This window comes from Pungitius pungitius, chromosome 18, assembly GCF_949316345.1.
Source record: "Pungitius pungitius chromosome 18, fPunPun2.1, whole genome shotgun sequence".
NCBI lineage: Eukaryota > Metazoa > Chordata > Actinopteri > Perciformes > Gasterosteidae > Pungitius > Pungitius pungitius.
Genome location: NC_084917.1, coordinates 13,438,646 through 13,502,060, shown reverse-complemented (window position 1 = coordinate 13,502,060; position 63,415 = coordinate 13,438,646). Strand labels below are relative to the sequence as shown.

The 63,415-nt window shown below is 43.5% G+C and overlaps 4 protein-coding genes across 10 annotated transcripts; 3 read left to right on the top strand and 1 right to left on the bottom strand.

Annotated features, from left to right (window-relative positions):
* Positions 1-8,167: 8,167 nt before the first annotated feature.
* phf24 (PHD finger protein 24) lies at positions 8,168-28,525 on the top strand. Of its 3 annotated transcripts, none has more exons than XM_037485185.2 (9): positions 8,168-8,546; positions 16,271-16,683; positions 17,985-18,170; positions 22,534-22,612; positions 23,537-23,739; positions 24,060-24,226; positions 25,497-25,529; positions 26,838-26,915; positions 27,633-28,525. In XM_037485185.2, exons 2-9 carry the CDS (start codon positions 16,273-16,275, stop codon positions 27,727-27,729), a joined length of 1,254 nt encoding a protein of 417 aa, XP_037341082.2. In that variant the 5' UTR covers positions 8,168-8,546; positions 16,271-16,272; the 3' UTR covers positions 27,730-28,525. The 3 variants fall into 3 exon arrangements, with proteins under 3 accessions (XP_037341082.2, XP_037341083.2, XP_062414858.1); XM_037485186.2 differs by lacking the exon at positions 8,168-8,546 and adding an exon at positions 8,598-8,682; XM_062558874.1 differs by lacking the exons at positions 8,168-8,546; positions 25,497-25,529 and adding an exon at positions 8,599-8,682.
* Positions 28,526-35,381: 6,856 nt separating this feature from the next.
* Positions 35,382-41,325, top strand: prkab1a (protein kinase, AMP-activated, beta 1 non-catalytic subunit, a). 5 transcript variants are annotated; one of them, XM_037484941.2, is made up of 8 exons: positions 35,382-35,514; positions 36,778-36,963; positions 37,058-37,215; positions 37,657-37,750; positions 38,048-38,162; positions 38,375-38,508; positions 38,737-38,805; positions 39,710-41,325. In XM_037484941.2, exons 2-8 carry the CDS (start codon positions 36,814-36,816, stop codon positions 39,785-39,787), a joined length of 798 nt encoding a protein of 265 aa, XP_037340838.1. In that variant the 5' UTR covers positions 35,382-35,514; positions 36,778-36,813; the 3' UTR covers positions 39,788-41,325. The 5 variants fall into 5 exon arrangements, with proteins under 5 accessions (XP_037340838.1, XP_037340834.1, XP_037340836.1 ...); XM_037484937.2 differs by having other exon boundaries at positions 37,046-37,215; XM_037484939.2 differs by having other exon boundaries at positions 35,392-35,514; positions 36,737-36,963; positions 37,046-37,215.
* Positions 41,326-45,183: 3,858 nt separating this feature from the next.
* Positions 45,184-46,403, top strand: LOC119226692 (phospholipase A2-like). Its single transcript, XM_037484900.2, has 4 exons — positions 45,184-45,331; positions 45,427-45,574; positions 45,664-45,797; positions 45,941-46,403. The coding sequence occupies exons 1-4, from the start codon at positions 45,283-45,285 to the stop codon at positions 46,057-46,059; spliced, it is 450 nt and encodes a 149-aa protein (XP_037340797.2). The 5' UTR covers positions 45,184-45,282; the 3' UTR covers positions 46,060-46,403.
* A 5,339-nt stretch (positions 46,404-51,742) lies between these two features.
* On the bottom strand, positions 51,743-54,780 carry ppp1r3c2a (protein phosphatase 1 regulatory subunit 3C2, duplicate a). Its single transcript, XM_037483799.2, has 3 exons — positions 54,674-54,780; positions 54,495-54,566; positions 51,743-54,403 (listed from the first exon to the last, which is right to left on the bottom strand). Exons 2-3 carry the CDS (start codon positions 54,506-54,508, stop codon positions 53,449-53,451), a joined length of 969 nt encoding a protein of 322 aa, XP_037339696.2. The 5' UTR covers positions 54,509-54,566; positions 54,674-54,780; the 3' UTR covers positions 51,743-53,448.
* Between the last annotated feature and the right edge of the window lie 8,635 nt (positions 54,781-63,415).

Here is a 63,415-nt window from a genome sequence, read left to right as displayed (position 1 = left end):
TTAGCTGTTTAGATAACTTGTCTCAAGTCCATTTACAGCGCCGTGTAGAGAGGCTGGGCCCATAGTCTGACAGATTATAGGCAGTGGCAAGACAGCAGCTTCAATAAAGCATCAAAGGAAGCATAAGGATGAAGCAGAGGCAGATGAACGGCTCAGTGTTGCTGTACCAAGTCTTAAGTCCGATTAGCAAGGTACATATATATGAGTGCTATAGGAGGAAAGATGTCTGCCGGCAGTTGAACGCTGACATTTCAAGCAACCCAAGACACCCATTCATCTTCAAAAAGCTTAAAACACCGTTATGTAAGATAGTCCAAGTGTGAATTTATGGAGGTACGTGACAGGAAGATATAGAAAGAAAGCATCACTCTGTTAGCTTTTAGAGCTTGAATTTAGTGAAACTCTGTTGCTGCAAAGTCTGGCAGAAAATTGTTCTAAAAAGGAGGAGATAAACCTTTTGGCTCAGTGTTATACCTTTTTTCTAATAACAAATCATTAAGTAAAAAGAAGTCAGATTCTAATGATCTTCAATCATGTTCATAACATTAATGATGGTCCATCTGGAGTAAAATAGACCATAAAGCAGGAGTAAGGGGACTAGGATGTTTTAGGCCTGGGCTTCCATGTGATTGACTGGTTGTTCGAGCATTTCCCTGCGTCTCCACGGCGATGTCAGTCCTCTGTGGTCCAAATATGGTCATTTCCGTTCAATCGTTGCAAAAACAAGGTGGGGACAGACATAATCCAACATGGCAGCGGACAATTTGTCACACTCTAGGCTTTAAAAACACAGGATTGTCATGATGTCAAAACTACATACACTTAAAGTCTGTGGTGCAGTGTGTAAAAGAAGTAATAATTGTCTTCCTTGCCTCTCTTTTCCATTTTATAGTTCAGCGAACCATGTCAAACAGGGAACGAATGAGCCAAAGCCAGCAACAGGGGGTGAGCCCCATGCAGCGACTTAATCAAATAAGTGCTCAGATCATCTTCATATGACTTGATCCGCAGTCGTATGTATAAATGGCCCCTATTGACCTTTTGACCATGGCCTGTTCAGAGCGGCTTGCGACGAGAGAACAACACACCGACAGCAGCGCATCTGCACTAAGTGGCCGTCCATTTCCTCTCACATTAGAGTCCGGACAAAGGTAAAGGTTTTTTTTTTTTTTTCATCTCTCATTGTGCTCCACACCATCTCAGTCTTTCATCTAACCAGTGACTGGATCAATGATGCATGTGGGCTAAGCGTGCTTTTCTTGCTGCCGATACGAGGTGTTTGTGTGTAATGACTGTCATCACAGTCCTTCATTTCTCTCCAACGTTGTCAAGATGAAACTTGTGTTTTATTTTTTTAAATGTATTTAGTAAATGTATACCCGAGGTGTGGCTATACATCAACTTAGCAAACGTGTCTCTAGTTAAGAACACCTTTTAAAGCCTCATTCGTTGAAGTTGAGAGACCCTTGTGCCGCGCGCGGTACAACACGATGGCGATGATTAAACCTTCTTTCTCAACCAGGTCTTGACGAGGCAAAAATTTGTTATTAAGTGAACCTGACATGAAGATGCTTTGTTCTGAACTGGTGATGCATATTTAACATTATGGTGGGAGGGCCCTTATTTCTTATCTTTATCAAAAATAAAACCATTTGGTGGTGTTCTCTGCTCATGATTCATTATTTCCTCCATCTTTATAATTTGTTATCTTGCCATGTTTGTCATGGTCTCGTTGCATCACGGTACAGTGACATCTGATAACTGATAACAGTGAATATCTGATAACTAAATACCTGACAAACCCCCGGGGACACTTTGGGGGGAGCTCCAATTAGCCGGCCTGCTTCGCTGGGGACTCCTCTGTGTATTTCCCTGTTCTGCATTTGCAGTATGAGATATTTTACTTATTAACCTACCCGGTGATTTGGGGAGGCAGCTGTACTGTAACTGTGGAGGATGTGTGGAAGAAAGTAATTTGATTATTGCAGCACCGTGTTTTGCCTGCAGCTGTTTTGGATCAGTTCTTTTCCAAATGGGCTTGTCTTACCCTCCCCCTCTTGCATCCACACATAAGTCCCACCATGATTCAGGTAGAATGGAATAGAGGGCTGATTAATATGCATTGGATGTGGAAACGGTGTCTTTACGAGGCACGGGGGTGCTTTTGATGTATTTGATGAGCGTTTGCCTTTTGAGCTTTAAAACAACAAACCACACGGTGACTTTGACTGGTTTGATGTTTTCTTTGTATCTGTAGCTTACATTCGTACTGTTGACCCTATCCAGCGTATTGTGATTTACCCTCATCACCAGGTGCTGCTGAAACACTGCATTTCCATTAAAGGAATGGGTCTCATCAAATATTAAATTGTGCTAAGATGCTCTGTTGGGCTGCTGCCATGGAAATATGGGCCGTCATTTGTTCTCCAAACATTATCTGCTTCTAATTTCTGAATCATTATCTGCTCGCAACAGAGGCAGGGAAGGTGCTTCTCATATGCGTGGGCTAATGGCTTTTCCATTCATTGCTGCCTTCCTCAGAGTGCACAGACATGAACCGCCATACTTCAAAGAGAGCGAGACGTTATGGTTTCGGATGGTTTCTCTAAAAAAAAACGAAGAGAGAGAACTTCATGAGGCCGTGTTCGCGGGGGAAATTGGGAGGTGGAACCCGACTCGCCCCGCTGTCTGCGGTGGTCTCAGATGTTGTTTCCGTTTCTGTCACTTCATGTCTTATTAATTAACCCTGTCGGATCCTTTCAGGGCACTCAGCAGCAGAAGCACGTTACCTTGGGGGCCACAGATTGCACTTCCTCTCAGTGTGTGCAGGTGTGAGCGGAGAGTACTCGGACGGTGGGGTGACATCTCATATTTACAACTCAACATCAGGAAACTACAGGCAGAACATCTTCATGATCATCTTCAACTTCAAGGATATGTATGCAGTTTTCAGATTTAGGTTGTCGAAATAAATACAAGCAGAGTGGAAGATGAAGAAGCATAATGGGTTCCTCACTAAGCACTAAGGAGTAAAAACACAGGAAATTGAGCTCCTGCATTAAGTATACTTCTCTGCAGGGATTCATTTGAATTATTATCATTGCAAATGCTCCAGTAATATGATTCTGTAAAGTCTAAAGTCCTTATTTTCACAGTAAGCAGCTTTTATAGCACATTTTTAAAACATCACAAATGTGACGGTCTCTGTAGATTCTACTGTTTTTATTCAATATTGACTCCAGAGCTTTGGCCTTTGCGAAACCCTAAATTGCATTTTATAACACTTATTTGAAGCAGATGGGCAATTCTGGTTGGTGTGTTCTTATTTATTTATTTATATATATATCGTCTGTTCTCTCGAACCATTCGTTTGGAGCGCTCACACTTTGCAAAACATGTAGCTCCCCACTCACGGTGGGGGATACAGGAGGTACTTTTTCTTTCCTACTCGCAGGAGACACGAACTGTCCCCTAGGCAGTAAATAGGCAGAAAAAACCTTTGACATTTAATTAAATTCAAAAGCTCAAGCTGTCAGACATTGGGTACGGCCCTCCCCTCCTCTGGTCCTAATGGATGCTTGTGGTCCGTAATGCCTTGGTGCCAGATCCACTCTGTCAGCTCTGGGGAGTGATGCTGAAAAATGGGGCTTTGTCAGATGTGCAGATGAATCTGCATAGTCAGACAGAGACGTCAAATTGTCTGAGGAAAAGAGCGTGTCTGAGAATCATTAATCAACTCCGAGGGTTGAGGAAATGGTCATGAGGCCTCCGTGCACAGTTTGAATTCAATTTGGAAAAGCATCCATGTGACGGGCTAAACCAAGAGGTGTACCGAGTTCAGTCTGTCAGAGGGAATCCTTTGGACCAAGACGAGGTGGCCTGGTGAAGGCTTGAAGAGCACGAGTCTGCAGGCGGCACCTGGATAAAGTCACAGCGCCGGTGCCTTGTCACGTGGCGAGCCACGTGTCGCTCTAACGGCGTGATAAAGAGCAGCTGTGCTCCACGTGTAATGACCACCCCTTCTCCAGCCTCTTGATGGTCTGCGTTGTTTCGTCATACCGGTCCGCTGATGGACGTGTAGATAAGAGGCTCGCATTTAGCAGCGGTCTATCGGATTCCAGGGCGAGAATGGGAATCCAATTACCACTTCATTCTATCATCACAGGGGCGTGTGAGTGGGATAAGCGACTGCTGAGGAGAGACAGTCTTAAAAGGGTCAAGCAGTCAATGTTAAGCTACAACTGGCCATCATTTTTAAATAACAACAAAAGGATCCTAATGGTAAAACCACCGTGGACTGCATGACTTAGAAAATGTGGAATCTCCCACTACTCTCATCTCGTGTGAAGCAAAGTCAACATTGTTTTTTGCTTTACTTTTGCAACATAACTGCAGAACTTGCCTTGGGCCAATGTTCATCTATTCAACAGAACAAACTCATTTGAGACCAAAATCACGATATTTTCCTTGACCTAAAGGTCCACGACACGTCCAACCGTGGTTGTTGAGGGGTACCCACTACCAACTTCATGGTACTCTCTTACATTTACTTTCTTTTAGCTCTGTTTTGCTCTCCACCAACCACTGAGGGAAACACCCGGCTCTTTAGCAGCTAAATGGAACGCTGTGCTGTTTTTCAACACAATCAAGGGTGAAAAGTGGAAGCCCTTCAAAACATGTTGAAGAAATCATGATATTGAGAACTGCCTCTTGAAGGCTTTGGTGCATGAAGCTTTTGAATAGCAGGAAACTGCTGCAGAATAAATGAAGGTGTGGAAGGGATGTTTTCTCCTACATCTCGCTGCAGATAATAATAATATTCATCAATTTATTATGATGCTTCATACCTGAATAACAGTGTAGAAGTCATTCAAATTTCTTATTAACACTTCATCTTTGAATATAGTTGGACGTCTGTGTGGAATTCAAAGAACCCCCCCCCCCTTCCAGGCATTCCTGAAATATTGAGTTGAGAATATATTGGACGGACAAACAACCTGAAGAAATGATGCCTCTGGGCACATGTGCATCAAGACAAATAACAAGCAAGTCACCAAAAGCCTGCAATCTGTGAACAAGATGTATCTTGATAAGACCTATAAATGATGCACATTCATCACGTTGAAGTTGGACAACTCCATGGCGATCACAAAGGTAGTTGTCGGTGGTTTCGGACCCCTCCGACACAAAGCGGTTTGAAGATGAGTTGGGGTCTTTTAAACTGACTGTACACTTTTTAAAATCTCAAAACTCACACTTTCAAATTTGGAAACAAATAATTGGCTGAATCGAAGGACATCTATATCAGTTGTGAAACTGATCAGTTGCTTAGCAACAGTGTGGGTATTGGCACCAACAGGTCTTTTTCCAGCCAACAGTCTTTAAAGCTTTCCTATGGGAGGCTACACAACATACAGCAGAAATTTCTGAATGACAAATAGATATTGCTGAGTATGATGATTGAATTTGGAGTTATGTTTCCATTTGATAGACCACTTCTGAAACATCTGTCAGTTTGAGATAAAAGGCGCAGTCATCGTTCACTTAAGCTTGTCAGTGTTAAATCAACACTAAACGAAGTATTAACAATTTAACTCGGAATAAGTGTGAAATAAATCTGCTCAGTGTTACATTACACAACTTACATTGTATTTTCAACCCATAGTTTTTACATTTTAGCCCAGTGGGTAATCAGGGGTTATGTCATGCTGAGGGACACTAATATGGGATATGGAGCAACAACCTTGTGGTTAACGACACACCCTCTTCAATCCATGTGCCACAGTACGTAGAGTTAAACCCAACACCAAGAAGTGTGACACTGTACAGTTACATTTCAAACCTATCAAAGAGTTATTTTAACTCTACTAAGTGTTACAAATTTAACTGATCTTGACTGGATAATAACTCCAGCTCCTTTGTACAATTAAATCTGTAACAGTTGAATCAGCTTTTGGGGAAAATGAACTCTAAGAATTTTTCATTGTACAAACAAATTGCATAGTTTGGAGTTTCTTTTAGCTCTATTCTGTTTTCAGCGTCGATTGTTGCTGAAACAACAACATGATTCGGAGTAGAACAAGTTCTATAAAAAAATCTTTTGACATTTTTTGACAAACAGGTATATTCTTTCTTGCCTGTGATTTCTTGCAAATGGTTGGATGTATATTACTTAAACTTTAAACGTTTCATGTAAATTATCTGATAATCCATCTAGCTCTTTGCCCTCCATCACTGTCAAACGCCTTCCAGCATTTTGGGGAGATTAATTACGCGGCAGTCACTGAATAAGCGATCACTTGTCTGATTGATGCTCTCTCCATTTAACTCTGTAACAGCAGGAAGAAATAACAGAATAGAGGAAGATGAAGGTGCAATTACTGCACCCTCCAACGGACCCATCATCAGGTGCCTTCAGATCCATTATTCTCATTCTACAGGGAAAGTCATTCAGGGCTGAAGAGGCACTGATTGCATTGCTCCAAAATGCAACTCTGAATCTATGGGAATGCCATTATGGCAAGAAATAAGCCAGAGTGTGAATAGACTCTTTACAGTGACAGGATGTGGCCAATTAAACTATTCCAAAAGAGGAACCGAGGGTTATCGGTATCGCTATTTGCTTTTAATTGCATTTACCGCCTTCGTAAAAAAAGAAAAAACTTGTCCTGACTCTGCTCTGAACATTGACTAATTTTTGTTCAGAATATTTACTGAGAAAAAAAAGGGCCAAAAGGTTTGGTCCAAACCTCAAACTCCATCCCACAGTTTTGTTTGCAGGTCATAGGCAGGTACGTATATATATACATATATATTTCTGCCTCTTCCTTCAAGACCAATGGGTCAGCGTCCACTTACGTCTTCATCAATGATGCATGACCTTCCCTTTGAACCAGCAGGCTGTGGAAAAACACAGTGGGCGCACACACCACAGTCCATTCTGTACATCGACCTGAGAACCAGCTGCAAAAATACCGACACAGCAGTTTGTCTTCCCGAGCTGTCGCCCCACATACACACATAACATGTCACCATATTTATATTAGCTGTGGGACAGATGCTGGAAGGAGCCACATGTATTGCAACATTTACAGTTCTATGATTAGATTTAATGTTATTATTAAATATTTAAATATGAATATTCAGAAAATCTTAAATGCTGTTCTTTACGGTATTGGTCTGGTATTTGAGATATTCTCAAATTACTATAGATGACCTACACCTCTTCTGGGTGGCCTTTGCTGTCTTACCATCTCTTCATATAGATTCCACTCAAAGAGGCAAAAATATTTTTCGTCTTCTCTTCATTGATAGAAGGCCAATGGCTGTATAATTATCATTTAACACGCAAACACCGCTGTTCATTTTTTTTTTTAATAATCAATTATCAAATGGGTTACTACACCCAGTGTTGTGCCCCCAAAAAACCCCATAGGCGACAGCTGCGTGTAGCAAAGAGGCGGCGTATAATAATTTAAATGAGTTTTATGAAGTTACTGACAAGGTCGGTGAGGAGAGGAGGAATCTGACCTTTCTTTGCAAACATTTGCACCTTAATGATTACTGTCGTGTTTTTATCCCTTATTTAAAAAGGACCATTCAAGCAGCATGTGTTGAGAATGTACTGTAGGGGTGAACGCTGCTGCTAGTGTGGAGTGAATGGACCGCAACATTAAAGCAACAATGGGGAAATTCTGTCCCCTCAATGCTAATGTAAACCCTGGTTGGATAAGGATTCAAAATTAGATATGAAGATTAAATCTGATGCATAGCTTCAGTGTTAAAACTGATAAAATAATTGCTGTCTGTGGTTCTATATGGGCTGTGGCCATAATTTTGAAAAATAATTGCTCGCAGCAACATATGGAAAGAAAGAACTGAACTAGTTGGAACTGTGAACTTGAACTATGAACTGAACTAGTTCATTTTAAAATTTGTGAACTGAACTTTGAACTAGTTCATGTAGAAAGTGAACTTTCCCAACACTGACTACACCCCTCAAAAGGTCACGAGTGAACCAGCTAATTGCCCAAGGAAGGGAGGGATCAAGAAATATGTTGGTTATAAATCTTCGACCGAACTTGTGGTCTCCTCCCTCTGGACGAGAGAGCGAGAGAAAGAGAGAGGGAGAGAGACAGAGACAGAGAGAGAGAGAGAGAGGGCGCGAGAGAAAGAGAGAGCGAGAGAGACAGAGAGAGATAGAGAGAGAGAGAAGATTTCAGCACCGGAGCTGTCCGCGGGCTCTTGGAGAAGTCTCCTTTCCTGCCGAGGGGGCGAGAAGCTGCACCCCAACTGCGAGGAGGAAGGAGGGGTAACACGACACCGCCGTTCGCTGCCGTCCATCTCTTCTGCCCGGGGAGGGTGGTTTGGGCAGGGGGGGCATCCTTCTTCCGACGGGGCCAAATACGGCGGCGCGTGCTTCAATCCAGCGGAGTCTTGCCACGCTGGACGGCCGGACTTAAGACAGGAGAAGGTCAACAACAACAACAACAACAACCAAAAAGTCTCCACACAACTCGAGGTTATCAGCCGCCCTTTTTTTGACGGTGAGTACCACAATAAAAGACGCATGCCCCCCCCCCCACTCCCCGAAAGGTCAGATAACGAACTGCGAAGCGGGTGCGGGTCTCCATCACATGGATGTCTGCTGGCGATGGAGCGCGTGCACGGACTGGTGTGTAGGTGAGCCTCGTAAAGGACGCGTGCATGGGATGAATATTTAGGTCAGCTTTTCCCACACGGCTGTGGATGCGCGTCACGTAAATATGTGATCAAACTGCCGGAGCTCGAGCTGCTGTTCTTTTCTTTTTCGGTAAATATGTTATAAGAAAAATCCATGTATGCCTGTAGGCACTGGAGCGCAAATACAACGCTCGGGGAGTTATTGGGAGTGCGTGTGCATGTACGTCATCGGGAGAAAGGGTGTTCAAGCAACATTTTTTTTGGGGGGGGGGGGGGTCCTCAATAACCGAAGTTGCTATCAATGAGAGCAAGCAAAAGCAAGATGATTGTGAATCCTCTGCAGCAGGATGACTCTCTCTGTACACTTTTTCCAGCACGTCCCACAGGAGTGGAGGGGGGGCGGGGGTCCATTAAGCCCTCCCCCTGATCACTGCTTCTGTTGTCTCCCGAAACCCACAAGCAAGCCGGTCGGGGCGTTTGACCTCTGAGTGGGTCCTGTCCGCTCCTCGCGTCACTGAGGGTCTCCTCTCAGCGGCGCTGCAGGCTGGCACCGGCCCCTCTGCCCTGGCAGCGACTGAATGCCATCGTGACGCTTCCAGCCCAACGATGCATTGAGATTTAAATTCCTCCCCCTATTCAGGAGCATTGAACTCCAAACCCCCGTGTGAATGTGTTGTCATGCCTTCTTGAGTGTGTGTTGGGGGGGGCGTTGGTGGTTGTGCTCAGGTACGGGGATGGTAGAGGGGGCAACAGCATGGAGGAGCGGGCTCCCTGCACATAGCTGTGTTAATCCTCCCTGAGGAAATGGATGCAGCAGAAGGAAGGAGCTTAAGCTCTTCCATTCGCTTATGTTTGTTTCCAAGTGCATAGCGACAGTGAGGCCACTCGCTCGCCACGACAGGAAAAGGGGGTCACTCGTTAATGTAATTTGTTCCGGGTGTCTGCCTCTCTGGTCCATGGGTGAGCTCTCTCAGCTGTAGGAGGATTCGTTCCCATGAAAAGGCATTCTTTGTGGGAACCCACCTCACCCCCCAACCCCCAAACATGTCCTCTCTCTCTCCCTCAAAACAAGGACTGAAAAGAGGGGCTGGTTGGGATTCCAATCAGCACACAACGGTGACATCAGACAGCTTTGGGAAAGGGGCTTCTCACAATCAGAGGAACAGTAGCATGCGAGCAAAGCTTGCTTCCTGCTTTCATGATGACCCAGTATGTCGACTTAACACAAGGCCCTTTTTCAAATAATTGCTGTGTAATGGGAGGAAAATAATGCTTCTTTTCACTATGGCAGGATGATATTTAAAAAGTGAGTTAGTGGAACTAAATAGTTTGACTTAAATTTGCATTTGGCGTCATCACCATGACTGTGCAACATCAAGCCCATATCCTCTCAGGCATGTGGCCGACCAGGCGTGAACGACTCAGACAGAATCATCCATTTCAGAGAAGGAATTGACAGTGATGTTTGTTAGCAGTGGTGGGCCCGCAGATCTTAATTACATCCCCATGGTGACACTTGGACTGAATACTAATAAAGACATTAAAGTGTCCCCGTTGGCCTTTAATCCACTTCTGTTCACAGGGGGGGGGGAAGTGATTCCAATTCCAACTTAAGAGTCATTTCTTGTTTAGGCAGGACATTGAGCGCTTGTCACTGGTGACAAAAAGTAGATCCACTATCTGTCTAAGATGTGCCACATTCACACAGTGACTCCAGATTTGATGCTGTTGTTGTTGTTGGGAGCTGATACATTGTTGGGAGGGAGTAAGTCGTTCCCCTGACGTTATGTGGTAGTGTCAAATTAACGAGTGAAAACTGGATGGGGCTACAAAGGGATTTCTCAGTGGAGCAGGAAAAAAACATCGCGTGGATTTGAAGAGCACTTTGGTGCCACCTTCCTCTGAAATCATCAATATTGAATTAAAACACGATGCTCCTGAGCGCTCCATCATCCAGGAGCTCGTCCCACTTCATCGCTGAATCAGACGGGCTGTACAGTGAACCTGAGAAATGTCAGAAAGTCTCAAAATATCGTCGGGTTTGGATTATGGAACAATATTGGGGGAATTGCGTGTCACGTGACAGCAAAAACTGCGCGCCGCTATTACTTGCCGTCTTGACATCATTCTGACCGCCCCAGAATAACATTTGCCCGGCCATATGTGTCATGTTCTGCCCCGAGGAGTGGGCCTGCTTTCCTTCCCTCCGTGAAGATCTTTTTTTATCCGGGGGTGTTTAAATCATTCAGAGGGGTCCCGGATGGAGAACACAGCAGCAGAGGCAGCTGCTCGTGCAGGAGCCTACTGAGCGTCAAGCTCCAGGGAGTTTGTCCCCCTCGCTTCCTACTGCCCCACAAATCAAAATGACGGGTAGCACTGTTGGACTGCTTCATATAGTTGGCACTATCAGTAACATTTGCAGTCCTTCTGCAGTTTTGTGTCATTTAGTTTTTTTTGGGGTTTTGAGCCCTTATTTCTTTCCGATTTGCGGACATCGTTCTCACTAAGGTGCTAAGATCTAAGAATGTGGCAATATCACGTCAACGAGGAAGACTATTATATTCATTTAAAACTAATAAAACGTATATTTGGATCCATTATGGCCGGAAATGTGTGCGTAGGGGATTTTTGAAGTCGGGCTGAAATTGTTGCCCATTACTTTCTGAAAAAATGATCACATTAACTTGCTTTAAACAAAAAAACGTTTTACTTCAGCAGATACTTTTTTACATACATTTTTGAGGCCGTATTGGCGGGAAGGAAATGTATGAATTCAAAGTGTTTTCTGTGGTGTGTATAATCGCCTCAAAACAACATTGTTTTCATTCTGTGACCTTTGATTAAGACCCTTTGTCTAAATACTGAGCAGGTTGCCATGCTTCTTCAAAAGCCCAACAATGAACGGGCCAATCACAAAAGGAAGACTTTTCATTCAGGTTCAAACTGCAACCTCACAGCCAGATGCCGACAAATCCTTCACATTTCCCCTTTAAAGGTCTCATTATAGAGCGTTTGTAGTATATGGTCGCCCTATGTTCGCCCCCCGCTCCGAGCTTGTGTCGCTACTGAACCGGTTTATCAACTGACAACAACCAATAAACTATCTAGTGGAACTAGTGGAAAGCCGAGCCCCAAATTGTCAAACTAATAAAGCATTACTTGGATTTGTAAGTGTAATAGAATTACCTCATTTCAAATGCAACCGTTTGCAAGGTCATTTGAGTAAAATGATTTGATTACTGATGGGAAAATGGGTGCGAAAAAGAACTTTGATTGACCTGGATACTCACTAAAGTTGAGCCACGCATGAAAAAACAAATATATGGACCACCTCTCTTGCGAGTGTAAAGTGCACGTGGGCACTGAGCTGCACAAATGTTGCTGGCAGGCAGGAAAGCGTGTTGAGTCAAAGGCTTTAGGATCTCACACTTGGGATTCAACCGTGTGGCAGCAACTCTGCGTATCTAATAAACCCCGGGTATCAATGCCAGGCACAGACCCATTTGTGTCAGAATAGAGTCGTACAAGGAAAAAAAAAAAACCCACAAGGCACTTATTTAAAATTCATGAGTTCCCCTTAAAATGAGGAGGTCTTGTGTGTGCTCGCATATTCCCTCCTCAGCAGTGGCTCCACTTCCAGCTTTGTTTGAGATGAGCAAAGAGATACGTCATTTTCTAGCTTCCAGTCTTTGTCTTCCCTCTGGAGACACATATAGTCCCCATGTACACCCATGAGTGTACAATTTCATTAAAATATCTTATTAAATTGTTGTGTAAAACCAGTTTGGGGCATGGTATGTACTTATAATGCATAGAAATTCACTTTAAAAAAGATAATGATGAATTTACTTCCGGGATTGATATGGTAGAGTGTACAACGACCTTAGGGCTTGTAAGAGCACTTTGCTTATTGTTATTGCTTCCCATTCTCTTGCTCGTGTTTTATGAGGCCTTTTCACTCGGTCATTAAAGAACAATCTGGGTTTTATTGATTATGTCGTTTAAAATGGCACGTTCCATTATCTGCGCACTGCAGTAATTGAGGATCCAGCTGTGATGGCACCCTACCAACATTCCCAAAACCGAGGTTTCTGCTTGAACCTCTTATTCCCTGGAAAAGCAGCAGCATTCAGAAAAGTCTTTGCTCTTAATTTGGAGCAGCCTGGTCTCAGCTGAACTGCAGCTTTCTGGGAGTTTGTTCCAAGTATCTGGACCAGAAAAACTGAAAGCATCTCCACAACGTTTGGGCCGTTTTTGGGAAAAGAGAAGAGACGTGAATCATGTTCAAATCAATGCTTTGTTGGAGAGGAAGCCAGTGTAAAGACCTCAGAACTGGAGTGATGCAGCTTGTTCTGACCACACCAGAGGACCAGCTGGTCACCTTTCATCCTACGTAAAGCCCCATGGCTGATTGTCCTCCCTGCAGTCAGACAGCCTATCCGGTTTCCCACTGTCACGCATACAAAAATGATTGCATATTCTCGGCGCGTTGCTGTCATTTATCAAACGGCGGGAGATCTTTCTTACTAACGAGACTGACCTTTTAAATGAAGTGTTTTGTCATTTTAACAAGACCCAGATTTAGCTGTTAGTATTAATCTCCTGAAAACCTTTTTTTCTGTGTTTTCGGGGGCGACGTAGCCGAACGCTTTTCTCACCCCCTCGTCCATTTCTATCTGCACTTTGACAGCACACATCAACAACACACTGGAGTCATTTTAGTGGGCATGTTGGCATTTTGAAGTTTACTCTGTGAACCAACATGATTTGATGAAAACAGGGTGAAATGGGTCTGATGCAGGATTGCCGTGCTTCGGGTGACTCAACCTTTGACCTCTCTTTGGAGAGAAGCCAGCCTTGGTAACAGAGATCCAGAGAGCCGTAGTCATTAGTCTTTTCTCTGCGGGAAAACCAACCAAACAAGAACAAAGAAATCCAGAAGCCTTTGACTTGGTGTGTGATGTAACTTCACTATTTCCATCCCTAAATGTTTTCAATGCATGAAACCAGAGCCAGTGCAGTGCAGTTTAGATGTCTGTGCAGTACAAATTAGTGTCTGTATTCTTGACAGTTTATGAAGCACCTGGAGTCCACCAACAGCCTGAGAGCATAAGGCCTGGAGGAAGTGAGAGGGAACGACTTCCATTTCACTTCAGATAGATGGGATTGAATTTCACACTAGCACTTATGTGGAGCATGGAAGGGTAGGATTGCATTTGAGAGCAAAGACACGTGTACCATAAGTAGCATGTAATCAGCTAGACACAGGGATGAGTCTTACTTAAGCGTAAAAAATAACTAAATCCAGTTTTTAATTGGGTCTGTTATGTCTGCAGCTGGAGCCTTATCTTTTTTTGACTTTGCTGCACAGTGTGTTGCATCTTATAGTTTATAGTTTATAATATTTAGAAAGTTCCCTTCACTACAAATGCAGGCAATTTTTGCATGATTCCAGCAAACTGAGAAAAAGAAAACAGTCATTCAATGATATATAATAAAAATAACTTGCAAAAGATCTGCCTCTGTTATTGCCAAAATGAAATCGTAACAATATCATAGTCAAAATCGAATGGGTTTGAGACCAATGCTCAGCAGTCACGTTGAAAACCTGCAGAGAGAGTGAAGATAATTTCCTTCCCTGGGATCGATAAAAGTGAATCTCATCTTACTTTATCAGATCCCGACTCATTGCATTTCATGAAAACAGAAGTGTTACCAGACCTCGACGGCTGGCTCAATTAAGCAAGTTGTGGCTAATGATGCTGAAGGTTTAGGCGACAGAACCCAGAGCTAAATCTGCCCTCCTCAAATAATTAAGGAAGTTAATCAACCAATCATTTCCTCATGGCCCACAGATTGAAGTGCATGCTTTCGGTCTTGAGGTCACGCCAGCACCAATCCTTGTGCAATATAGGAAATATGGTAGAGGCCATTTTATGGGGAACAGCTAACTCAGCATAAACTAATTTTAAAACAGTAATGTTGGACATTTTCCATCTCCAGCTTTTGCTTAAAGATTCTGGTATTTGGCAGTCGTCAACAGTCTTCATACAAATTATTCATACTGGTACAATGTGTTCCAGTATAAAACTGGTATATGAATTAAAAAGTAGTGTGGATGTTGTTTCTAGAAAGAAGTCCCAGAAGAGACAGACAAGTCCATATCAAAAGTTTTCCCAAAAGCACGCTTCACCAAGAATAATCTTACACACAACAACATACAGCACGTGTACAGTCATGCTTGGACCTCATTTCTCCAGATGTAGCGCGCTGACGTAACAACATCTTTTGGATTGCCCCCTGCAGTTTGAGTGGTTAGAAATGTTCGGTTTTTATCTTTAGGGAAGGTATCAAGTTTTTTCAAAGGAGAGGTTTATTATTTGAACCGACTCTAAATTACTCCGATCTACTGTAAATAGTGAAACCCTTGATCCTTGAATCCTTCAAAACCCAAAAGGTGCATTATAGATCTCTGTATCAATATGTACAGGATACCTCACTCGTCCGTGTAAATTCCTTTCTGTTTAAAAAGCCTACTTGCTTACTGAAATCTCATACTGGGTCAATATCCAGATCTTCATGTGAATGGAACAGAGAGATACTGAAATGTGAGAGCGAGGACCTTGGGCCGGGTTTATTAGTAATAAGGAGAGGAGTGCAGGGACATTGTTTCTGATATAAAGAGAGATTCAGGAGATTTGAAAGGGGCCGAGCTGTTCAGTGGGTTCGGAGAGAGAAACTCACTGTGTGCAAAGGGAACAAATGTTTTCATGGGTTGATGATCTCATCTCTGCAGCAAGCTCTCTCACCATTTTTCTCATTGGATGCTCTTATATGAAACACATGTTTACAACATGGTTACGTATTCTTCTTCAATCACAATCTGACGACAGCTGCAGGGATGTTTGCATGTGTTGCTCCTAACAGCATGTTTGAACATGGGGAAGACTGCCATCGGAGCTTTGGGAGGCCGGCGGTCTTAGTTAAGTTGAGGAACGGATCACGTGATGGTTGCGGAGTGATGGAATAAACCCTTTCCGGCAGAAAACTTTTAAAGTCCACTTCTTCGGGGCCAGCTCCTATAAATGTTGTTCGCATACAACAAATCTGCCTTGACTCATTACTCATTACGGAGTGCCGTGAAATCTTTGTTTGGGAAATGACAATTACCTTTCTAATTGTAGTCTACTAAAATCCATGCCTGAAGGCGGTGAGGTTGGATAGGGGTGGATGGATCAAACAAATGTATGACCTTCACCCAGGAGACAGCAGTTTGTGTCTCATTTGGAAGTTTGTGTTGATTTATTTTAACTTATGTCAGAAACCTAAGTGACTAAACAAAAAAAGGTATTATAAGCCATGCTGTTTTTACGGAACCTGACCAAGTTAGTTGCATTTTTGTTTTGTCTCAATATAAAACCGTCAATATGCTTTGCTGGAACGTAATTTAGAATTCAATTTGGTTGCATGACACTTGGTTGTGGAGTAGACAAGGTTAATTGGCATCTGTTAATAAATGATACTGATTGTTAATGCCGTGCACTTGTGTAACTGTTCTCCATTTGCTTCTCTCTCCATTCTTCTGTAGACATGGGGGTGCTCATGTCAAAGAAGCAGCAGGTGGAGAAGGTGCAGAAATGCAACGCCGTCGTCTCTGCCTTCCAGGCGGGCGTCAAGGAACGCCCTGCTCCACCCAAAACAGCAGACGACGAGGTGGAGGCCGGCGACGGCCCTGCTGAATCCTCATCCACGCCTGTCCAGAAGAACGAGGAGGAAGTGGAGGAGGAGGCGGGAACGGACAATAACGCAGGCCCGTCGACCTCGGCGAGGGACGAGTGCAAGGTCAACCAGGAGAGTTGGTCGCGGTTACGTGACGGGAAAGGGGTGGAGCCTGAGGATCTCGAGAAGAGCCACCAGCTCACGCCGCCGGCTTTCGTGCGGCCCAAAAGGGAAGCCGACGATGACCAGCCTGTCGAGGTGGCGCTGCTGAAAAAAGAGCAGGTGTGAAATGAAGGCCAAAAGGGAGCGGTGCGATGCTCATTTAATGCAGAGATGTTATTTAAATCAGTAAAAGAAAAAATACCCCCTGCTTTGACAAACAGTATCCCCAACCCATGGGATTAAAGCGATGTCTGCAAGATGTCATGGGATCTCCATGGCAACAGCAGCACATTATGTCTTCTCCTCCCTCAAGTTAGACATAACGAGGAAGCAGTTCAGCCGGGCTGTAAAGCCACTCTGGACCTTGTCTAAACACCCCTTATTGAAGGTGATAACGCGTTGCTTGTTTCTGTGAGGTTTTTAATTTGCAGCCTATCGACGTGCTGTTGTTTTCGCGTGAGAGCTCTTCACACACCGGGCAACTGGTGGGCGGGCCGCTTCGGCTGTGGCTCCGAGAGGTGACCACGTCCAGGGTGACGCTGACTAACAGGGCGATGGAGTTTACCGGTTCACACCATCAGGTTTTTACTATTGTGCAACGAGTAAACATGGCCTGGCGGCTTGCTGGACTGAGAATGTAGCACTTTAACAAGAGGTGCGGAATTATAAGTGTGCACCTTCGGTAATAATAGATATGTACTTGGTGAGTTTGAAAACCTCATACCAGTGGTATCTAGACCACAACGAGTAAAGCAGTGTTATGTGATAATTTTTTTGCCAGGCGAATATGGCATCAAAGAGTCTCTCCTTTTTGATCCACCAAGTTCAAATACCTGCCCCATGCTATCAAGTTACATAGCCTCACTCAATTTTAGACACTGACGAATGACCTGCCTTCAGTTTTTCACCCAATAGCGGCATCTCAGAGCTCATTTTTTACACTGACTTAATTGCTGGGAGCTTGTTAATGCAATTGGAGTCATTGGGTCACAAGAGGTGGCTGTGAGCTGTGACAAGGGCTCATCTGTGACGTGTCTGCGGGCGTGAAGCTGCTGCAGAGGCTCCGAACCGGAGATGAAAAAGAAGCAGCGTTGGAAGCTGCCTGACAATGTCTCAGCGTGGAGAACCAGTCAGGCTCTGTGCCTTGACAGCTGATCATACCCTGGCAGTAAACGCAGCCCACATATAGGTTGGAGAATCCATGTCAAAGGCACTACGGGCTAAATCATCCACTCAAGATGGTAAACGCAGACTGCTGCACTTTCATTTTACAATAGCTGACGGGCCGATGCCTGATCCTCCAAACCAGCCTTCTCATTCAGAGCTTTGATGCAGGGCCTGTGTGTTTACGTCTGCCGAATCGAGTTTGCATGAAAAATGTTCAGGTAACCCACGCCACCTGTCTTCATTTTCTACCTCAGTCGCCGAACGATGAGATATGCGACGTGTGTGAGGTGTGGACGGCCGACGACCTCTATCCCTGCAGGATCTGCACTCGGATGTTCCACGACGGCTGCCTGAGGGAGCTGGGCTACCTGCGCGAAGAGGCCCTGCAGGAGATGAGAGATACGGCTCACACGGTCACCGGCTGGAGCTGCTACTACTGTGTGAGTGTTTAGAAATGCAGATGCACAGATATACACTGTCGGTTCTAGGGTTTTTGTTTTAACGACTTCGGGAGGATACCGTAAATTCTGGTCTATAAGCAAATTTTTTCCTACGCTTTGAACCCTGACGCTGATGTATCTTTTTTTTTGCAAACGGGCTAACAGACAGGTGCAAGTTTTATTTATTAGTGGGCCGAAGCAAAAGAGCTTATAGGCGCCCACCCCAAAATCCAATAAAATTTGTCATCTCACAGTAGTACTACAGACCATAGTGCCAAATACAACAAAACAACATCAACAACAATTACAAAACAAAAGCAAGAGGGATTATATACATGTCTGATCATGGTAGAATACTCCTGATGGACAATATTTTCTTTTTTATACATGTCAAAAATGATTTGTTTGTATTTATATTTAAACAGGTTGATATTTGGACATTGTTTCATGTTATTCCCCAATAACCGTAAGGCTAAAACTTTTCAAGGTTTTACTATGTTTTTGCGTCCTAAAGTTCAATTCATCACGTAATGCATAACCACCAGTACGTTCTTGAAACCTTCTTTGTATTCGACTTGGTAATAGTTTGTGCCTCGCCTTATATAGCATCTGTACTGTTTGGAACTCAACAATGTCATAAAACTTCATTAACTTAAATTTGAAAAATAATGAGTTTGTGTGGTCCAAAAACCCAACTTTATGAATGAGTCGGACGGCTCTTTGTTGCATTGTTGTTTGCAAGTTACGGGCAAACAATCTGGCTGTCGGAGAAGGAATCAGAGCGGCTGCACGTCAACTCGCCATTAATGAATCAATGGTGAGACGTTGGAGACGGCAATGTGAAGAACTCCGGCAACGGACGGCTCGGCGCCAGTAGTCTTTTTTCTGCCGCGTGGACACCAGCGGCTCATATGTGTACGCGCTTCTAAATTTAGGTGATGCGGCTTATTTTCAAGTGCGCTCTATAGTCCAAAATTTACGGTAATTTCAATGTTTTTGTGGATGGTATTTTATCGGCTCTCTCTTGCAAGACAAACATGTGGAGGGGAGGATTTAACGCCAAACTTGAAACCCTACACTGGTTTCCGGGAAGTTTGTGTAAACACATCTACAGTAAAAGAAAAAGTAAATGCTACAAAGTGACTTACATGCAGTATTGTATAGAAATCCTGTTATCCTAGTTTAATTAGTTAGTTAGACGGAAGCCAACTCCTAAGTGAAATGACCAGGACTGATCATGACATTCAGAAGTCCTATCCCATTTCATAGATACAGTGTTAGCCTGTTATTAATTGTTCTCAACTGACTGACACGTGATGTCAAACAGCTCTATGCTGTAGCTTCTTGAACTAACTGTGGCCACAGCTTTTATCAGTGTATTGACCATACAACGTATGAGCAACATTTCATCATGTCATGACAGGAAAACAACAGGTGTGACTTAGATCACACACAGTTAACATGAATTAGCTGCAAATGAGTACATTTGCCAGCGGCAGTTGTGAGAGCAGCTGGTGAAATCAACAGTCTGAAATTGTGAAGTGACTTAAAATATGTAAAAATTGTTGTGCAAGAAGCACTTTGTGGAATGTTCTGTTGGTTGTGCATTTAAAATAAGGATGCTTGTGCAACACTACTTGTCAAGGAAATTAGGTCTAGGCAACAGAACCTCTTGGTCAGGTTGAGGAGTACATCATAGATGCCGTTGAGTCACGAGACTCTGACAAAAATGCCAGCTTTACTTTTACCCAGTGCTCCAACAAATTACTCTCTGGTGGCAGTCAAGTGGCACAATGCAATCTCTTTTAATTTGAGCGCTGAAGAGCCGTTTTAGCAGAAGGACCCTTCAGGGTTGTGGGCGCCTTTGCTGCCTATCACCAGCCCACGAGAGGCTGAATCCCTTGCCCAAGTCGTGTTTTCACCCAATCAGCGAGAGGACAGTGTGTGTGAGGGCCGGGGGATGGAAGGTGGAGATTCAGCAAAGGAAAGAGAGAGAGAGGGAACCGCTTTTTTCAAATAATGAATTCTAGCCCCCAGTTTTTTTTTTCATCATCGGTTATGAATTCCCAGCTAACCTCCTTCTGTGGCATCGACATTTCATTTCACACCTGGCAGTGGAGACTGGGTGGACGGACTGAGTGTATTTACAGTCTTCCTTCACAGGCTTTCTGATAGCCTGCAAGGGATCCGGAATGCTAGAGGTGCAAACTGCTTGGAGCGACATGAGCATTCGTCCTATTGGTGTCCACCAGGATGAAATAGCTACTGTATTGTTGCCTCGTATGCAGATCCATCAGAGCATTTTCTATTTAACGGTGAGAGTGCAGTTCGCTCAACAGTGAGCTAAAGATTTTAAAAAAAAATATGAGGAGAACTACAGTGTTGGGCTCCTATTTAATGATCCCATTCAGTTTGTTTTTTACTTCCTGCTCTGGCACTGAACCTGTTTGAACACACAAACAATCCTGTCATTTTTTCTTCTGATATGACTATTTTTGCAAGCTTCCAGTTTAAGATTAGAATGTGTTGCTATTATTACGCTTTCTGTCCCCCCATGGGGCCTTTCATGTCATTTTCCCAGATGCTGTCAGCAGATGCTGTTTAAAACGTAAATCACTCAACATGTAGCTTTTTTCATTTGAATGGAAATCAGACGCACCGAACAAATGTAATAATAACGGAAGTGCCAGTTGGATAGTTCTGCAGACGGTCGATGTTACTGGAGGTAACCTAATAGTATGAGCCTAATAACTTTGAATATTGGAAGCGATGATTTACGAAATGGTGCTCCTTTGTTTGTTTCCTTATTTATTGTCATTACATTTTTAAAGTGATGGATGAGTTATACTTAATTTTTTCTTGTGGGATTTTTAGTTTAATCAACGGATTGAGAAATAATATGGTGCACTGGGGTAAATATAATGAGAAGAAAGAGCAGTAATGCAATGGGATACAGCACATGTTTTGAATATGAAACACTATCCAATCCATTTGCCTGCCTCAGTTTTCCTGGAGAGTGGATGAGTAACCATCTTCTTCCAAGACCTTTCATTCCCCTGCACGGCTGTCTTCGTCCAATCTGGAAGGAGTGCCACTTTGTCCCAGGTGGCATCAACCTCCCTCGCCATTTGGAGCCAATTAGGGGTCAAGGGCTCTTTGACAAACTACACAAATCAAATCAATCAAAGGTCCCCTCTCGAGGAACAACTTCACACTGTCTTCTTCAGAATGGACTCACATTAAAGCAGGAACTTTAGTCCACAAAGGCCCGGCGGTCTCCATGACGGTATCCGTACTGGGCTTTTGATTGGCTGCCAAACTGCTGAGAGCAGCCTCTTTAGAGAATGGGCACATCCGACGAGGCAGAAAGACCCGCCAGGTCTTTTTGGCCATTGATAAAAACAACAGCCTTCCTTTAGCGCTGTCAGCTAAGACGCTGTGAATCAACACTTTTAGTGTTGAGAAAATGCAAATGTTATTCTGGTTCATTTTGTGCTTTTCATTGATTTGAAATGGCCAGTAAATGTGGGTCAATCACACTATCGAGTACACAATTGAAGGAAGCGCTGAAGACAAATATAAGTGACCGGTTTTTATTTTCTTCCCATGTGATTCCGACACCCCTTAAAACATCCAGTTAGTGAAGATTCACCACCCTCATGCAGCACCCAGACCAGAGCGGCTCGAATCAAAGGCGGTTTAAATAAATACATATGAATAATTAGCGAAGCGTGGCGCAGTCGGGATCTGTAGACGTTGCCGGCGTGGGGGCAGCGAGGTGCCGGCAGCTAATGTGCTCTTGACGATGCGCTGAGGAAATGCAGGAGCACGTCACACAGCCGGTTTCTAATAATTAGTCCATGTTCTCGGACCTAAAGTCCTCGGCCACCTCCTTTTAATTGATTTTGCTGTTGTGAGCTGGAGTTTTTTTTTCATTGAAGGGTTGGACAACTCCAAGACCCCCCCCGCCCTAAAGCAAACTCTCCAGACCCTAAACAGATGTTTAAAATGTCTACTAAGATAATACATCGAGTGAGGAGTAGGGTCCTTTTCTTAATGACCTCTATACAATGTGACTTCTTAGTTGCCTGATGGCTATTAGAAAGAATGAAATTGGGAAACAGTGCTGCATTAACCCAGAGGTCATGTCACTCCGCACCTGCTTTTCTCTCAGGCTTTCTTTTACCAATAATACCATTATGAGAGAGTGAGAGATTAATCAGGCCAATCACCTGGGAAAGTACGTGCCGAGATGGATTAAAAATCCAATACTTGGTCTGCCTGTTGCTAATTACAAAAGGCCCATCTGGGACGAAAGCAATGTAATTAGAGCACACTTTTCTTCCTCCACCCTTCTCTGCAGGACAATCTGAATCTACTACTGACAGAGGAAGAGATGTACAGCCTCATGGAGACCTTCAAGCAGTGCAAGATCATCCCAGGTGAGTCAGCGAGTGGTAAGAAATACAGCATGCATTTTGTCCAAGTTGGGCAGGAAGAAGTGGTGATACTGTGCATCTCCTTCGACAGTTTGGGAACCATTTGTTATTTCCACAGGCCTAATAGGCCTAAAATAAAAGTTATTAAATGAACCATAGACATGTGTGTCTAAATCAAAGAATATCTTTACTACCCAGAGCAACTCATAAGATTGCATCACTAGCAGAGCATGAAATGTTTTCTGACCCGAAGAAAGCCGCTTGCAGCTTGCGGCCCTCTGGCTCTCTCACTCTGCAAACCCGAAAATCACGTTTAAAAAAAAAAAAAAATCCCTCCTCGTAGGGAGTTCCCTAATCACTTAGTTAGATTAAGGGCAGGGGCATGTTTGATGTTCACTTGACTCAATAGAGAGTCACATGACTGATAATGGGTGTTATCTGAAAGCCCAGCGAGTGCGTCTGAAGCGCGTGGAGGGACTTCAAGTCGGCTCTATGCACAGAGAGATGTAAAAGTCAAATTGACTAACACCGTTTGGCTAGTTTGAAATACAAGTTCAATGCAATAACACTATTCAAAAATTCATGTACGGAAAACGAACGAAAGTGTGTGTCTTGATTGAGGATAAAACAAAATGTCTGTCAAACACAAAAGAAAATTGGTTTTAATCTCGGGGGACCAACACAGCCACCATGATTTGGAGACAGGTCCCAGTGTTGTGTGCCTCTTGCATGCACACATGCCAACAACAAATAGATTACATTATCTCCCCTCATCCCCCAAGGTGTAATACGGAATGTGTGATGTCCTTCCTCAACTTGGATGCCGGTAGTGGAAGGTGGTCCTGCCTTAGTTAGATCTCAAAAGGTTATTTGCATGTGGAAGACTGAAGGGGTTTGATGTGATGCATCGTCCCCTTGCCGCTGCAGAGTCGTGCCTGGTGTCGGACGAGCTGCTGCAGTACCGGCACTTTGTATCCAAGCAGCAGTTTGATAAGGACCTGACTGATGAGCAGGAGGAGGAAGTCCTCGGCCAGTTTGCAGCGATGGACCCAGAGAAGAAAGGTCACATCGAATGGTCCGACTTCCTTTACTTCGAGTCGCTGGTGGTTTTGCGAAAGTTTCGCTCAGAGGTACAGCAAGATATTAAAAAAAAAACAAGTGGCATACATTCTAAACTTTTAACTACAAAGCAAGCAATATGTGTGTGAGTGAGTGTGTGTGTGTTCTTTATCTCAGGAACCGCTAATCCAATGTAATTCACGCTTGGCGGGTTTACAGCTGGGATACCAAAGATATGGTGCAGCGTTGGTGTAACTTGGACTTACGAATGAACTGTGTAATTTAAGTTGACACTTCAAACGTTACTGTGTAATATAAGATAGTATAGTAAGATAGTGTATTGCATAGAGATACATCATCTCAAACACGTTTGGATGCTGCTTTTTTCTAGAACTCAATGGTGCGCCTGTTGACGGCCAAGGAGAGGAACAACGCCCGGTCGGTGTTCCTGGGTCTGGACCTGGATGAAGACGGCGTCATCACCAGAGCAGAATGCCGCCAGGCCCAGCAGTCCTGGTTCCACAAGCTCAACAAGGACTTGCAGTCTTGCAACGTGAGGTGAGGCGTGGGTGTAGCCCAACAGATCGTTAGTCTGAACCCTTTGACTGAGATAAAAAGACACACATCCGTTTTTCAAACCCGCTGCACTTTTTGGAGTGAGTATCTCATCGGTTTGCCAACTGCAGCTGGCGGTTTGGCTGCTTAGCCAGAAGAGAGAAAGAAGACTGCAAGAAAGATAACAAGCTGTTTTTTTTTTCTTGTTCCATACACTCCCTCCAGTCCACATAATCCCGGAGCGATTGCTTTGTGTGTGACAATCGAAAAGTTCAGTTCCAGTCCAGTACATCTCACATACTTTATCATTTACAACTGAGGTCTGTGTTACATTTGTGTGCATTCTCATTTCCTTTTTTATTTTAAATGTTACTATTAAAAACTTCAAGAAATCATTTACCACCAATAGAAATAATAAGATTAATAAGAGTTTTTATATTTTTGGCAGTGTAGCTTTCAAACCACTATATCTGATTCCTTTTTTAAATTGTAGGCAGCTATGATTAATTCTGTTATCAAACTGTATGGAATGATAATGTAAAAAAGAGTTGCTCGTAAAAATGAAAGTAAAGAGAACTATTGCTGCAGGTCCCCTCGGCTGCACAGCGCTCAATATTTAATTTTGTTTATCGTTTAGCTGTCTGGCTGCTATATTACTGTTTTGGTTCAGTCTCACTGGTACCATAATTAGACGCTGAACATAATTAAGTATTTAGCAGTCAAAGTATTGGATATATATATATATATATATATATATATATATATATATATATATATATATATATATATATATATATATATATATACACAAATGATGCTCCTTTATCAGTTTTGATACTCCCAGAGACCTCATCAGAGTAGTAATGGAGGGAAATGAGCTCTGATGGACTCTGATGAGACCGCTTGTGTTGTTTGTACTCAGAGGATGTGTGTGTGTGTGTGTGTGTGTGCGTGTGCATCAGTCGAAGTTGAAAAAGTAAAGGAACTACAAGTGCAAAAGTGTTAGCACAGATGCAAAATGAAACCTTCGAGAAGGTTACTTCCATTCCTGCATATTCTAACCAATCCATTTGCAAAGCAAAATGATACAGCATGCGAGTGGAGTACAACTCATAACAAAATAAAAGTACATATTTTGAATGGGAGACGACATTCCTCTGTTGCTGTGTGTGCATGTGCTTCTCGCTGCTTATAACCTTCTTGTGCTTTCGAATCTCCTCTGCTGCACCATTACCATTCCTCTCACCTATTCAACATGCGGCATACCCCACAGACTCATGGGACTCTGCTCTCCTCTGAATTGTGGGTGAGTGTGACTCAGCGCTGCACTGCTTGTCTCCTTTTTCCTCACGTCCACGCCCTCGAACACCTCGGCAAATCCTTGCGCACATCTAACGTTTCTCATTCTAAATGCAACCCTGGCAAAACAGGAAGAAGGCAGGTACTTTCAGTACTTTACAAAGATGGACGCACCCTCAAATGGAGTTTAACGAGCAGAGTGCGGGCCCTTTAGAGGGTTACGCCGAGGCATTGATACGATTGAGGCTGGCCTCTAATTACAGGGATCAAAAGAAAGCCTTTTGTTCTCGTCGGGGGAGCTTTGCTTTAAAAGCCTCACTTATTAACGTGAGAGGACAATGTGGGCTAAAGCGATGCGAGCGCACGCTGCGCACAGCGGGTCCACTTTTCACACTACGACGCCGTCTCATTTGGGCTCATTAGAACGAAAATCAAAAACCAAATGAGTCAGAAAAAGTCTCTTTTGATCACAGCATTCGTTTGACTTAACATTGCTCTACTAACTTGTTAAAGCTAAATGTATGGATTTATTAAACTAATGGCATCCGATATCAGAGCGGCTCAATGTCACCAATTCCGTGTTGGACCGATATCCGCTGTCAGTATCAGCACTTCTCCAGAATGAAACATTGCTTTAGCCCTCTGATTTTGAACAGTAATAACCATATCTTGAGGACTTTAATTCCAGGCTCTTGGTGGACAAAGCAAGCCACTACATAATCAAAGGATATACAGTATAATCAAATACTTTCTGAGGATGTGGCCTACAAATACATCAGTTTGCTTTATTAAAACTAGTAGGAATGATTGAATACAGAAACACACCTGGTGATGCAAATGAAGGAAGAGAACGTGGTGGTTGGCTCAGCGTTGCACCGCTCCGTCTCCACACCAGGGGGGTTCCTGCTCCGCTCTCTGTCGGCATGCCGCTGAGGATTTGTTGGAAATTCATGGGAATTCAATTTTTTAGCAGAGACTTGTGACTTTTACTTTCAAATTTCTATAAAGTGGAAGTGTTTTGGTGTAGCAGCTAACAGAGAAGCCTTCTATCCATCTGCTAAAACCAAAGTCTGTTGATTTGATTTTCATGCCATCTGATGACTATGTAGAACTGGTTATGTGTTAAAAATACAATTTATTGGGCTTTGAAACTTGACTGTCTGCTTCTGTATTTAACACATATTCTTCATTCATGGATGTCGGGGTTATGGATGTGTAAATGCATGCATGGTGTGCATCTCCCTTTTTTTCAGATCCATGAAAAGTTGAATGCTAGCCTTCTCTCTAACTGGTACTTTTGTGTCCTTCACTGCAGCATCAGCCACGTTGGCCCCATGTGTGAGAGCAGTCCGGTCAGCTCCTGCAGTGAAAAGAGCAAGACTGAGGACAGCAGGTTTGTCCTCTAAAAAGTAAAGTGTGGCAGGAGTGTGTGTGTCGTTAGAAAATACAGTCTTGGACTGTGTGTATAAAGCAGATGCAGTTGCCATGACGACGCCCATTGGGTTTTGGAACTGCAAAAGGGTTTAAGCTCTAAGACAAAAAGGAGGACAGGTCCATAGTCGCCCTGCCCTGTAGCATAGTCTGATTAATTATCTGTTTTACTCTTAATGGGATGATAATGTAAATTGAATTGAAACCAACCCTTGAAGCCATAGACATTACAATATTTACTCAGGTAATAAATTAAGTGCCAAGTAGGGTAATTGCCTCCTTGTATCTATACATCATATGAAGAGGAAGTCACCCTCTGATGACCATTAGAAAGAATGCAGGTGCCTCAGCTGTGGATTTGGAATAAACAGTTGTGGACTTGTTGGACACCTGCAAACAAAACCACACCTTAAATATTTTTCTCTTTCCGACCAGAAAATTGGGTTTTCTCTTGAGACGTACAGGTTATTCCAAATGGGTTTTGGAATGTAAAATGAAATGCTCATAAATATACTAATATTAATACGGGCATGTGTCTTAATCCGTCTATATACGGAAAATGCCTCATTTGGAATAAGGCCTCATTCAGAATATTCAAACAGAATTTCTTTACATCAGCCAAGTCAAATTCAGAGTATTTTCATTTTCTCTTTTACCCTTTACTCTGTTCATCCAACAGACCAGTGACCTGGGCTGACTTCCTAAAGGAGAGTGCCATCTATCTGTTGGCTGCACGACCCAATAGTTCTGCCATGCACATCCGTGTGCCTCTATAGTCCAGGATCCTCCACTGCACCGCATCAGAGAGAGAGAGAGAGAGAGAGAGAGAGAGAGAGAGATTCCATCAGAACTGGACGAAGCACTGAGACACAGCGGATCAAGGCATCGATGGCACCTCTCCCTGCTCTGCGTCACCCCAAACCCCCACAACACCTGCAACACACAACCCGCTGATTGACACGCCGCCGACAATCGCGAGAGGTAAAAGGGACGGGGGAGAGGACGGGCCCATTCGTTGAAAGGAGAGCACCCAGGATGCTCACACTCGATTAAATGAGAAATGCCATTCTCTGAACGTATAGCAAACTGGGAATGAGAAGCTGATATTATATGAAGAACTACTATTCACGCTGGTAAAAAATTGTATATGCATCAAAATGAAGCTGTATTTATTCCTGTATCCTCCGATGTATCCTGTTTATCCCCAGCCTCATCCAAGAGTCGATGTTTTTACCAAGTACTAACCGTGAAAAAAAGGGGACGTGAACGTTAATGGAAGCTAACTTTGACAAAGTGGGAACATCTCGTAGCGTCCTGGTTAGCATTGTGGGATGTTGATTGACAGCTGTCTGACAGGACTATGGGAAGCTTTGTAAAAAATAAAACACAGTAATGTGAAAATTGGGGTTGGCATTCTATGTTACAGGTTATACAACATTTTAAAATGCACATGAAAAGTGTCCGTAGAGTCACTGGAAACATGCTGTAACCAGTTGAACTTCCTGTTTTGTTTATGCCATGTAATGAGGGGCTTATGTCCGCTAAGTAAATAAAGTATGGATAAGACCTGAATCTGCGTTGTCTGAGGGTTACGTTCCAGTGCTGAAAATTGTGGGGCATTTGATCTCCTTGATAATCGTTGCTTTCTTTTTCTTCTCTACATTTTTAAGCTCGAATCAAAAAAGAAAGAAAATATGAATAATTATTCAGCATTAGCTAATTTGCTATTCATATGACAACATAATTCATTCTTAGTCTAACGTCTGGTTTTACATTTTTGGTACATTTTAAAAACAGAACAAATCAGGCAAAAACTAGAGAACATCTTGTGATGAGATCATAACAGCCAAACCACCTCAAATCTGTCCACAGGCCGATAAACCCACATCCAGGAATATAAACCAACCCGATGTGGTTTAACCTGCGGTTTTGAGTACTTTCTTCCCTAATGAAACACACATGTTGAAAACAACACCAGCCACACACACAGACACAAAACAACTGATTGTTGGCTAGAGCCGTCCTTTAAGCGGTGGTTTACACCGCTGTTGTACCGTCTGCAGCAGGAAATTTAATTTTACCCAAATATGCCGAAAAGAAATTAAAGGCTCCTCAGAGGATGAACTTCTTCAAGTTCAAAACAACGTTTTTTCACTTTTGTAGAGCAACAATAGCGGAAACCCAACCTTTATGGCATGGGATGTGCCTTTAGAGCCTTTACACCAATGGAACCCACCCACCGAGCCCCAGTGATGATCAGATGAGACCAAAGGATGCTTCAGGCCGATGCCCCCCCCCCCCCCCCCCCTCCCACCGCCTGACACAGAGGTATTTACTGCAGATCATCCCCTGTCGTCAGGCTGCTCCACATCCTCTTCATACACGGTAACACGTGCTCTATAGGTTGCACTGTACCATTAGTCTTCCCTGAAAATGCCATTTAGTTTTATTTACTACTTCTATTCCCCTTTTTTTTACTCTTCTGGCTCTTTTTTTATTCTATTCTGAGTTTAAATATCTCAATATAGTGATGTTTTTTCTGTGCTGCATCTAATGACATATAAAACTGAACCTTTCACCCTTTATGTCACAACGCTATAATTGTGGAGTTCATTGGCGCCATAGTGCTAGACTGAGAGGCTCGACAGAGGTAGCACCCATAGAAAACGTACAATTACAGTACTGTAAATTAGCATTGAATTGAAATGAGTTTCCTTCAATGGGACCGTCCTCTGCTTATTATTCAAAGTGCTGCTTCCTCCAGTGTCGGCGTGCAGCTGAACATAGCGCACACCGGCCGATACGATCGCACAAGACTTTGGATTGAATGTCAACAGGGTCGCAGCGCAGGGACAACTCTGAAATGGCACAAGTGGAGCAGATAAGAACTGATTGTTTGCTTAAGCTCAGATCAGGAGCACGGCACTTGGAGCCGTCGAGGCCACCGGACCTTTCACCTGTCTACCATACAAATGAAAGAGGAAGTCACCTTGTCACTGTTAGAGAGAGGTGGGCCGAAACTGGGAGAGAGAATTCATAAAGCTCTTCTGTGGATCTATTGGCTGACTTCTCAATGGGAACACAGACCCCACGTTCTCTCTTTTCTCTGTAGGGGCTGCCATGTCTTTCTCACAAGTTGTTGTCTCTTAATTGTCATGCCTATTTACACTAACATTGTATGACAGGTCTCCTTTTTGTGGGGTTCACCAGAGCTTTGTGTACTTTATACAGTGACCGTGGTGACGGTCTGATCCCAGGTCCTTGTAACCCTGCGTCGACGTGTCCTCGGGAAAGACACTTAACCCCAATATTGCTCCTGTAGCTGTGACTATAGTGTGTGAATGTTAGTTACTGATGGGCAGGTGCCACTGTCTAGGGTAACGTCATCAGTGTATGAATGGGTGAATGATCACATGAAGTGTTGAAGGGATTTGAGTGGTCGCAAGACTAGAAGAGCGCTGTACACGTCAAGTCCATTTACTTTTATTCCCTTTTGCGTCTTTCCGCTGTATCTGAACAGGAAAATACACAAATTCAGCGATGACTATAGAAATGAATAAAATGATTGTAATCATTAAATAATTACATTTCTATTAGTGGCCATTCATGATGGCAGGAGGGGTGTGGATGGAGGAGGGGGGGGGGGGGTTTGCTGGCTCATTAGCATTGAGACCTCAAACTGGTCGTTGGGAGCAGAGCTGTTTCAGGCTAAAAAGGGTGCTGTTAATAATGATCCTTGTGGTATTTTAGACAGATATTCTAGAGTATGTTTCAGACCACAAAGAACCATATCATTTGTGTGGTAAAGGGCTCCTTTTAAGAGATTTGATCAGTCCTTAGTCAAGTGAGTTGTTTGCCATGAAGACGTTGGCCGTGGGACTCGTTTGTCCAGCGTTGGTCACTTGAGGTTTAACGAGTCCTGATATGGCAGCCACACTCTTTTCCTCAATCTAACAAAGGGCTTTTGTTGACAAGCTCGCTGAAAGCTTAAAACTATGAGGCTCTCTAACTTATGAGCACATGTATGTTGGATGTTATGTTATTATTGTGTTTTGATCATTTTCTATTTTCCTTTACCTGTCATGTGGTTATCTGGGCCATGTGATGGCCTCCCATTGGTTGATGCTCCTTTAAAGGGGCTCAAAAGCCCTTTGGGCGTTTATTAGCACCTCAAGAAGACATAAATGGTTTGAACATTTGTCTTTTGAGGATTTATCCACTAGAAAAAGTCTTATTTAATATTTACTTCTTCCTGTTTGTCTTTGATTTGCCAGCAGTCACACAACGATAAAGGCTCTCATGCGTCAAAGTCAGTCTAATTATGTATCTGTCAGTAAAACAAAACGTAAGAAGGAAATGTTAAACTGACGGTTGCACAGTGAGAATGGGAGAGGGACCACATACAGTAGAAATAGAGAGAAAGACAAAGAGACAAAACAGAAAGACATAAACGGAAACAAAGAATGTAAGAGTGTGTGTGGGAGGGAAATCATTTGGATGAGGATCTTATGTAATTGTTTCATAACTGATCGTCAAGCGGTTTTGACCAGGCTAATTGCTGCTTTAAATGCTGAGTCAAAGGGGAAACTTGAGCCCTGAATTAGTCCAAGGTTGTCCCACCCTAGTTGCCACACATTTCCGGGCTGATGAGAAACATTGTTAAAAGCCCTGTAATTCAGCCTCCACATCATTGGGGATATTAAACTTATTAAAGTCTTTATGTCTCCAAATAAATTACAGGCTTGAAATAAAGCAAACTTGATGGTTTGATTAAAAAACATGTTTTAAGAATTAAGAAATTAACTTTTGGGGGTATTTCCATTGTCTTTTCTTTTAAACCCTTGATTTAATTTATACTTGGATATGACAAGTATTATAGACTCTCTTTCTTTGAGAAAAATGGGAAATTAACCTATTAAGTATTGATTGCATCACATGACCAGATAATTATTATATTGTTTACACTACAGTTTTACACAAACATGTAATTCAGCTCCACCCATGTGCATGGCTTTGATGATGGAGGCTTCAGTGAAACTGTCCATTCAACAACCTTGTTCCAGTTAATCAAAGGTTCTGGTCGATGAAAGCAAATCTTTACAAGTTATACAACATAAACGACTGATCCAGCCTTCGAGCAAAAAGTGTGAAACTGAATGAAAATGAACGAGTTGTCTTAAAACAGTTTTGAGTATTTTTCTAAAAAAGGTGATCCAAGACCAGAACCAACCATGAATTGTTTCTAGCACGTTTTGTCCAAATCGTGATGTAGCTTAACTTTGTTCTAGAGACGATGAACACGTCCAGGAGGCACAGCTTCACTCTGGCTGACCTGTGACACCAACAGGGGGCAGTATAGTGTAAGTATAAATCAAACATTTATTGGTTTGCTGCTATAAATAATTACAGAACGTTGGTGTACATAAATTACCGCAAATAAAAGGTCAACAAGAAATGCAGTTAACTTCTATTGTGATTAAGGCTTCATAGAAATGAAAGTGCCTTAAATGTAATAAAATGACAGTGTTTTATTTTCGGTACGAACCAATGAGCCTTGGTTAGGCATAGTGAAAGCAAGATAGCATTGTTATTGCTTTGTGAGTCTTTTAGAGATAAATACTATTTTTTCCCTCCCGGCCTAGCAAAGAAGGAATGAATATTTTATTGCAAAATTTAAAATCCCAGCACTTTTTATATTATTTATTGTTGCACAAAATATGCATGAACACAAGCTTGTCAACGGTGTTGAATCATGCAAACAATTTTGAGTCTGTAGAAGGCAAAAAGGTGTCAGTTTGTGAGTCATCACCGCCCCCCCCCCCCCCCCCCCCCATCCCCCCTTTCCTATGTGTATTCCAAAGCAACTTAGTATAAAAGGTTATCTGGCTGGTCTCACTGGGAGTGTCTGTGGGCCAGCTGCTGGCTGCGGGGTGATGGCTTCACTCAGCACGGACGAGTTGGGGTAAACAACAGCGGCAGTGTGGCCCCGACTCTGGAGAAGCAGCACTGGAATGGAGCCGAAGTGGACATTCAAGTTGTTGGCATGAAGAAGGAAGTTCTCCCAAATGATCTTAGTAATCATAATTTAACAGACAGGAAGCGATAGAACTAAAACGGGGCTTTGAGCACATTGAACTGCGCACAAGAAAAGACGGCTCTTAAACCCATGAGATGGTCTGTGATCAGGGTTAATCCACTCAAAAACTAACAATAGCCTACGCCGTGTCTCCAAGCTTTTTTTTTAGAACCACCTCCGTTCATAAGCGAAGACATCACAGCCCACCTCCAACCAACAAGGCCAACTTCTCCCTTGGAGCCCGCTCAGTCTCCTCAGCTGCTGAGGTGCCAAATACAGCCCGATAACCGCTCTTGACAAAAAAAACAGGAACGCAACCTGATTATGATCAAAAACATTGTGATCTTGAGCCAACCTCCCCCCTATATTTTATGAAATACGGAACGCTGTACCGCTCCTCTGCTTTGTATGACAACATGAACACAACAATTATTTTCATCCACAATAACAGTCTCCTTGCTTTCACGTGTCTGAAAAGTATTTTCTCGAGATATCCAAAAATAAGTTGTGGTAAAAATAAAATCCCTGTGATTGAACACGTGCAATGGACTGACATCTGGGTTGTGTGTTCGTCTGCGACAGCGTGCCCACAATATGAGGCAGCGTCCGCCGTCACATTGGTGATGATAATGTTTGGATTCCCCTGTTTTTAAATGGTCCAGTGGAATCAAACTTCCCTTCAGTTCACACGGCTCTGTTGGACACATTATTTTTCCTTAATTAGCTCCTCATTCTGTGCAACCCCCCCCCCCCCCCCCTTCTACCCTCCCCCTGTCTGGAGGATGTCGGATTGCTGTTTGTGTGAAAGACAATTAGTGCAGTTGTGGCACGATAGTGAGGGGGCAAAAACAAAGATGAAAAGACCCGGTTTCTGCTGCAGCTCTAACAAGACCCCACACAGAAAAAGAGTGAAGGAGAAGGTGCTTAGTTGAGACCCACACAAAAAGGACGAACAACAACAGCTGCTGCCTCACATGTTCAGCTTGTATTGCATGTGTTAGATAAGCCACCAGAAAGGAACACGTAAATAGTGAAAAACAGGGGACATTTTGGCATTTTGCGCAGGACAATTTGGGACCAGAGCAGCTGCGTGAAGTTCGGCACTGATTTGTGTCAGATTGGTGTAATGTTAAAATATAATGATTGCATAATGTTTTATTAGATTAACATCTAAAGCTAATCATGAGGAAGTTCCATGACACCAGCTGTGCTGTGGGAACTATCTGTGCAGAAGAATCTCAGAGCACCTTTTCTCTTCCATCCGTCTGTGCGTAACAGAGCTGCGTGGAGGAAAGAGAAGGCCCCGGTCTTAAATCTGATCAGATATATGTTGTAATTGCCTCGTGAGTCTTCCTTCAGGTCTGGGACCTCGTTGCCTGCCTCCATCCCAAGGTGTTGACCACGATGTCTAAACATATCTGTGTTCCTCTCAAACATCAAGAAGAAGCTAGCCACTGCCTGTCGATGCATAGCTGCTGCAGACCTCTTCTTCCTTGCAGGAAGATCAACTTTGAATCACAAGAGACTTTATAAGTGATTGCATGAGAAAACATTCCACTACAATCGGGCTGCTTGATTTAAGATTTAGCAATGTGCTGCATGCATTGTGTCACACAACACAGAGTTTCCAAGATAACTTATTTAAAGATAATACTACAGCTGGACCGTCGTTGTTTAAAGGTCACTTTGTCTGAACGGAGAGTCGGTGCCCCTCCCTGCAGGTGATTCATACCCAAACCATCTGGCAATAAATGTCAAGGATGGTACAAAAGCTTTTTCATTTTCTTTTGCTAGCCTATATTCAGTCATAGGTACTGTCTCCATTTTGAATCAATGGTGTTAAGGACTACAGATGCTAATAAGAAATAATAATTTCTCATTACTATTGATGCACAAGGTAACATGCAATTCTTAGGTCTTTGAATACCTTGAATATAACAATGTCCTTATCTTGCTATGCTTATACAGTACATTCTAATGGCTTTTACCCGGGAATGATCTAACTGTAGTCACACTTTTGTGTTGCACAGGTCACCTATTTTATTAAGATAAACATTATTTTTAAGTACAGGTTTTTAAGAATATTTTGTGTAACCTACATTGGAAGGTTACTCTCTTAATGCATGCAGACCAGTCATCTCAGACTATACACTTACTGTGCTCACGCTTCCATCTAGTGTTGAAAACATTGCATTACATCCGAGTTATTTCTTTTAAATATTATAATACAATACTCACACTTTACACAAACATATGTTTTATTCAAACAACAATAAGTGCAAGTGGGGAAAATAGTACGCATTATTGGATCCTGCGAGTATTCGGAAGTTCAAAACCGAGCGCACCCTGTTTTGTGCTCCAGTGCGCGTGTGCGAGCCGGGGAGAAGGGGGGGGCGGGTTGGTTTAGCAGGACGCAATGTTGTGTTTTCGCCACTGAAGAAATGGCTCAGATGCGCTAACCCGGACACCTACGACGCCACGCCAGGTAAACATTACACAGCAACACGCACGTTAAACCGCTGACGTTTGAATCGCTGTCACTCCTCTGTGACGTCAGCATGCACGGTTCGGGTCCTGAAGGACGTCACGCTGAGGCCAGCCGCTAACTGCCGTTAGCTGCGGCACGTTAACGTGACCTCTTATCGCTACTCTGGTGCTGTCGGATCAAGCGGTACCGGCCGTCCAGTGAATGCCGGCGGGTCCAGCCGTTACGCCACGGGCGCAAGTGATGGAGCGCGTGTCGTTGCGCGTCAGGTCTGCCCACGAGCTAACGTGACGTTAGCCTGGTGGCTAATGCCTCGCTACGTTCTCGCACTGAACCGTGGAGAATTTGACGCGACGCGCTGCTTCAAAAAGTTAATGGCGAGCTGCGCACTATTCCACCCGATTCCTGTCGTCACCACGCATTTACACACGGTGGTGACTCGTGCCCCACACGTCACTTCACGCGCTGTCCTCAGCCAGTGGAAAACAACTCAAACTCCCATCATCATCCTCATCATCCTCATCAGCTGGGACCTACTGGTCACCCGCACGTTTTCACGATGCAAGATCTCGCCGTAAACTGCGGGACTAAAACACAAACATATGTTAGTTATCAAAGTATAACAACTTAATCAACGTTACCAAGCAGTGGCACAAAAACGGCGGTAGGAGAATCCATTAGTTTGAATAACCTTGTCTTGTTGTCACCCCATTACACAGCAGCACGGAGTTGATCATTCTGTAAATAGGTGATCCATTGCTGTAAATGCATTACCGGCCCTTGCTTACTTATGCCACCAGCAGTGCAGATCACGGCCCTTTAAGCAAAAAAGGTATCATGCCGTAATCCATTCAGTACAAAAGCTCCGCGGTAGAGCGTCACACCACAACTGGTACGTTCCCACTGCGGTTGAGCGTTTGATGAACATGCAGTGTGGTTCTGAGCCCACGTTGTGCACCGCAGGGAAACTGAATCGGAGCAAATTGTGAGTCCGTCAGGTCGTCGTCGTCGTCGTCCGCGGTTTCCGACCCGAGCTGCTTGTGATGCGCCGCACGTTTGCGTCCTCCCGCTCCGCCGAAGCACGTAGTAAATCATTCTGGATGGCAGCGTTTGCGCCCACAGTGTACATCTTATTTGAGTGACGACGTCTTGCAAAGCTACTTGTGTCGACGGCACCCCCGTAGCAAGTGTCAATGATTAATCACCTTGCTTCTCGGCTCAGTCTTCTTTGAGCTGCTGTTTTGGGTTTTTTCGCCCCCACAGTGACCTTGTGCCACCCTACAAGGGGACACAGCCACCATGGGGAATACGAGCAGTGAGAGGGCTGCCATGGGCCACGGCGAGAAGGCTCAGCGGAGGGACAGCCGGGGTGCCAAGGAGGGAGGTGGGCCAAAAATCATCATGGACAGCCCCGAGGATGCCGATATTTTTCACGGCGAAGACATGAAGGTGGGTTTTGCCACCGTCTCTGATACAGGTCACGTGTCTCTGTGGCATTTGGCCCCCGGTGAAATGATGGCGGTTACTTCAGGGTCCTTCACAGAAAGAGGAGTTCCTCGCCTGGCAGCACGACTTGGAAGTGGACGACAAAGGGCCAGCCGCAGACCGACAGACAGTCTTCCGCTGGACGGGAGACGGCAAGGAGGTCTACCTCTCTGGATCCTTCAACAACTGGGCCAACAAGATTCCTCTCATACGAAGGTCTGTGTCACCAGTTCATTTTCCTTTTTTTTATCTATTTACCAGGTACGGTGCGCTCCAACAAGTTTGAGAATTTAGGGTTCAACCGGTCGTTTCTGAATGATCTGCGCAAACCCACAGCTTATTCTCTCATTCCCGATTCTAGCCGGGACACAGTCTTCATACTTAAATGAATGCAGTGTATCACCTCCCACCGGCACCCGATTACAATCATCCACCAATCTCTGCGCTCAGGGGAGTTTGGTACCTTAGCGCGCACACGCACGCACGCACACACGGCAGACAGAGAGCACACGCCGGACAATGTCGGCGTTGTGTGTGAACCCAGACAGAATGAAACTGCTGAACGGATACCCCCCGACTTATTACTCCATCTCAGTTCCTGGCTGTCATTTAATAGTTAATTGTTAATCTCCAACTGTTTCCCCTTTGGCGTCAAAGTCAGAACACCTTTGTGACCATTGTTGATCTGCCGGAGGGGGAGCATCAGTACAAGTTCTACGTGGACGGACAGTGGACCCACGACCCGGCTGAGGTCAGTATGACACTATAATTATAACGGATTCATGAGGCACTTGGAACTAGTAAGGGCAGTAGTGTACAACTACTCTTTGTAGACCGAGATCGCATCTGTTAAACCGAGTGCAATAACAAGAATGCCCCTGTTTCTCTGTAGAGACACACCAACAGAGATGAAAATGATTCCTGGCATGTCCTGTACAGACAGGGACTGGTTAACACAAAGCCACAGTTCAAATCATATGGCATCTGCCTGGTTTTGTGTTTCTGAGCTTCAGTGGTGGAGTTGATTGTCTCCCGTTTCCTCACACAGCCGGTTGTGACCAGTCAGCTCGGGACGGTCAACAACATCATCCAGGTGAGGAAGACGGACTTCGAGGTGTTTGACGCTCTGATGGTGGACTCACAGAAATGCTCTGACATGTCAGGTGAGTGGTGGACACCCCCCCTTTTTAAGGGCCCCAGAGACTTTTTTTGTTTCTCTTATCTTGATGTGTTCAGTCAAGTTACGTCACTGTTATGAAACCTCATTGAATTATGTACCATGGTCTTCATGAGAAATAAAACCAGGTAATGGTGGATATTGTTAGTCATGATTTTGAAGCAGAACTGTGGAAATGTTTCCCCACCCCCACACTAGACCTCTCCAGCTCTCCCCCTGGGCCGTATCACCAGGACGCATATGTTCCTAAACAGGAAGAGAAGATTAAGTCTCCACCCATCCTCCCACCTCACCTGCTCCAGGTCATCCTCAACAAAGACACTGGGATTTCTGTGAGTAGCTTTTTAATCACTATTATTTTCACTGTACCGGAAACTCACTGTCACATCCCTGAGTTACAGTAACTTGAAATATTGTGTAGTTTTTTGAGAAGTTAAGTTCAGGTAATAGACCTTTTTGTCGAGCATCAAACTATGGGAATCTGGTAAAAGAAACCCTGAATATTTAATAAGAAAATATAAAGAAAATCTCCTTTTTTCCCCGTTTCTTCTCATGTCCAGTGTGACCCTGCACTGCTTCCAGAACCCAACCATGTCATGCTCAACCACCTCTACGCTCTTTCCATTAAGGTAAAAAGCTATCGATCATACCAAGAAACTAAAAATATAAAATGTGAGGCTGAAATGTGACTTGAGAAAGGGCCAGCTGCGATGGCATTGTGAGTACAATCTGTGAGCTCAGCAGATGGTATCTATGGAATTCCAGCGTTGATAAGGAGGCCGCTGGAAAGAATCGCCCCTTTTTTTCCCACGATGTGACTGGAAAAGCAAACTAAACGTGCATTAAAAGTCCCAACAGCAGTGTCTCTTAATGAGTGAACAGTGTTTATTTTTCCATACAAGAAGAACGGGACACTGCGTTGACATGCCAGGAGCATTTAGGCTCCACAACGCTCTCAATGTCGCCCTCAGGGAAACACTGTTGGCTGTTTTCTAGATTGTGCCGGTAACGGCGAGCCCCCAATCTCATACTTACATTTTAACACTGATCCATTAAGATCAAAGCCTTCCATTGGTCCAAGACCACCGTGCACATCTGTTTTAATAAAAGCTACGCCTCTCCTGGGAAGTAGACGAGATCAGACGAAGACGGAAATCTGTTCCACCAGCCTTCAGAGAATATACAGGAAGCCACAGATTAGTTCCATCCTGTCACATCCAGTATGTTAGTTTGCAGACCACGTATGGGCTATTATTGTTAAATGCACGCCGATCTGGCATTGTACCCACCTCCATTCATTTCATGTGTGCCTCGTGAGCACTTTGGTCTTGGTTGTGACAAATGAATAACCATGATTATCATCAACCACACAACATTAGAATAATACATTTTTATATTAAACTATCATTGCGCAACACGAGATGGCCATTAAAGATGTGTTGGGGTTGGTGGTCAAATCGAATAGGCCAATCACCTGGCTTCACTCAGCCACAATCAGCTTTTGAAGTTCCGTTTGTCTTTTTCCTGCCACAGGACGGCGTGATGGTGCTCAGCGCGACACATCGCTACAAGAAGAAGTACGTCACCACGTTGCTTTACAAGCCCATCTGAGGGAGGACTTTTTGATCCAGTCAGAGTGTGAAACGGCACACCGAGTGTACAAAATATCATCTCCACCCGTTCCTTCCATCACGTTGCGGCGGCGGCAGCCCTGGGTGACGGTCCTCGATGAAGCTGAGGCTATCGATAGCTCGGGGAGACTATATTTTGTACACGCCTTGTATATCCAGTTATTTCGCACATCTGTGCATGGGGGGAGAATGTCGCTCAGTCGTTCCAGACATAACCTGCCTTCACCAGTTAACCCATCGCCCTCAGTAGGCGTCAACAACAGCGTCTTTGCTTCGTAGACATAGATAGGCAGTAAGGATGGAGGTTGGACACTATGACATGTCTGCCTGTCAATAGCAACCGTAATGTAATGAGCAGTAGGGCTGGGTCATATGGAGACAGTCATACACTCAGTCGTTAGTGGGCACGCCACAAATCTAAGACCATATCAATATACAGCCCGAGCCCTACTGGTAATGCAGGGAGATGCATGAGGGGGCTGCAGTGTTTTATGTAAACACGACTGTGCCACCCACAATGCGGAGGTCATAGGAGCGATTGCACTGCAGTAGTTTTCTGCACTGTTTTTCATTCACATGTTTTTTATTTACTCTTGACTAAGAAGCACACATATTATCATTGGTGAGAATAGTCCGTATTGTTTGTTGTTGTTTGACTTTGTGAGGAAGTTTCTGTAGTTAGTTGCAGTTTTGTGTTCAGGATTTAGACACAAGCTGCTTGTTAGTTCGGATTATAACTAAGGGTAGACTGATAACATTAATTTCCTTTTTTTGGAGGTATACATTTCGTTTAGAAAAGACTTTAGCAGCTTTGCACTATGACACAAGTTTATTTTTAATGTAGAATATGCATACAGTGTATGTACACTTGCAGCACGAAGATTAAGCCTGACTCTTGTGAACTGGTCTTCCCACTGAATCACTTGATTTCCCTTCCTTCATGCGATCGAAAGGCATTCCAGTCCCTGCGGACTGCTGCCAGCTGAGTGCTCAGGGCATCGTGGCTTTGTGCCCTGGAACATCGCCACTCTTTAATGGCAGCACCAGCTTCAGAAGCCACAGTGGGACAAAAAGACATGAGAGCAAATTGAAACTGAATAAAGATATTTTGACTGAAAATCAGGATGGTAGGAGACAGTCATGTGACCAACAGTGACCTGAAGGGACCAGAATAGGATCATTTGACCTACTGGTACGCATGTGAGATTTATTCACGTTTGTACTGTTGGGGTCCGTATGTATTTCATGAAGTCTGATGTGTTTTAATTTATGAAGCTATTCCATTACAATTGACCCCAATGCATTTTGGTATAATTACAATTATCAAACGAGACCACAACGTTCATTGTTTCTGTTGCACAGACCAGTAGATGCTGACAATCTCCTCAATTTATTGATGATAGACGTGCAAATATATCACAGTATCAAACATGTTTTGACCCTTTAAACCACGCTGGTGTGATATTTTGTTTTCAGATTTCCACAGCTTTTTGTATTAAAGCTTAGTTTGTAAATTCATTTGCGGTTTGTTGTGTTTTTGACTATACTGCGACCCTCTTGTAATCGACATTGCTACTGATCCCCCCCAAAAGTTCAGCTGAAAGGAGACAAGCTGAGAACCACAAATACAGAAACAAAGAAGTGCCTCCACAGTGAGAAAAGGAGATTTGCCTCGTAAATAATCAACAAAAGCCTCCTCGATAATAAGGACATGTCAATGAAGAGGGTTTTTAAACTAAGGCCTGCAGTAATCAGGTATTTGTTCAACTAAATAACAGGACACACATTAAACATTTGAATAAGATTTACCTCCCAAGTGCTTTGATTCAAACAATGAACTCCATGTGAAGAGAAAATGTAATGTTATCACGATGTACAAAACAAACACACAAATAACCACCAATAAATAAAACCAATACATACTTTACCAAGTACCTGTGTTGCTATTCATACATTTCTATTGTTTTGGCTCGAGTGTTATCAGCTGTAAAGACATCTGCTTTAAAAATATATTATAATAATTATTAATTAATAATTTTATGTGCTACACATTGAAGCATGTTGTTAAAAAACATGCTTCAAAAAGAAATACTAAAAGATCCTTCCAGTATGGTAAAAGTATTGTTTAAGCCGTATTATCAAAAATCCGAACTAAAAGTCCAAATGAAACAAAGAAATAACTCTGATGTGTTGGGAACTGGATCCTCTGAAGCCTGTGGAGTCTCCCCTCATGTCACAGTCTGGGATTTTCCATGTCTCTGCACATCTGGTCTCTACACGTTGCTGCCCCTTTTCTTGGTGATCATTTATGGACCAGCAATACTAATGCCACGCTGTGAAAATCATTACAAATACAAAGCCTTGCATTGCAAATGCTCTGTAAGTATCAATATGAAAGTACAAGGTGGAGCGGATTTGAACTATTTAGTATCGGGCTGCAGCTGATGATTATTTGAATTCTGGATTAATCTGGTAATTCGTTGGTGTCATGGATTCATTGTTTGGTTTGTGTAAAAATGCTCAAAAATATTAAAAAAGGCCATTTCAGGAGCTGTAACCATTTTTTTCTTTTTTTGACAAATATTTGTATTGTTCTTTCCACATTACACAAACCAAAAAGAGCAAGGCACATCAAAAAGTACATAGGCAAATATTTTGAATAGAAAACAGATTGTCAAAACACATTGTCAAAATAGCTGTAGAGGCTGACTGATGCACTGATAGACAAAAGAAGGAAGTTTCCTTTATCGATCCCATTTGGCTAATTTTTCTCTGCATTTGACCAATCCCCCATAGTAAAGGCGCACAGGGAGCAGTTAGGGGTTAAGTGTTTTGCTCAGGGACACCCACACCCCACCAATAAACGGTAGGCTAAAAATCTTCCCCCTACGCAAACTCTGTAAATGAGCTCCAAATCTTTGCAAAGACGTAAGATAATTCACTTTAACCACGTAAGTAAGTTTCCCCGGGGCGAGGCACGGCAGCACTCCAATCTATCCAATTTCGTTTGCTCTGCTTTTTTACTTTATTTCTAAGGATAATTGAAGTCTTTAAATAAAGAGAATTTCTTGCCAGCAGATGAACCAACGGAGAGTTTCAGCTGTACCTTTTCCTGTGTTTTCTTTATAAATGTGGAGGAGTGGGAGGATACCCTTCTTTTACACAAGCTGGGTTGTGTGTATATTTCAGTCCATACATTATGTATGGTGTGCATTGGCGTGCTACACATTATCGTTAGTGCTACTTGACCCTCCTGACATAGAGGATGAAGTCTCTCCAGGCCTTCATCGGAGCACTTTGTTAACGATAGATGCGTCTTTTAGTGAAGTCCATATGGGAGCTCTGATCATTTTAGACCCCCTTTTAACAATGGGCACCAATGGAGTTTATTGTCTTCATAAAAGCACAATTTGTATCAGATCATAGGCGAGCACATCATAACGTTATGAATTATCTTTGCCCAATACTCATTTTAACCGAACCGTTCAGAGCCTGAACTGGTGACCATAAGCCATGCCAGGTGTTTTGCAAGAAGGCCTTGGATCCCATAGCGCAACACCAGCCAAGTGTCCGCTGTGAATAAAGACCAGGTGACTGTATTACAATAAGAATCCATCCTTGGTGTGTGTGAGACCTGCAACATCCACCATTCCCTCCTTGTAATAAATGACTCCTGCTGTGTTTGTAATGTGGAAGCAGAGTTCCATCGACCCTTCTCATGTTGCCTCACATGCCTTTTACTGTTATTAAAGGGCATAATCTGAACTCACTTTACCTCCACTCTCACACTACAATACACATGCCTGGGGGTCTGGGAAACTCCATGTCTCTGAACACATGGTAGAACGCAGTGGTTTTATTTAGCCTCATGTTTATCTCTGTAGCATAATGGTATTAAGTCAATATGAATGCAAAGTTGCACTAAACCTAAATTAGAAGGTCGAGCGGCTGCTCGAGCACAGACGTAACATATACTGTACATGAAACCATTCACCTGGCATTGTTCACATTAACGGTTCCCACACCATCGTCTGCTGTAGCTGAATGCCAACTGTGCTAAAAGCTACAGGAGAGACATTCATTGCTCCCAATGTGGACACTGATGGTCTCCCGGCATTCGGAGCTTCTTCTGAGCTTTTAGCAGACGCTTGGAGCCCTTTTTGAATGCACAATTTCCTTTTCCATCAGACTACGCTTGAGAGACTCACCCACAATTCCCAGTGCCATGCCGTTAAATAAGGGTTATCAGGTTCGGCCTGGAGGTGTCAACAACAAATAAAAAGTAAACAAAGATGAGCTATTCAACCTGGCGTTGGATAGGGTTACGTGTCAGGCTGGGGCAAGACACCTTTCCCCCGTCCTGCCTGTGGATTTCTCTTGGCTTGGTCTCTCTCCTCCGTTCCAGGTGCAATCAAGGTGATTGGGTTGCACCTGTGCCTGTCGATCACCTGAGGGGAGGCTCAAGAATAAAAGAAGGAAGACCGAACGAGGAAGGAATGGATGTCCGGCTGACACCACATGTACAAAGTGGTTATTGTGGATGTTTGTGGTGGGCGGTCGAGGACCAGGAGGGGGGTCTGGGGTACCCTGTACATTGCTAGTCTCACGTAGTCACTGCTTGTCTAGAAACACTAGGTTATTGGTTGATGCCTCTGCTGTATTTTGTTTCACCAAAGAAAGTTAGATAAGCCTGCAAAGCCATTTAGTTTGTTCTGTTTCTATAGGTGGGTAGTCAGGCCTAGTTTTGTTTGGCTCAACTACAATTCCCTGCCTCCCCCACTAGGAGTACAACAGTCTACTACTATTGAAGTTTCGATAATAATGTGTACAATTGCCATCTGTGTGGGTACATTTTCTCTCATCAATTGACTACTGCAACTGTAGTCCGGAGAGAAAACCGAAGACAACACCCAGACTGGGAGTATAACAAGTGTAATAAATCTCAAACTACTTTGTCTAATTGAACATTTTTCTGTGGATTATAGAGGAACCCTTGTGAGTGCTGTATGTAAAAAAACAGTTTATATGTTATTATACACACATTTTGAGACTCAACAGTCTTCTGTCAGACATTATAGTCTTCCAGGAGACATAAGTCTTCATCCCACAAACTCTACTGCAGGTGTCCATAAGACTCACCATCTGTAGTCTGGACAGGAGCCAGAGGAAAACTCCCAGGTTTCAGAGTTGGAAGGGTGTGCGATGGTTCTGAATCCAAAAGTACGACACAGAGCCTATTAATTATCATGTTAGGGACGAGAGGTGAGATAATAAGAGAGTAACTGAACAGGTGAACATGATAATAAACCAACTAAGACAAAACGAGAGTGTGGGAAAACTTACTTGCTTTTACACATGCTGACCCTGTGTCGTAAGAAGAGCTGATAGGGCAGCTCTCAGGGTCCCGCTCTTGATATAAAGAGTGGGCTGATATTGGAGTGCGAGCTAGTTCACTTGACCCGGCTCACTTCTAGGATGAGTACCCTCCAGTCTCTGCTTCTCTTGGCGGTGGGCCTCACCTTTGGTAAGTTCAACTGACCATTTGCACACGGGGGGGCTGTTGCCCCTTCTAGTAGCGTAGCACTGGAGTTTTGACGGTTCCCGCTTGTTGTGCTTCAGCCCACTCGTTGGACTTCAAGGCTCTGCACCAGTTCAGAAAGATGATTCTGTGCGTGATGCCCGACAGCTGGCCTGCTCTCGACTACGCCGACTATGGCTGCTACTGTGGAAAGGGAGGCTCCGGCCCACCTGTGGACGATCTGGATAGGTCATGACCCACTAACTCGGCTTCATACTCTATACAAAGATGATTTACCTTGTCCAAGCTGAGTCAAATTAGTCTTATTTTCCCTGTAGGTGCTGCCAAGTGCATGACCTTTGCTACAATGACGCCATGCAGCACCCTGACTGCTGGCCCGTCTTTGACAATCCTTATACTGAGATTTATGACTATAGCTGTGACAAGGATAACAAGAAGGTCACCTGTGGCAGTGAGTACACTGAGACAAAAGGGATTTTTTTTCCCCATGTTTCCTGTTAATTCAAATGATTTGATTCTCACTTTCTTTAATATCTGGGGATGTTTGTCACCATTTCCATTATTTACAGTCTCTCTATGATCCATTTTCCCCAGACAAGAACAACGAGTGCGAGATGTTCATCTGTGAGTGTGACAGGAAGGCTGCTGAGTGTTTTGGCAGATCCCCTTGGATCCCCGAGCACGAGCACCTGCCAAGCGACCGCTGTCATTGAAGGGGACTCGGAGAAAGTAGATTCTTTTTTTAATTTGTTGATGATCCCTGACATTTTACAAATATCAATGTGCACATTATATACCAGCACTTGCAACTTAATGGGACCCCGTTGCCTAAAACCATCCACCATTAATCATGTGCTGAAATAGTCTTGTGATGTTTGTAATGGACACATGTCGTTATGCCACCCTCGCCATATATCACATGCTGTTTTAACCACAGAGGCCACTACAGTCTTCCAATTTATTTCCTAGTGTGGAGGGTGTAGGGTGGAGGGTAATCAGCTCTGGAATAAAGAAAAGAACTGCATTTTGTATTGTTGTTTCACTCCTAAGTTCTTGTGCGTATGGATATTTTATTGCATCTTCTTACATAAATCATCAGTAAGTAGATTGGAGTTTTAACAGTAATTTTACAATGTTACATTTGATTAGATTCAAATTAAAAAGGTTAATTTTTTGGCCAAAGTTGAAATATTTCAACCACGGCCCTTTGCGGACCATGGGTACAAATGAAAAGTGTTTAGCCGCCCTCTAGGTGGCGCTCGCGGCTCAATGGTTAAGAATCACTGTTCTAAATCATGTGTGACTCCTGCCAACCAGGAGCCACTTTTTGGCAACACAAGCACAGGAATGGGTAACAATCTATGTCCAGTAGCTGATGTATTGCGGCCAGCACACCCCCCCCCCCCCCCCTCTCTTCAGCTGCTACACACAAGTGACACATGCAGGTGAGGTTTTGGTTGCATTGTGGATCACTTGGCACCTCAAATAACTCTGCCGCTGTTTTCTCCTTCATGTTACTCTTTGTGACGCCAGCTGCAGCTCACTGGATCGGTTTTCAGCCTGTGTTGCTGGAAGGCCTTGGATCCCTGGCACACCTGTCGATCATTGGTCAAGATCCAACCCATGCGACTTTATGCTAATCTGAATTGGTTGTATTTGACTTTTATACCTATAGGCAGAGGTGGAAAGAGTAACAAAATGTTGTACTCAAGTAAAAGTACTGTTACTTAAGTACAATTTTACTGAAGTACAAGTAAAGTTACAAGTCTAAAAATATACTCAAGTAAAAAGTAGCTCATTAAAAATGTACTCGGAGTAAAAGTTACTGAGTTACTTTTGTAACAGCTGTGTGGGTTGCGGGATTCTAGTGTAGTTATAAAAGACAAGGGAAAATAAATGTCAATCTAGTTGTTTTTAATTGAAAGAAGACCTTTACAAATTAATGTGCAATGGCAAAAATAATAAAATAAAAATAAAATGATGATTTTAGTGCAGATCATCAAATAAAACATTTTAAACATTACTACAACCACTAAATATGGCATGAACTGTGGATTCAGTAAAGCAGGGGTGTCAAACTCATTTCAGGTTCGAGCCAGATACTGAGATACTGCCGACTTGGACCGAACGCGGGCCACTGAGGATCATCGCGAACGGCAGACGGGGGGGGGGGGGGGATCGCTGGCGGTTCAGCCGACTGTTGGCTGACGTGGTGACGTATGCGCTCCAGTGGCGGAGCGTTTACTCTGCGATCTCCTTAAACTGTCTCTGCTCTGCTCACTGAAGCAAAACAATACGTGGACAATAAATATCAGAGCCAAGAGCAGCGAGTGTAGTCACCTACTGCTGCTAACACATCCCGTCAGACCAGGAGTATTTATTTATATCCGTTAATGAACTTTTCTCCTCTTGTTACCCTGGTAACCGCTGTCATTACAGACGGTTGCGTCGATTCTTACTGTGAAAATCTACGTACTTCCGGTTTAGCGGCTACGCCTCGTATTTTCATTGGATTTCAGCTGGGTTTGCATCTGTTTTGTCAGTCTCCATCATTCTTGTTTAGCGCGTTCGTTCTCCCGCTCATCACTCAGTGCAGTGACGTTAGTTCCCTGTGTTTACTCAGCAACGGATATGATTTAAAATGTAGCGAAGTACAATATTTCAAACAAAAAACACTTAAGTAGAAGTACACAAAAATACTACTCAATTACAGTAACGCGAGTAAATGTAAATCGTTACTTTCCACCTCTGCCTATTAGGTGATATAAAGTGTCAGGAAAAACACGTATAGAGGATGCTTCGTCTCCCTATATGACTTTAATCATGAGGATTAAAACACATAATATCGTACCTTGTTATTTACTTGTCATCTCCTTTTACTCCCCCCTTGAACACCTGAGCCTCATCACACATTAAACACATTTCCTTGCAACCTTTCATTAAAACCATAATGGTCCTTTCATTTGCCTAAATGCTTCTACATTCAGAAATGTCCATCTCCCTCCAGGGTCTCATCGTCACATTTTTTAAATGTCCCAGTCTCAATGAACACATCGCCAACCTACTATGCTTTTTTTGGTTTTTAAGCACCAAGGAGAATATAACAACTTACTTATCTGTAACTATTTTACTGACACTTTTGGGACTGTTTTCTTAATCTCTTTATGAACTCACGTCAGTACTACCCTGATAAGAACTATTTTTAGGACTCGACTGTCACGGCTGAGATAACAACCGATTAAATGGAGATATTCTTGTTGGTGGGGTTGGGAACGCAGCCTTCCAGCTGGCTTCTCCCAATTGGTGGCATCACTTAAAATGCACCTGCCATCATAGCCTCATTCGCTTCTGGTCCTGCCCTGTAGAGACAGAGAGAGAACCTGCTGCTGTTTTGTAATCTTATGTTTTCTTTAGTTTACTTTGTGCCGTTTGCTGTGTTGAACCATCTTGCCTGTATTTATTATCTTAAACCCGTTATTTTAGTGATTTGTGATTGCCTTGGTTTTATAGTTTTGTCTATTTTTTTTTTTTTCTCGTAATTACAACGAACATGTCTCTGCCTTATCCACAATGCCTCTGATATTTAATAGTTGGGTTTGTATTTCTTGGGATGTAAGTCCCCATGTGGCGTTGTTGGTGATCTTCCCCTAAAGCCCCGTCACATATTAACCTAGGTTAACATCACAACAAGCTAATCCTCAGTACTAAAGCATTAAACAAGAAAATCCCTTCCAGGAATTTAGAAGAAAGGACATTTAGTTGCAACAAAAGTTAAAGGAAAAACAACCTTTACTGAACGTTCCTCAAGAGCTTGAAGCTTTTCCAAGGACTTGAAACTTTTCCTAAACACAGTACCAGAGACTATCGAAAGCTTTCTTACCGGATAAGTTCACACCAGTCAGGTCATGCCAGTAATTGGTTCTCGTCACTCTCTTCCAAACTCGAGCGGCTCCAGGGGGGCATTGCTCAAAACCAAAATAAGGGATTAAGCCGGGATGTTCAGGTTATCCTGGATGAATTTAGCTCGGACTTGGTTGCATGAAAGCAGGTTGAATTAAACCCGGCGAAGTAACTGTAACCAGGTGGATAGTTTGAGTATCTAATATATTGTTTTATATTTGTGTTGTTACAAGATGATAGTTTGAATGTTTGTTGTCATCCTGATATACTGTAGTTCTGATTGCTGAGCAGGGTGTCAATCACAGCCTATTTACATGATTATGGTTTCATTGGCTTTCGGGAAATGCAGACTCCCAATTGGGTAAAGAAAAATAAGTCCCACCCTTTTGAGAAGACAGGAGTGTGAAAGTAGTAGTAGTAAAACAGTTTGCACTCTAACAAAGTAGTTCAGCGACCAAATGAACAACAGCTAAAACGATTAAAGACGGATTGTGTGCGTCATGAGACTGCATTTAGGCGACAGAAGAGAGGTGATTCAGCAAACGTTACACCAGGAGTTTATCGCTTTTATCAGCTGGTTAAGTCCCAACTGATGGCCTACAAAAAGGTCTCATTGCCAAGCTGCCACATCCCATGATGGGTCACAGCTAAGAGCTGTCTCAAGACCTTTGTAACCTAATTGTTGCAAAACACAATGATGGCATTGGTTTGACTGTGTGAATTGAATGTTCCAGTGCGCTCTGTTGGAGCTACAATCATTTCACCATAACTTTGTTTTGACCAGATGCTCCTCGCAAGATTTCTGACAGAGGAATGAAAAGAATCATCAGAAGAGTTGTCCAAGAGCCACTTGTAGAGAGCATCAAAAAGACCTGCAATTAGCAGGTACTGTTGTCTCAAAGAAAACCGTAAGTAATGCACTCCGCCACCATGACCTGCATGCACGCTCACTACGCAAGACTCCATTGCTGAAAAAAAAAGCATGTTGAAGCTTGTTTAAAGTTTGCTGGACAACATTTGGAAAAGCCAGTGAAATACTGGAAGAATGTAGAGTGGTCAATTGAAGTGTTTGGATGCCATAATACACACCATGTTTGGAGGAGAAATGGCACTGCACATCACCCTAAAAACAACATACCCACAGTGACGTTTGGAGGTGGGAACATCATGGTGTGGGGCGGCTTTTCAACAAATGGTACTGGCAAACTTGATGAATGGGCAAATTTAGAGAGACATTCTTAACAGAAATCTGCTGCCATCTACCAGGATGATGAAGATGAAACAAGGGTGGACATTTCAGCAAGAGAATGATCCCAAACACACAGCCAAGGAAACTCAACTGGTTTCAAAGAAAGAAAATTAAGCTGCTCGAATGGCCCAGCCAATCACCTTACTTAAATCCCATTGAAAATCTATGGAAAGAACTGAAGATCAAGAATCATTGAAGAGGGCGACGGAGCCATCAAGATTTGAAGATCGTTTGAGTGGAAGAAACATCCGGGTAAAAGCTGGGAGAGGTTGGCATTTGCACGCACCTGTCACTTATCGTAATCACACACCTGCATCGGATCTACAATCACCAGGGTATAAGAGGGAGAGCCTGACAACCAGCAGACGTCGGATCGTTACCTTTGTCACTTGTACGTTGGATTATCACTGGACACCATCTGGGAAATTGTCACCTGGGATTCACCTTCATCAGCTGAACTCCTCACGGCCGCTTATTTACCATTGTATCGTACAATAACATGTTCACTCGCTATCCGATTGCCGTTTCGTTCTGCGTTTGAGTTCAGCCTTATAACAACCATAGCAATGCGTGTGACTAGTTTCTCATGAAGGAGCCGTCTTGAAGCTGTCATTACCAACAAAGGCTTGAATAAAAAATCAGTAAGCATGTTCAATACTTTTTCCCTGTGTCATTTCACATTATTACACATAACTTTATTTCTGAACATCTTTGTTTGGATTTTTTTATGTATTACTTGGGTTGTTACCAACATCTGGTGAAAATTTCACATCAATTGCTTCTTTGGAAATATTTACTGAGAAAAATGGTCACGTGTTTCTTTCTGCACCATGCAGAAGCACCGATACTGAGACGCGCTTACAGACGTGACTGTGTTTCCGGACAGGTCGGACCCTTTAGCTTTTCCGAACGAGTACCTGTGTGAGAGGTATAGATTTGCACGACGTGAAGCCAAGCTCTCACCATCCCACTGCGCTTTTTATATGCCGGAGATGTTAATAAATGCACTATTTGCCGTACTGTGAAAAGTGTGTGTTTGGCACTGAAGTCTATATATATAATATGTGTGTGTGTGCATTTCTACTGACTGCCCTATTTATGAATTTATGAACCCCTTCCATCAGAGGCCTTCCTTGGTTTTAAACTAGGGCCAATTCCTCAGCTGGGGGAAAGCCTGGTGCTGGTCTTGAGAGCCGACTCGAAAGACCAATTAGGATAGAAAGATTCAACACTGGTGTAAAATCATTTATTAAATAATACCTGCAAGCAGGATAAATAATTGACACATACAAGTCATACATCAAGGCTACTCAAAGATAGTCTTCTACAGCAACAAGAAAACATTACTAAACAGGGGGGGCTTTATGCACACAAGTCACCTAGACGTTATCTATTTCGCTCACAGGACCTACACAGTTACCATTGTCAGATAGTGTAGAAGCTGTTTTAAAAACCCTGCTGACTATGACTTGACATTTTTGCAGTTTTGCCAACATTTGCTCTCATATCTTATTTGGGGTGTGGCGCTAATCCTTTATACTGTCTTGAGATGGAATGCATTCAGGATTATTATCTAATTAGCTCCCTCCCACAGTATAATGACGGAGAGAAGCTGGAACAGATCTTCCCTCAACTTTACATAATTCAAATCATCATGTGAATATCGTTTGCCAGAGCGCAGTTTATTATGTAATATAGCAATCACACTTAGAAGAATAGGAAATACGGTTTCTCCACCTTATTAACGGAATGTTCTGCAAAACAAACTCTTTAAAACCACTTTAATGATCCATGGATGGAACGTATGTCGCCGTTATGAGGACCGGGCCACATTCATTCTACTTTGTATGATAGTTGTGAGAGCTGTAATTGGCTTAGTGCGACTGAACTGTTGAATTTTGTGTAATGAAGACTCATTCTCGCCTTTATGTCTCTCCCGAGATCTTGATCCCATGAAGAGTCTCAAGTTTTAAAGCTTGATTAAAATTGTAATGGCAGAACTTTTCAAAATGCGAACGGTGCATAATTACACTTGATAATTTACGTCTGTTGTCACTAGCAGCTTACTGTTCTCAAACAGCATTCTAAGCTACCTACAAAAATGAATGCGCTGTAATTGGTAGATGTAGTTTAGTTGTGCATGATAATATGCACCAGCTTGTCCTCCCTTGGATGACATAAGAGCTCTATCAAAACCAAAACTGTCTCTGGTTTAAAGGTGTGTAAACCTGCTACATATGTGACATCCCAGTCCCCACCCAGGGAGGACATCAGCCCGAGGGAGTAGACGCTGAGGAACAAAGGAGCAACCTCGAAAGAGAGGTGACTAAGAGAGTCAGACGCAGTCGGAGACACTTTCTCACTTCGGCTGCAACATTATCTAATGAGGCCTCCACCCTGTGCGTGTATAAACAGAGGCCCGATCGTTACTCACTGCACAAAGCACATGCCAAATCTAACGCTGCCATGGTTACCTGCCATCAAGAACAGTGCACAGACATAACAGTTCCAAACGTGTTGTTCCACCTTTTCACAGCTGGTAGGGGCGTGTTATTCAGTCTGGTACGCATGACATACCTACATTAAAAAGGCACAACAGGAATCTGAGCCAAGAGAAATAATAAGCGTGTGAAAAAACATCAGGGCTATAAGCTGAGATTGTTCTCATGTTACACTTCTCTGTGTATACTCATACATGTTCATCTTAAATCGCAGCTTACGTGTCGTTACAATGCAGGCACACACAAAGAAAAAGAAAGGCTTTTCTAAAAAGAAGAATTTAATGACAACATTCCTGCAGCCTGGTTCATTATTGTTCACATTTTGGCAGGTTTGAGCTTCAGACCATCCGATGAAAAAGCCCTTTACTCTTAAATATCTATAAATTAACATAGTCACATCATCATTCTCCCTTCTGTTGAGAAGGTTTAATTTAAATTGGGTTAGGACAAAGTCATCTCTGCTCAGATGGGGCTTGATGAACTCCTCTGAAGGAGGGGGACACGTACAAAGGCCACAGCGGCGACCGATATTGTGACAGCGTGGGTTGAAAGCGGTAGCAATCGCCTTGGGGACCGTTTGATCCGCCGGTTTCCACAATTAGCCGGTAGTTCTGCCCCCTGTTGTCGTCCCATTGTGGCATCGCGTCGTTCCCAGGCGTGAGGACCACGCAGAACTCCACCCGCTCTGCTGGATCGATGTTCTTTGGCAAGCTTAAGTCGAAGGCAAAAAGGTCCTCGTTGGAACCCCCGAAGCGCTGCTGCTGCTGCTGCTGCAGGAGAATGCAATGAATGTCGTGGTGGCTCCGCCAGGAGTCAAAGGTCACCCTCACATGCACAGCCTTCTCCACGCTGACATGATTGACGCGCACTGTTCCGCTCAAGGAGTGCTCCGAAACGTTGCAGCTCTCCAGCTGCACGCACGGGTATTGCTGGCGTGCCGGTGAGGATTGAGAGGCGATCGCCGGCTGGGGGAAACCCAGCCGCAGCCTGTGGTGCTGCAGTTTGTCCGAGGGCAACAGTTGGCTTTGCAGTCTGGAGAAGGAGGGTCTCATCTCCAGCGTGGAAGCAAAGTTAGACGGCTCGGGGATGAACAGGCGCACAACAGCCAGAGCCAACCCCTTGGCGTCGGCAAAGACCACGCGCTTCTTGCTCGCACCGCCGTACCTACGGAAGCAGCTCCGGGGCTCTGAGGTCGCGAGGGAGGGGGGCGGCGGTGAGGGCGAGTAGCTCGGGGAGGAGGAGGCGGAGGAGAGGCGGTGGGATTGAAGGCACGTCTGCTGACGACGACGCGGTGCAGGCTTCACGGGCAGCCCGAGGAGGGGTCGCCGTTGGCTGAGGCCCAAACACACAGCGAGGTCGACGGGCGTCACGGCCGGCTGGCGGTGACTCCCGAAGGCGGGGAGGACTCTGAGGGGGAAGACGCAACAGGGTTTGAAACGAGGACGAGGTTTCACACAGAAGCAGTAAAGGAAGCTCAGTTAAAAGCATAATAACTCACCTTGCACAAGTCATTTTCCGGATGATGATGTTTCAGTAAGTGTGCGTCTTTGCCAGAGGGCTTCAGCTAATTCTGAACCAGCGGTGGATCGGAACAAAGTTTAGTGAATAAGTTGAAGTTCTCACTGATTACCAATAGATAATCAACAAAGTTATGTTTCAAAGTAAAAAAGTACTTACAGAGTGATTGCGGTCATTTGTTTCCTAAGATCAATGGCAAAGGGAATGGAAAGAGACGCTTCTTCTATGTCTCTCGCGGCGTGTGGGGTTTTGAAATGAGGTTGAACCTTCTTTGTCATTTACATATTTGGTGGAGATTAGCCAATAGAGTGCAGGTTTATGTCCTGCCCCCAAGCAAACTGCTGCATGACAGGTAGAGCCTCGGACCTTTTTCCTAGAATTCTGCCACTATGATTCTGTTAATCGTTTGTCTTTTTTAACATGTGAATAAAGAAAAGGTTTTATCCGTAGAAGATAATAAAGGGGGGAGCGTGACTCTTGAAAACGTAGTCTGTACGGCGCAAGAGGGATTATTCATTCATTAAACATTACATTATCGTTGGGGACTCATTCTAGACTTTGTACAAAAAGGGAGGGGAGTGTGTTGCTAAGCAGAAGCTCGGGTTGAGACCAGTCCGGGAGGTTTCCCCACCCTGGGTCCTTAGCAGAACATTCCAAGAGTTTTGTGGAAATTTGAGACAGACTTTCTCGGAGCTGCATCCGGCAGACAATATTTGATGACATGCAGAAACAAAAGGATCCGTCCAAATAACGGGGCCCACTCACTTCTGCTGTTAAAGGCCAGCTGTTCCAACTGGAATTATATTTCTTTTGAAGGAAATTTCAACAGTACAAATCACAAAATGCATCCCTTTTTGTACCGACAATCTTGCGCATTGTCAACTCAACTTCACAAGCTTCTGTTATTTAGTCATGCAATTCACGTATATTTTCACTGTTTTTGAATTTGTACTGGCTAAAACTCAGTCCAACCCACTTTGACTTCTTCTCTGCTTAAACATTCAACTTTTTTTTTTTAAATCTACACAAATAATTTACCAATGAAGACGATTTAATTAAAGTGAAAGAACGACAACTTTTCATTCACTGTCACTCAAAGTGCAACACAACTATGGGAAAACCACCACAGATGTCCAGAGTATATTTGAGGACTAAGTTTCTCTTGTGCCTTTCCTTATGCGCATGCATGTGGTTTACCTCTACTCTACTCAGAGCCTTGAGGAACACAACAGTATAAACTCGTGTCCTTACTTGGCTGCGTTAGGTGAGGTCGACACAACAAAGCTGAAACTTTACGCAATCCTTCAAACCGCAGGCATGTATCGGTGTTCATTCTCACTCCATTGTTCTACCCGTCCTCCGGGTTCCTCCAGTGGTGGAATGTGGCATTTCTTCTTCATTGCTGGTGTTTAGTCCCACCCCAATTTCTTAGTATGGGTTTATTCTGTGTTTAAAAAAAGCGGTTGCGTCACTTTATTGCAGTTTTTTTTTTTTCTTCTTTCCAAAGGAACGCATTCATTCATTTTTATAGCACTGATCAAACTGAAGGCAAAACCACTTTTGCAATTATATACTACAAATGTTCAGCATTTTAAGGACATGGCCTATCCCCCCCTCATTTAAGTGTCCTTTTCGGGAATGGGCCCCACTTATCAGTTTAGATCCCACAAGGCCAAGCCAGTATCAAAAGCGCTGTGTGAGCAGCAGTGTTCCACACTGTGTCATATTAACCCATAATTCCTCTGTGTGAGAAGGGCTGATCGTCCTGACGCCTCAATTCCATTTCATGAATCATTGTAAAAAAAAAAAAAGAAGGTATGGGCACGTCTATTCATGGTTCAGAGATGCTCCATCCATTCTACACAGGTGGGGTGTCTGTCTGCTCTTACCGTCTGGTTGTGGTTTTCACAACTCACACAAACAGCGGCCAATGAAACGAATTGATCCGTATGACTCCCATCAGCCGCTTTCTCCCCTGAGTCATTGAGAAAGCCATGACGCATACCAATTGGCTGATGTTTGCCGCATGCAGATGCTCAATGAGCTCACATAGAGTCATACGGCATGCATCATTAATCCCAGTTTATGGCATCTGTCCGTCTGTCTATGCTCATCATCTCCATTTCCTCTCACGGCACATGTTTCATTACGGGCTCAAATGGATTTAAAAAAGGACATTTGCATTTGTGCTGTTTCAGAACATTAGTGTTGTGAATTCAGTGCAGTAACCCCTCATGAAACAGGAATCAGGAATCCATGCCAGCTGAGCTGAAACAAAGGGTCAGAGGTGAACTGTTTATCCCGGTGACCAAACAAGCACAGGCTTTGTTTCGCAGGGTTCCAAAGACGTCTGTCACACTCGGGCTGTGGCAGGATGCAGTGAGGACTCAGGCGCAGAGTTTTTCAATCCAAAGTGCTCTTTATTCTCAAAAACCAAAACGTGCTCCAACAACAAGGGACATTTAGACAATGACGCGACAGGGGACAACAGGCACACAGGGCTTAAATACACAAGGGAGGTGCAGGTGATTGGACACAGGTGGAGACAATCACGCAATCACAAGACAAGGCAGGAAGTGAAGTTAACCCAGGACCACAAGAGACATGAAACTTCAAACTAAAACAGGAAGCGAAGCCAAACCGTGACAACGTCTAAGACAAATCCTAGTAAAATGCTAGCTCATTGCTTTATCCCCATCTGCCAGTGTTGAAGTAGTTGAAAACAATATTATTCCTGCCACTGAATACTCCTCCTCCACTACATCGAAATGGCAGACATTGTACAGTATTTATTTGAAAGCTTGTTTGGTAAATGTAAAAGTTAGTTAAATTTAGCCTCTTCATTTAACTCATTTATTGGATACAGAGGGACGTTACTACACATTTTGGGGTAGTAATTACAAACTACCCATATGTTTTCAAAACCAAACAACTACGCATTAATGGCCGTCGACAGTTCTGCGTCAGACTGTGTGCTTGAGGACCTCCACATTGCCTCGTTTCATCCTTTAGGCCACGACATAAATGTACAAAGTTTCTTTCCAAACAGTGAAATTACAGGGCTCACAGTTGTCAAAACATCACCAATAATATGATTTTTCTTTATAACCCAAACACACCTGCAAGCATTGAAATGAGCATGCAATCTGAAATTGTTCGAACTAAAGCATTCTGTGCTAACTGTGTAATACCTTTATGAATCTTATACGAGAAAGTAGCCAGGGAATAAAGGCAGAGAGATTTGGAAAGTGAAATAAGAGAGAAATACTAGTGTGATATTGTCTCTTTAAAATCATATCATTATAAGTGGGAGTTCTATTTGATTCCATGACCATACATAATGCTGAGCAGCCAAACATACGGCCAAACATCAAATAGCACGTGCTGTAGAGTTCGATTGAGACTTAAGATAGATAGAAAAGTTTTTATTTTTTGTTCTAATTCTGTTAATGTGAATTAATTGATGAAAGATTCAATATAAAATGAGCCAATTTAATGACTATTTATTATTGCAAACATTTCACAATTCAAATCATTATTGGAAGTGAAGGCATTTATTGATGCATATTATATATCCATATATATACTGTATATGCACTGTTGGTCGATAGTCGGCTTAAACGCTTTTGAAGTTTAATTTTCAAATCCCCAAATGCCTCAGACCCTTTTTAAGACTCAAGTCCATTCTGGGGAAATAAATTAATAAATAGCTGTAATAATAGTATCTTCAAAGCCCAAACTTTATTTCTTTTGGGGGGGTGAAAATAACATCTTCAAAGCCAGAAACTGCATTTCTGCCGGCAGAACGATTAGGATTCCACTTTCAAGAGGAACGAGGGGGGAGGCTGATGTAAGCTTGGAGGGCTCGAGCAGGAAATTGCAGAGTGTAACCCTATTACCACCCAGCAGGACCTCCATCACCGTTTGTGCTGACTCTCAATTCTGCCAGGAGGGACCAGGGTGTAGCTCCCTCCTGTGGGAGGAGAAGGGACGACTCGTCTCGGCAGACTGCAGCGTTTATGTAACACGACAAGGGCAATGTGTCTGTGATGTGGAAAAGCTGGGGCCGTGCAGCCCAGTTACCGAGAACCTGCTGCGTCTCCCCCAACGCCGTCGCTTCTGTCTCCCTGCGGTCTCTTTTGACTTCTGAGCTGCACCTTTTTGGTTTTTAAATCATTTATTATAGTTTCTCCTGCAGAATGACTCAGAGTTGTATGTCTGGGGATTTGTGATGCCGCAACTTGAATACGTGTATGTAAAAGACAAAATGTGATGCACATTTGGCATTTCAACTTTTTTGATTAACTTTGCAATATTTTTAGAAAAAACCCAGCATGAGCTCAGAGAGCCTTTTCTGGTCAATTTCTCTATTGAATTGAAACATCCGCTCCATTGAAGCAAAGGCCTTGTCTTCCCTGCTGTAACTGACATGAGGCTCTTTTCAAACGCTGTGTATTCAATTCACACCAAGTAGCTTCCGGGAACAAGCTGACATCTCAACATCTCAACCTTGAGTCCATTGAGCAGTGCGGAGTTGGTTTGTGTGTACTCTGGCGATTCTCCCCTGTATGATTACTCTAGATACACTGTGTCCTTCAGCTTGGTTTGAAATGACGGCTACACCCCGCATATGTCTACGCACAGTCCTTTTTACCCTGCTGTTGCTTTTTATTGCGTTAAGTGGCCTGCCTCAGTGTACATATTGGATTGTCACCGGCACAGAGAGCTACGGGTCTGTCAATCAGGGAGACATTTCGCGTGGATGAAGCCTGTTCAGGGTTTATAGGGGCGGGATGGCTTGTTTGGATCGGGACCACAGATGGTAGTGCTAGAGTAATAAATATGCTTAACAGTTTGGAAAATAGAGAAACCTATTGCTTCTCTGCTTCCTCATCAAAAACGTAGCAAGTACATCACCACAAGTCAAAGCAACTGCCACGAAGCTTGGGATCGCCTCAAACAATTTGTTGTGCATCTGGTGAAGTCACTGTGGTGCGTTTGTTTCAGACAGTTGAATTGTTACTAATTCAATATACATGCAATGTACTTGTGCTTAAATATATCCATTTAATGCAACTTTATTGCGGGTGGAAATATTGTGCATTTCATCAGATTCCAGACAATATTTGCGGCTGTAATAATATGCTGCAACAGTGGGCCTGGTTACCTTTTTAAGTAGAACATAAAAGAAAATGCACAATTTCACTTGGTTCCTTTTCTGCTATCCTCTTAGAATAACTTTAGGATGCGATTGTGTTACACGGACTCTGTATTAGGGATGTTGTCCTCATTGCCAGAGGCCCTCAGCAGGGGTGGAGGCATCAGCCGGGACACGGGGTCCGACTCTGCTGTCGTGGAAGTTAAAGGCCTGGGTGAGATAGCAGGACCAGGGGGGCCAAGCTGCTCGCCTCCCCCCCTCCCCCCTTAATCTTGTACACTACTTTCCCATCCAGATCGTCTTGTATCATCCTGGCCCCATCTGCTACATCTATTAATGAGAATGTCAATCGCCACTGAACATCAGGCCGGGTATGGAGTAGGGTATCAAAGGCATCAGCAACAATGAGGTTAACGGACAGATTTGAAGAAGGAGTTTTTTTTGGGGGGGGGGGGGATGTAGAATACAAAATGGAAATCTCACTCTACTGAAAGCCGTCTGCGTTAGCCGGGATTCAATTTGTTTGGATCAAATACGTATATCTGACATGCGAGGAGAAAAATAGAGCCTGCCGCCGTGCTTGGGCCATCGTCTGTGACCTTCCACCAGGAGGTGATGAGCAGGCAGCCCCCGTGTTTTAAACAGCAGTCGAGCAATATTTTTGACCCAAGTCCCAATGATGTTACTGTTGGGAGATACGTGCATATATAAAAATAAAGCAACGACGACAAAAGTAGCGTCTGACAGCTGCGCATTTGATCCTTCATTTTCTTGCAAAATATACAGGTAAAATCAATGAAAGCAAAACCGATGTGACGTGAAGGAACACAAATTTACATAAGATACGTGCGATACCCGCGGACACACTCATTAGACACTAATGTAGTCCATAAACACGTGGTACTAATGAGCTTCTGTGCGTCCTGTTATGCAATCTCTTCTACCTTTTGTTCCCTCGTCTCATATTATCTCATCCTGTATATGCACTGCATGAGCAGAACAAGGAAGACATGAAACGCAAGCTCCCACGGGGCGTAAGTGAGTATATGTGTGCACGATGGATAACGTAGAGCATCATTACACCCTCACTCCGCTCGCACTGGAAAAAACAGCGACATTCCAACATGCCTTAATGACGTAAAATCCCATTGACGTTTATTCAAGACAACACAGTGTGATGAATGCTTTCTAAGGCTTTTCGGGCGAGAGAGGCTGTGGCACGTTTTCCTGTCTGGTATTCTTTAAAACATGCAGTATTGAGCCAAGTTTAAGAAAAAGGAAGTGGTCAGGATAGACCATGTTCAAAAGTGATAATAATTCCTGATTTGATGCTAATTGAGCAAAACCCGGAACAAATTTTGATTCGCATGGATCCACACTTAGCCTTTTTTAAAATCCTGATCCCATTACAATATATTCGTTGCTTCAACCAAAACATTCCTTGCACCACCCCACATTTTCCCTTGGCCTCACCCTCAGAGATACACTACGGGGTGGTGGAGAACTTTTGTTCACATGCTTTCACAAAGCTTCCAAACACGAACAGGGGTAATTGATGACAATATCGGGAACCCTTTTTTTTTAAACTTTGGCCCCTGCAGTGTTGCTTCCTCTTTTACGCCAATTGGCCCTCAATAGCCTTTTCCATGTCTCAATTTCCCTTCCCTTTGACTTTGGCCTTTATGAACAAACTAAGACCTCAGTTGAGAAGTATAGAATCAAAAGATTTTCACAGAGAGGATTTGGTATATATCTTTTTCAAATAACTGTAAATGTAAATCAGAGTGGTGTACAAAAACTACCCTTCACATATAATATTTCACTACAGGTGAATAAGGTAGAACACTCACTAACAGACAAGCTCATTCTAACAGTATATAGTTATTCATCTTCGGTTCATTGTCAGAGGTCAGAGATATTGCAGAGCCAGATGTGTCCTAATTTACACACTGACGGACCATTTTGCCAAACAGCTGTGAGTACTGAGGGTTTTCTACTGGATGTACCTTCACAGCTGGGGAGGAAATGGGGCCGGTCAGGTGAATCCAGCTGAAAGTTACCAACCTTCAAGGCTTTCTCCTAATAAATCAGACTGAATCTTCATGCAAGATATTTGAGGAAAAGGGAAGCGCAGATAACGTCTTGCACAAATGCCTCTAATCTTGCATCTCGTCAAATCTCATTATCAACCAGACACACACACACAAATTAGAGCGAACAGCATGGTTACTCCTGCCCTATTTACCCAGAATCCACTTGTTTCAAGAGGCGTAAAAAAATGTATGCTGTTCTCCGTGTGTGCACGCGCGTCGCAGAAGTCTCCCTCTGCTCCACATGATGGCAGTAGGGCATCAGTCATGGTGATTAGCACCAGCGTCCTTCTCTTGTCTGAGTCACTGCGATCCATGCAGTGACTTCTCCCCCTGCATGATGCACAGCACACCCACACTGGCCCGCGTGGCCCACAGGTGGGTTTCACAAGCGCCATAAGCTTCTTTAACCTTGGACAGAATATATCAGCAGATGATGTCTGCTGCTGGGAACGTCGACAACTGACCTTTAGGTCCTCTGCCAGCATTTACTGCACTGAGGGATATATGTTGGCTCCTAGCAATCAAACTTAAAAGCGTTATGTTTCCCCTTTTAATGAGCTGGAAATGTTCTGTTCTTTGTGGGCCCAATAGAAAACATTAATTATTTCACCGAATACATGATACAAAATAGCTTTATGTTATGCTCCCCACAGCGCAGCACATACATGCTTGTCGGGTTACATGAAAGTACCCTGGTGCTTGATTTAAATACTCTCTTAAATAATCTGGGGAGAATTGGGATCAAGCTTGCCGACTGCTAAACCACAATGTAGCGCTTACAACCTATATACAGTATTTAGTGCGTGGGGGAAAGTTGACATGGGGGGGGGGTCCTACAGAGGTCTGCATGTAAATAATGCATACTAATCCCCGCCGAGCTACAGGACGCAAAAGTCTTGAGTGCTGTGTGGCTCATTTTAAACCATTTGGCAGGCGGATGTCACAGTGTGTTGACCTTGGGAGAGCAGGGGGACTTTAAGACATCTTATTTCCTATTATGCGTGTCATGATCCATGTAGGCATTGCGTGGTGGAGCCTTGTAGCAATTTCATTGGATCTCTGCATTATTGAGAAGCCTTGAGCCTCAGACTGGAGGACAGCGAAGGCGGTGTTAAACAACTGCGTTAACTCCCTTCACTACAGAAGGTTGGCTCGCAGTAAAGAGCACCGTAAACATGAATACACGTTTCAAATACTAAGTACATCAAAAATAATTTGGCCTGAAATGAGACAAGTCATTCCGGCCATCATCTCAAGCCTGTGTTTCTTATTACATAACCCCGGGTAGGAAGGATGCTGCATAAAGCAGCCCGGCCAAAATGTATGTTTTGAGCAGTAATGCAATCAGTGAGCTAATATATCTGGTTTTACTGCGCTCCATGTCAGTGCGAGTAAGTCACCCGCTGCATTGAAGAGACACAGTCGCTTTTGAGCTCCTCTTAACTGAAAAGAGACGAGAGAGGGAATTAGCAACGCAGGTAGGCAGGACTGTATTCAAAATTCTCCCATCTACTTGCTCATTCCCTGTGATGCCGTTTGATCTCACCCCCTCCATTCCCCCCGACCTCGTTCTTTACTCCTGTCACTCTCATTTCCTTAAAAAATGAAATTAGAATTTGCGAAACTTTGTGCTAAATTATTGTGCTGTTC

Excerpts from the sequence above, each read along its gene's own strand:
- phf24 (XM_037485186.2), top strand. The coding sequence starts at position 8,637 with ATGGATGTCTGCTGGCGATGGAGCGCGTGCACGGACTGGTGTGTAG. Across the intron at positions 24,227-25,496 it reads TTGCAGTCTTGCAACGTGAG|ACTCATGGGACTCTGCTCTC; the intron begins GTGAGGCGTGGG and ends CATACCCCACAG. Across the intron at positions 26,916-27,632 it reads AGCAAGACTGAGGACAGCAG|ACCAGTGACCTGGGCTGACT; the intron begins GTTTGTCCTCTA and ends TTCATCCAACAG.
- prkab1a (XM_037484937.2), top strand. The coding sequence starts at position 36,814 with ATGGGGAATACGAGCAGTGAGAGGGCTGCCATGGGCCACGGCGAGAAG. Across the intron at positions 36,964-37,045 it reads TTCACGGCGAAGACATGAAG|GGTCCTTCACAGAAAGAGGA; the intron begins GTGGGTTTTGCC and ends CGGTTACTTCAG. Across the intron at positions 38,163-38,374 it reads GAAATGCTCTGACATGTCAG|ACCTCTCCAGCTCTCCCCCT; the intron begins GTGAGTGGTGGA and ends CCCCCACACTAG.
- LOC119226692 (XM_037484900.2), top strand. The coding sequence starts at position 45,283 with ATGAGTACCCTCCAGTCTCTGCTTCTCTTGGCGGTGGGCCTCACCTTT. Across the intron at positions 45,332-45,426 it reads GGCGGTGGGCCTCACCTTTG|CCCACTCGTTGGACTTCAAG; the intron begins GTAAGTTCAACT and ends GTTGTGCTTCAG. Across the intron at positions 45,575-45,663 it reads CCTGTGGACGATCTGGATAG|GTGCTGCCAAGTGCATGACC; the intron begins GTCATGACCCAC and ends TTTTCCCTGTAG.